Raw genomic sequence first — 72,089 nt, 5'->3', positions numbered from 1 at the left:
ATTTTGTTAGCAGCGTCGTCTTCAAGGTTCTTTTTTTAGCCGCGTCGCAAGACGCTGGTCATAGAGTGCCCTCTGCTGTTGTTCTTGTTCTTGATCTTCTTCTTCTTCTTGTTCTTGCAGAGAACACAAAACCTCAAAGCTCCACCCATTCTGGGAACGATAGCTCCACCCATTGTGGGAGAGGCTTCATATAAATAAATATCCACCATTTTATTAACTCGCATAGCTTTGAGGCCTGTTTTGTAGGCCCGTGGTGTCTTCCTCTCTCACACAGTTTTCTTTCAAATCAAATTCGATATATCATTTCATTTTTCACAGTCGCTAACATAGTTTTAGACTCGGTTGAAAAAAAACGGGAAGAAAATCCGATGAAAGTTGCCCTTTATAGAACGAAATGAATTCTCAAAGGCCTGTAACTTCAAGTCCATTGAGATATATTTTTTTACAATCACGGCATGGTCAGTCATACACCGCCCGAAATAACAGATGGGAAAATGCCGAGATATATTAAAATTTCGTCCATTTGATGACAATCGTCACGATGAAATATTTAATTTATACGTCGTCACAATAATGTGGAGAGAGGAGCATAGCTTCGTTCACATGTCGCCACATACGGGAAATTGCCGAGATATATTTTTTTTACATCGCGGCATGGTCAGTCATACACCGCCTGAAATAACAGACGGGAAAATGCCGAGATATATTAAAAATTCGTCCATTTGATGACAATCGTCACGATGAAATATTTAATTTATACGTCGTCACAATAATGTGGAGAGAGGAGCATAGCTTCGTTCACATGTCGCCACACACGGGAAATTGCCAAGATTTTTTTTTTTTTAAATCGTGGCATTGTCAGTCATACACCGCCTGAAATAACAGACGGGAAAATGCCGAGATATATTAAAAATTCGTCGCCACACACGGGAAATTGCGGAGATATATTTTCACTTTGCACAAAAATAACATCAAGTAATCGAATCAATAGGAATGTCCTGTGCCTATAACATCGACGTTATAGGCACAGCTGCATCTACACATTGTGTAACATTGACGCACGCGGCTTTTGTTTTAATTAAAACTTTTTGTACTGTTTTTTTCTAATAAAGACATATTCTGTCATTTTAAAACCACCAAAGTGTGTATTCGGTTTCCCCGTTTCATAAAGTGTATCGTTTGATACATACAATGCTTTAAAACTGTTTTGTTTTTTTTGTTTTTTGTTTTACCTCAGAAGAGATATCAACATCTACCTCAGCGAATGTCAATCGCGGTGTCAGTATTTGATGAACTTATAAAGACTTAGGTGAGTTATAAGTGTGACCAGCATGTGCATGGGATTCTTCCCAGAAGAATGAGTGGTCGGCTGGTCGCATTAGCTTGTACGACTTAAAATGAGCGAATTTTGTTTTCACGTTTGGGCCAGTTTTACATGTTGTATCCCTAAGGAATGAAACGAACGTTTTTCCTGACTTACAATTTTATTTGAAGTCACACATGCCTCAAAATACACTCACTTACAGTCACGTGAAAAAGTACGGGCACCCCATGTAAAGTTTTGACTTTTTCAACATATTTCAACATACAGCTATTTGATCTTCATTTCAACAATATTGATAGATAAAGGTGCTATAATATAACAAATATCATGAAACATTTACATTTTGTAGTCCATTGTATAATTTAAATAAACATAAATGCAAATTTCGCATGTGGAAAAAGTAAGTACACCCCTACATTTATCACTACTTCAAATACCTAAAATTTGAATCAGGTGCACCAGCTCAGGTGCAAATGATTAGAACATCATTAGAGAGGATCTTAGAGTAACCTGTCTTATTTAAACCTCAGACATTTCGTCTGGTTTGCTTTTTATTGTTGAAGTCTGCGGCATCACCATGCCTAGATCAAAAGAGCTCTCTGAGGCCTTCAGAAAGAAGGTTATAGATGCCTACGAGTCTGGGAAGGGATTTAAAAAGATCTCCAAACAATTTGAAATCAATCATTCGACTGTCCGGAAGGTCATATACAAGTGGAGAAGATTCCAAACAACTGCCAACTTGTTCAGGCCAGGCCGCCCCAGCAAGTTCAGCCCGAGAGCAGACCGCAAGATGCTGAAAGAAGTATCTAAGAACCCCAGAATGTCATCACCGGACCTAAAGGTAGCTCTTGCCAGTGTTTATGTCAAAGTGCACGAGTCTACCATTAGAAAGAAGCTGCACAAATTTGATCTACATCGGAGGTGTGCCAGGAGGAAACCTTTGCTGTCAAGAAAGAACATCAGGGCAAGACTAAAGTTTGCCAATGAACACCTAGGCAAAGACCAGCACTTCTGGAACAATGTGCACTGGACAGACGAGTCAAAGGTAGAGCTATTTGGCCACAGTACCAGAAGACATGTTTGGCGAAAACCAAAGACAGCATTTGACCACAAGAACCTGATACCAACTGGAAAGCATGGTGGTGGAAATATTATGGTTTGGGGCAGCTTGTTGTATCAGGGCCTGGGCAGCTCACCATCATAGAATCCAATATGAATTCTTCATTGTACCAGAGGGTGCTTGAGGATAATGTGAGGCCATCTGTCGGAAAGTTGAAGCTCAACTGAATGTGGACCTTGCAACATGACATTGACCCTAAACATACCAGTAAATCTACCAAGGAATGGCTGAAAAGAAAAAAATGGAGGGTTCTGGAATGCCCAAGTCAAAGCCCAGATCTAAATCCCATCGAGATGTTGTGGGGGAATTTGAAACGAGCTGTGCATGCAAGAAACCCCTCAAACATCGCACAGCTGAAAGAATTCTGCATGGAGGAGTGGGCAAACATTTCTCCCAGTCGATGTCAGAGACTAAAAACCACCTTTAGAGGCCATTTTTCCCCGCAAGCGGGGGTTGGCCTTTTTCGGGAACTGTGGTTGTTGTTGTTTTTCGGTCCCCTTTTTGAAGCAATGTTTTACGGCCGGATGCCCTTCCTGACGCCAACCCTTTTTGCCGCCTTTAACGACAAGCAGGGAATTACCAGTGAACTGGTACTCAATGACTGATAGACAGTATGTCAGAGATGTCATGTCAGATGTCAGATGTCAGATGTCTGATAGATGTCAGAGACTGATAGACAGTTATAAGAAATGCCTACTTGAGGTTGTTTCTGCCAAAGGGGGCAATACCACCTATTAGAGCCAAGGGTGTACTTACTTTGTCCACATGTGAAATTTGCATTTATGTTTATTTAAATTATACAATGGACTACAAAATGTAAATGTTTCATGATATTTCTTATATTATATCACCTTTATCTATCAATATTGTTGAAATGAAGATCAAATAACTGTATGTTGAAATATGTTGAAAAAGTCAAAACTTTACATGGGGTGTACTTACTTTTTCACGTGACTGTATATATATATATCTGTGCAGTGTCTGTCTTGTGTTGTCTTGTCTTGTGTTGTCACTGAACTACTCCCTCAAAGTTTTGTGAAATCGTGCTATTCCAACTTGACCCACGGCGGGAGTATGCGCTCTACTGAGTGGCGTTCTAGTTTCATTAATTTTTTACAACATTATTTTTTTCAAAGAAGAATCCAATTTGATGTGGTTAACAAGTGGCAAAGCGAGAACTCAAACTTTTAAACATCACTGGAAAGTAAAATAAATACAATTACAGTTCAGTGATATTAAGAAAGTGAAGCAATACTACTATTAATATGATTTGACTAAAGATGTAATATTGCATAAAATCATCTGATCCCATGTGATCTGATGGAGTCACCATTCATGGAATGTAATGGGGCTGTTCTAATGGTTATAGACTAGAAACTATCTGATTGGGTCAAAGCAGTCAGTGCTATTCTTGAGCAGCACAGGGAAACAGGCAGACAGGATGGCCTAGAGGTACACGTACCAGCCTCCAAGCTGCTTAGCCTGAGTTCGAATCTCGACTCGGCTATAAACTGTGATCTCGGTGTTTTAAAGCCAGGGTGATTCAATTCAAATTTCAAATTCAATTTTTTTTCAAATTCACATTTTTCATATTCAAAAATTCAAATTCATATTAAAATACAAGGGTGATTCAAATTCCAAATTTATACCCTAACCAGCAGAGCTGCGCCCTCAGACAATGATGCTACCTCGCAGCCTTGCGCAGCACACGACCGAAGAAAAAGAACAGGGAAACACCTCCAAGGCTAACTCTTATGAATGATACCTTGCTATATTTAATGCCTATGAGCTGGCACACGCAGGTGAGATAGCCAGCCTAGCTAGCATTTAATGCAATGTATGGTGATTCAAATTGACATTGAGCCAAGGACCAGACAGCAGTATTTTAGGTGAGATAGTCAACAGTATTTTACCTATGAGCGACCCTGCCACTCTCAGATGATATTGAATAAATATTGAGATAAAGGACAAGTCCTGGCATGATGCACAAGACCCGATACTTACACAGCTCAATTCTGCAGGTGTGACTTCTAGCGCTGGAGAAATGGCAGGTGCCAGGACGTGGTGGTCATAGGGTGAAACAAAGGATGGCGTCCCCAAATTGTCCTGGTCACCACGAATGCCACCAGCAGTCAGATTATGCTTGAGCCAAAGCAGCCACATTGAAGCACAACCTTCATTACAAGTTAACGATCCAGTGAAATGTCATATCATTTATAAACGTGACATTATCATCACAACGTAAGTGTGTTTTGTAACTTTTATTTATAATTTGGATTGTGAAAAAAAAAATACAACACGCATGAATACTGGACTACATGCTCATGACGTCACTAAGGATGGTTGCTTTTACAAAATTAGGGCACCAGTATATATTGAGAGATGAGGATGCTCACACGGCATGCGCAGTGGAGCACGATTTGGAATTTCCCCCTGCACGGTCCATAACCAAACATATGGCGCACTCAAACAGTTCTCCCAACTACTTTGTGCTCCCCAGATTTTCTGCAGCTGCAAGGTTGCCCTGTGACCCGCCTGCAGACTGGATCTCATGGCCGCATAACCGCGTGATGAAGAACTCATTTCCATACCTCATTGACGATGACAGTGTGATAAATGTGGTTCAGGTAGCAGCAGCTCGGTGCGAGGCCGAGCGCACGTTGCGCTGCGCGCACAACGGCCTCGTCCCCGGCTCCCAAGGGCTACAGTCGGTTGTGCCGGGCCCTGCTACAGGCGACTCCGGCCTGCGGGAGAATTGATGGGTCGAGGTGGGACTGGGGTTGGAGGGGTAGAGGGTTCGGGGAGAACGGAAGGTGCGAAGGGAGGGTGCCAGTGAGTGACGTCATAACAGAATGCAGCAGTCCATCGATGTTTGTCCACACCGTTGCCACCAATACCACTCTTGGTAAAGAAGGTCCATGAACAATTTCTGGTGCAGAAAAGGAGTAATTAAACATCAATAATTATTATCAATTCAATTATAAATCAATGAAGAGGTGGGTGGGAAGAAAGTGTCCTTGTTTCAGACATTTCGAGCATTATATCCATGGCTTTAACAACCAAAATAAAAACCTATTGATTTCCCAACTGGAAGAACATAATTTGGGGTGGGGTGGGGCATTTAAATAGACTAACCCTACTACCAAGCCCCCCCCCCAACCCTAACCCCCTCTACCACCAACCAATGTAGGTTTTCCCCACAAAGGGGTTGCGTGTTGAGGTGTATATCGGTGTTAAGATAGCTTCATCATGGCGTTTTTCCAAGGCTGCTTTTAATAACAAAAGTAACAACACCACCAAATATAATAGTACAATATTAATGTTATTACAAAACAATATTAATACTAATAATATCCCCCCTCACCAAGGGGTGCTTCATCCTTGAACACACGCTGTATAAATACATAATATAAATAGCTTTGAGTTATTTTTAAAGTATAAAGAATATAAATAGCTCTTTTAAAAGCCAACACGTGGTACAAACCTAAACCTTTTATTTTATTATAAATAGCTTATCGTGCCGTTTTCGTTGAAGCCCTCCCCCCTTCCCCTCCCCAACCACAAACACGTTTGATTACCTTTTGAAACAGTCGCTACTGCTGTTTAACATGAAACTGAAAGGGAGGAAACCAGGGGTATGTTTTTTAGTTACCAAGCAGTTAACTAGCTCTAGCCAAGCCAGCCATTCCTTATCAATTTTTTTGGAATGTAGTGCTTCTTCGAATGCTTAAGCCACTTGGTGAACACATTACAAGAAACTCAGTAAATTAACACACCACCAATGTTCTTGAGGCCCGACCCTAGATCTACTGTAGCCTGTATACCCAAGACAGGAATGACCCTTCCTGCCGCTCCCATAGGGAATGGATGCATTATTAAATTAAACAAAAGGAGCACACTGCCAGTTTAGCAGAGTGAAAATGTGTTTCACCTCTGGGTACTTTTGCCCGTGAATTAACACTGTGCAAAGCACAGGTGACTGAACTTCTCTTCCGTCAATACATACAGTACATAATACCTTTTCATTCACTTCACCTTACCACATCGCTCACTTGGCCCTGCCGTGTCTTAAAAAGATGTGTGTGAAGACAGTGGGGTCACACCGCGGGTCTCTCTCAAAATACCACCCATCATTGACAAATCCCTTCCATCGCTTCGCTGGAATACCAGGAGAGGAGGGAGTGAGGAGAGGGTGGGAGCGAGAAGGGGAGGGTATAGATTCACCGAGTGTCACCACAATCACCGAGTTTGAAGAACGTATTATTTGGAACCTCCTTATCAGTACTTGTCCATAAACAGCTATCTTAGGTGTTTTTTGTGTGTCTGATATAGTCAATCAAGCCTTTTAACAATGTTGGGGAAAAATGAATAATTAAACGTCGCCTGTATCTTGCCACATGTTGACTCAAAATATGCACCCCCTCCCTTAGGGATGAATTCATCGATATGGCTGAAATAAGTCATGGTCTAGAATCTAGATGTTTATCCTCATCACTATGTAATGAATTTGGGGTGTGATCAGTTACCAAGTTTCTTGCAGAGTGCTCACCAAGTGGCTAGAGCACTCAAGCAAGCGCTCCATTTGAAACCGTTGATAAGGAACGGTAGGCTTGGCAAGCACTAGCTAACTGCTTGGTAACTGAACAAACCCATAGACATCTCGCTACTAAAAGTTACATTAAAAAAGTTACGTTTGAAAAGTTACGTTTCGTTACTTAGTTATAAGAATCGCTAATGTGTTAAATTTTGTCAGATTTAACTCCAGATTTCGATATTTATTTTGTGAACAGGATCCGATCCTCAAACCAGAATCCAGATTTTGATTATATGCTTTAATTATTTCATAAGATTAGATCGTGTTTCCAAGGCAAGGCACGTTTGAATAAGTCAAAAGAAAATGGTGGCTTAAGAAGCCAGCAATGTGACAGTGGGCTGACCAAGATGGAGGACCGCCATTTTGGAAAGGCTTTTTTGGGTGGAGAAGCTCTTTAAAATGGATTAAAATGGATGGAAAATGAATAATCTTTATAATGGATTAAATTGAGATTTTTGTCACTGATCTACACATAGTACAGCATAATGTCAAAGTGGAATTTTTGTTGTAGAGATTTTTACAAGACAATTAAAAATCAAATGAAGAAACGTCTAATTTATATAGGTATTCAATCCCCCACCCCCCCCCCCTCCCCCAGGTGTATATTTCATAGAAGCACCTTTGGCAGTGATTACAGCTTCGAATCTTCTTGGGTATGTCTGCATCAACTTTGCACATCTGGATTTGGAGAGTTTCTCCATTTCTTCCTCACAGATTTGCTCAAGCTCTGTCATGTTGGATGGGGGGTGTCGGTGAACAGCAATCTTCAAGTCTTTCCACAGATTTTCAATGGGATTCAAGTCTGGGCTTTGGCTGGGCCATTCAAGGACTTGCATGTTATTGTTCTGAAAAAATTCCAGTGTTGCTTTGGCTTTATGCTTGGGGTCATTATCCAGTTGAAAGATAACTAATTGCCTAAGTCTTTTTCACTCTAAAGCAGGTTCCCCTCAAAGATTTGCTTGTATTTGGCTCCATTCATTGTCCCATCTATCCTTACAAGTCTTTCAGTCCCTGTTGCTGAAAAGCATCCCCATAGCATGATGCTGCCATCACCATGTTTCATGGCAGAGATGGTGTTAGATGGGTGATGAGCTGTGATCAGTTTCCACCAGATATAGAGCTTTCCATTCAGACGAAAGAGTTGAATTTTCATCTGATCAGACCACAGCATCTTTTGCCTCATGCTCTCAGAGTCTTTTTCATGCCTATTTCCAAACTCCAGGTGTGCTGTCATGTGCCTTTTTCTCAGGAATGCCTTCCATCTCATCACTCTCCCATAAAGCCTAGATTTTTGTGAAGGGCTGCGGAGGCTGTTGTCCTTCCAGCAGGTTCTCCCATCTGAGCCAATAAACTCTGTAGTTCTGTCAGAGTGGCCATTGGGTTATTGGTGACCTCCCTGACCAAGGTCCTTCTTGCCCGGTTGCTCAGTTTGGTCAGACAGCCAGCTCTAGGAAGAGTTGAGGTTGTTCCTTATTCTTTCTATTTCCTAATGATGGAGCTCACTGTGTTCTTTGGAACTTTCAGCACTCTAGAAATTATTTTATCCCTTTCCCCAGATAAATGCCTCCTCGCAATTCTATCTCAGAGTTCTACAGACAGTTCCTTGAACTTCATGGTTGAGTTTCTGCTCCGACATGCAATATCAACTGTGGGACCTTATATGGAAAGGTGATTCTTTCTAAATAATGTCCAATCAATTGAATTGGTTACAAGTGGACTCTAATCAAGTTGTGGAGACATCTCAAGGATGATCAAAGGAAATTGGATGCATCTGAGCTCAATTTGGAGTGTCATAACAAAGAAGTTGAATACTTATCGACTCAAGACATTTCAGCTTTTCGTTTTTAATTATTTTGTAAAAAAAAATCTCGACATTAAAAATTCCACTGACACGATGGGGTATCAGTGACTTTGACATGTGTCGTTCAGTGACAAAAAAAAAATGTCGATTTAATCCATTTAAAATTCAGGCTGTAACATAACAAAATGTGAAAAAAATCAAGGGGTGTCAACACTTTTTGAAGGTACTGAAGGAGGCTGGGGGTTTCCAGGTAAGTCATGAGTTGTCGTTTGATCAAGGATTCAAACACTTTGTTGATAATGGGTAGAAGGTTAACAGGCAGATAGTTAGAAGCATCCAATTTCTCAACGGAGCCTTGAAAGATGGGGACGACAGAAGCCTGGTTCCAGCTAAGAGGAAACACAGACTTTGACAGACACAAGCAATACAGTTTTGAGAGAACAGAAGACATTTCAAGTGAACACATCTTGAAAACAATTACAGAGATTCATTCTGGTCCAGTAGATTTTGAAATGACAAGCCCTTGAATAATCTTAGAAACCCTCCTGTGTGTGATGATGATAGGGTAAAGCCTGGTGTCAAAACGGGAGGGACAACCAGGTAATGGATGTCTGTGGTCTTCAAGTCTGGAGTTTAAAAAATGCTCAGCGAAGATGTTGACTTTATCAATAGGAGAATTAAGCACTTCACGCCATTGAAGAGGACAGAAATCTATGAATGATTATGGTTGTGAATGCTCTTAGCAATTCAACCAAAAATCTCTGGAACCTAGCTGTTTATTACCTCCGCCACCAAAGGTGGATGGAGGTTATGTTGTCACCCGTCTGTCTGTCCGTTTGTGAACAAAATATCTCAAAAATGTTGCGGACAGATTCGGACGAGATTTGGCAGAGATGTAGCGTATAGTCAGGTTCACTATGTCAATAAATTATATTTCGTTCAAAATCATGGTAGATTAGCAAACCTATACATTTTTGGAAAGGTTATAGCATAAGGAAACTAAAAATCAATGTTTACATTTGGAGAGATACCTGTATGGCGGCCATTTTGGATTTTCAAAATGGCCACTGTAAAATACATATTTTGTTCTATTTCTGCCTCTAATTACCCTAAAAACTTTTTAAAATATACTAAACCTATATTTTCAGGGACAAGGAATCCAATGAAAGTATCAAATTAGTGCTATGGGGAATGGTAAGACACGAATCAAAGGTTTTGAATTGCAAAATACTGTCTTTATATTCGCGATAAGTTGCATAATCAAATACATGTTATCATTTTGTACAGGCAGTTAATAACATCAAAATGTGTCACAATAATTCATATCACCAAACATACACAGGCAGTCAGCAAAATCATATATACACATGCAGTCAGTATAACTTCACATCTACACAGGCAGTCAATGACAAAATATACACAGGCAGTCAATGACAAAATATACACAGGCAGTCAATGGCATCAAACATACACGATTACAGAATATGCCATTTAGAGTTCGTCATCACTGTCCTGTGTGTCGTATCCGACAATATAGTCCGCATCGTTTTCACAGTCCGTTCCACACAAGCAAAGGTCGGTCAAATTGATTGGCAAATCGAATTGGTCGAATGGTCGATCGAATCGAATTCGATGAATCGAATCGAATCGAATTGGTCGAATGGTCGATCGAAGCGATTGGTCGAATTGGTCGAATGGAATTGGTCGATTGGTCGAATTGGTCGAATCGAATTGGTCGGAATTGGCAAATGTAAACATTGATTTTCAGATTTTCCATGTAATAACGTTTCCAAAAATGTATAGGTTTGCTAATCTACCATGATTTTGAACGAAAAAACATAGTGAACCTGACTAGTATGTGACACTGACGAAATGATTCGATTTTAGTGAAGATCTGTATTCGAATCCGGCTACTAGAATTTTTAAAGTGATTCTTCATCATTGCGAGATAGGGCCAAAAACGATACATAGCAGGATATCTCAAAAAGTTATGCATGGATTTGGACGAAACTTGTTGGACAGGATGTGTGTGTGACAAGGAAGGATCAATTGAATTTTGGTGAAGATCCGGATCCGGATCCAGATAGTAGAATTTCAAAGTGATTCTTCACCATTGAGTGATAGGGCCAACCAGGCCGAGATATGCTCTCCACTGAGTGCCATTCTAGTTAGGGTTGTTTTTATCTCATTGTATGTAGCTATGTATTGAATTTCTCTTCCCTCCCATTCCGTCATCGAATTCCCCGCTGTTGGATTCAATCTTCCCTAGTTACCCTGCGCTCGCGAAGCGTAAAGCGGGGTTAAGCATTCATATTTTAATGACAATCAAGACGTCATAGGTCATGTGGTACATGCGCCATCTTAGAAAAACCGAAAAATGTTGCACCTCTATATCTCCAAAACCGCTGCATGGAAAAAATTGAAACATGGCTCATTCTAAATAACTCCATATGGGGAATAGGTGTTGTTAACGATGACGTCATTGGTGCCATAATTATGACGTCATAATTCGACAGGGACAATGCTTAGTCTGATCAGTATTAAATGTATTGGGCGTGATCTATGCAACAATTATATTAGAGAATATGAATTTATGATGTCATTGCCCACGTGATCTGGCAGCCATATTGGATCAAAGAAAAAAAAAAGTAAAAAAACAGAAGAGTTGGCTCGCAACAAGTTGACTGCGCAGGGTAAGTATTCTATTAATATCATCTAGTTATCCCCCGTTTTGTTTGTTGGGAAATAAACCAATTGGTTTTACAAGATCTAAGGTTTCTGTGTCTCTTCTTGCTGTGGTTTCTGTGTCTCGCTCATGCGTCCAAATGTAGTCCAGTCAGTAAAACTGTTTGGACCATCCGTTCAGTGGTCCGTGTTAATTGACTGCCTTGAACACAACATTACATACACATACATACATACATACATACAATCATACATACAGTCAGGTGAAAAAGTAAGTACACCCCGTGTAAGTTTTGACTTTTTCAACATATTTCAACATACAGCTATTTGATCTTCATTTCAACAATATTGATAGATAAAGGTGATATAATAGAACAAATATCATGAAACATTTACATTTTGTAGTCCATTGTATAATTTAAATAAACATAAATGCAAATTTCGCATGTGGAAAAAGTAAGTACACCCTTGGCTCTAATAGGTGGTATTGCCCCCTTTGGCAGAAACAACCTCAAGTAGGCGTTTCTTATAACTGTCTACCAGTCTCTGACATTGACTGGGAGAAATTTTTGCCCACTCCTCCATGCAGAATTCTTTCAGCTGTGCGATGTTTGAGGGGTTTCTTGCATGCACAGCTCGTTTCAAATCCCCCCACAACATATCGATAGGATTTAGATCCGGGCTTTGACTTGGCCATTCCAGAACTCTCCATTTCTTTGTTTTCAGCCATTCCTTGGTGGATTTACTGATATGTTTAGGGTCATTGTCATGTTGCAAGGTCCACCTTCGGTTGAGCTTCAACTTTCCGACAGATGGCCTCACATTATCCTCAAGCACCCTCTGGTACAATGAAGAATTCATGGTGGATTCTATGATGGTGAGCTGCCCAGGCCCTGATGCAGCAAAGCTGCCCCAAACCATAATATTTCCACCACCATGCTTTACAGTTGGTATCAGGTTCTTGTGGTCAAATGCTGTCCTTGGTTTTCGCCAAACATGTCTTCTGGTACTGGGGCCAAATAGCTCTACCTTTGACTCATCTGTCCAGAGCACATTGTTCCAGAAGTGCTGGTCTTTGCCTAGGTGTTCATTGGCAAACTTTAGTCTTGCCCTGATGTTCTTTCTGGACAGCAAAGGTTTCCTCCTGGCACACCTCCCATGAAGATCAAATTTGTGCAGCCTCTTTCTAATGGTAGACTCATGCACTTTGACCTCAACAGTGGCAAGAGCTACCTGTAGGTCCCGTGATAACATTCTGGGGTTCTTAGAGACTTCTTTCAGCATCTTGCGGTCTGCCCTCGGGCTGAACTTGCTGGAGCGGCCTGGCCTGAACAAGTTGGCAGTTGTTTGGAATCTTCTCCACTTGTAGATGATCTTCCGGACAGTCGAATGACCGATTTCAAATTGTTTGGAGATCTTTTTAAATCCCTTCCCAGACTCGTAGGCATCTATATCCTTCTTTCTGAAGGCCTCAGAGAGCTCTTTTGATCTAGGCATGGTGAAGCCGCACACTTCAACAACAAAGAGCAAACCAAACTAAATGTCTGAGGTTTAAATAAGACAGGTTCCTCCAAGATCCTCTCTGACAATGTTCTACTCATTTGCACCTGAGCTGGTGCACCTGATTCTAATGTTAGGTATTTGAAGTAGTGATAAATGTATGGGTGTACTTACTTTTTCCACATGCAAAATTTGCATTTATGTCTATTTAAATTATACAATGGACTACAAAATGTAAATGTTTCATGATATTTGTTATAATATATCACCTTTATCTCTCAATATTGTTGAAATGAAGATCAAATAGCTGTATGTTGAAATATGTTGAAAAAGTCAAAACTTTACATGGGTTGTCCTTACTTTTTCACGTGACTGTACATACATACATACATACATACATACATACATACATACATACATACATACATACATATACATACAAAAACACATACATACACACTCGGTGACAAAACATCAGGAACACCTTCCTAATATTGAGTTGCATCCCCTTTTGCCCTCAGAACAGACTCAATCAGTCGGGCCATGGACTCCATAAGGTGTCGAAAACGTTCCACAGGGATGTTGGCCCATGTTGACTCCAATGATTCCCACAGTTGTGTCTTGTTGGCTGGTAGTGGATCTCTACTCCGAATAGCTCATTCCATCTCATTCCACATATGCTCAATTTGATTGATATCTGGTGACTGGTCAGGCCACTGCATTAAGCTGAATTCACTGTCATGTACATGGAACCATTCCTGGACAATCCTAGCCTTGTGGCATGCGGCATTATCCTGCTGAAGGAATCCATTCCCAGATGGATACACTGCTGCCATAAATGGATGCACCTGATTGGCAATGATGTTCAGATATCTTGTGGCATTTCAATGTGGCACATTTCAACTCCACTTTTATCAAGAGACCAAATGTGTGCCATGAAAACACACACCACCACCACCACCAGCCTGCAATGTTGACACATGGCATGATGGATGCATGTACTCATGTGGTTTTCTCCATACCCTCGTCATCCCATCAGCATGAAACAGCAGGAATCAGGCTTCATCAGACCAGGCAATGTTTTTCCAATCCTCCAGTGTCCAGGGTTTTCGTTCCTTAGCCCACTGCAACCGCAGATTCTTATTTTTTGCTGAAACAAGTGGAACTCAGTTTGGTGATAAGCTCGCGTCACCAATCCTATCGAACGACTTTATGCCTTGAATAGCAGATAAATCGGTACCTCCAAATGCCATCTTGACGGTGCACACTCAGTGTAATCCTCGTCGCCCCAAGATCCACAGAAACGAGCGTGATTACGGGTCACCACGATCACTTGCAGTGCTCATTTAATCAGCCATATTAGAAACTCCCCCTTCCGGTTGTTGTTGTTGTTGTTGTTTCCCAGCATCATGACTCTACAGCAACGTGTACCCAAAAGTATCCAAACTCAATACAATCCATTATCATAACAGATGTTGAAAATCCCATTGTGTCGTTCGCCAAGAGGCTTGTTATCACCGGCATCCTGCTCAAATTATACATTCCTGCCCTGATTAACTGCTGCGAAGGCAATGGCAAGCCACCCAGTATCACCTTTGCCAAGATGCGAAGGATTAATTTCCCTTTTGGGTGCAGAAAAGACAGTTTGATAGAAAAGGCCACATTATGCTTCACACACAATGGGCGCAGGTTCAGTGTGCCGGCTCAATGGCTTCTAATTTCTACCAATTTAAAATGGCTTCCAATTCCAAGTTGTCACTACTGGTATATAGAGACTCAAATTCTGTTTCTAGGATGTAAAGTATCTCGACAAACTGTCATCAATTGTCGTACGCGTTTATTCACTCTGCCGATCAAGGCCCGATTCACAGCAGCGCCATCCGAGGTCTGGCGTAGGGATACAACCCGGTCCCGGTGTAGGGATACAACGGTGAATATTTGCACTGCATACATGACATCCTTCCCTTTAAGTCCAAAATTACCACGAGCAATACGTGCTAGATTTCCAGAATTGACATTTCAAAAGCAACATTTCCAAAACATGTGAAAATATGTGTGCAAACGGTTATGAGAATAATGAAAATACGTGAAAATAGAACATGTCAACGTGAAAAAAAAACATCTTCAAAGATTCAACCGGTCGGGTGCTTTTCTCGCACGCATTGAGCGTCGCGGTGTACCAGTGGATACAGAGTCCGAGGTGATTCCTTTGGGTCGCGGTGTACCAGTGGATACAGAGTCCGAGGTGATTCCTTTGGTCTCCACGAAGGGTGTAGCGTTTGCAGAGGTTTTCGGGGCATCCGAGCCGGCTGGAGCGGCCACGACGATCTCCGGCAGTGGCGGGTCGAACTGTTGTCCTGACTGTGACGATGCTACAGGCTCCATCGACTCACAGTGACGGTAGGTTATGTGGTCCTGATGTCGACGAATTTCGCGGCCGTCCTGCAGGCGAATCACACAGGACAGTGGACCTGGCTTCTCGATGATGTCCCCCGGTAGCCACGTCGCACCTGCACCAAAATTTCGGGCAAACACTGGATCTCCAATGTTGATACATCAACTGTTGGACGTCTTATCGTGCACCAACTTTTGATTAAGCTGGCTCTGATAAACATTTGATGATATGTCTGGTTTGAGATTGTCAAGTGTCGATCTCAAGTGTCGTTTCATCAATAACTCAGACGGAGCTGCACCGGTTGTTGATTGTGGCGTGATACGGTATTTGAACAGGAGACGAGACAGCTTTGTTTCCAGGGTTCCCTCCTGAAGTTTCTGCAATCCAGATTTGATGATTCCTACGGATCGTTCGGCCAAGCCATTTGAAGCCTGGTGATGTGGGCTGACAAACTTATGTTTGATGCCATTCCGACGTGTGAACTTGGCAAACTCGGTACTGGAAAAACACGAACCGTTATCACTCACGATCATCCTGGGCAGACCATGAGTGGCGAAACAGCGTCTGAGTCTTTCGATGACAATGGCTGACGTAGTACCACGCGTCACATAGGCATCAATCCATTTTGTGTGCGCGTCCGTAATTATTAGAATCATGCTGCCGTTAATAGGCCCGGCATAATCGAGATGTAGGCGATGCCACGGTTCGCTGGGCCATTCCCAGGGATGCAGTGGCGCTTTCGCAGGTGTATTCCGGGTGCTCTGGCAGGGGTAACAATGTCGAACATGATGTTCAATATCAGCATCAAGATTCGGCCACCACACATAGTTTCTGGCGAGTGACTTCATCTTCACAATCCCGGGGTGACAGTCATGGATTTCATCCATGACCCTGGAATGCAGATTTTTCGGGATCATGACACGACATCCCCAGAGTAGGCAACCATTTTCCACGCTGAGTTCGTTTTTACGTGCTTTAAAAGCCGCAAAATCTGGGTCACCCTCAGGTAGCAAATGCCATCCAAGCTGTACAGCCTGGACAGTTCTGGACAGAACGGGGTCTCGTCGAGTATGAGTGCGGATCTGGCCGGAATCGACAGCACAATCTTCCAGATGATCCATCAGTGCGATAATGGATCCTGGTGTAGGCGAATCATCAACGGATTCTGGAAGGGGTAACCGACTCATGGCATCTGCATTTGTGATAGACGAACCGGCTTATAACATATGGTGTAGTCATAAGCAGCGAGAAACAGGGACCAGCAGATGATCCTGGGCGGTAGTGTGTCAGATGTCGCCTTAGTTGGACCAAACAGACTGATCAGCGGCTTGTGATCAGTGCGAATCGTGAAATGATGTCCAAGAAGGTACTGGCGAAATTTGCCGACGCCGAAAACGATTCCCAATCCTTCCTTGTCAAGTTGGGAATAGTTTTTCTCTGCCGGGGACAACGTTCTGGATGCAAATGCAACCGGTCTTTCCGTACCGTCAGGCATCACGTGTGATAATACACTCCCCACTCCATACCGACAGGCATCGCATGTCAGCACAAGATCCTTCTCTGGATCAAAATGAACGAGAACATTGGACGATTTGAGCAGATCCTTAGAGGTCTGGAATGCTGATTGTTCAGTAAACCCCCAGCTCCAGGAGACTCCTTTCCTCAAAAGCCGATAAAGGGGGCCCAAAACGTCGGTCACATTCGGGATGTAACGACCATAGAACTGAAGCAAACCGAGGTACGACTTCAATTCGGTCACGTCTCGTGGAGCAGGAGCATCCTTGATAGCTCGGACTTTCTCATCTGTTGGGTGTAGACCCTCGGCATCAATCGTATGACCCAGGTACGTGACTGATGGCACCATAAACTTGCACTTGTCTCGACGCAAACGTAGGCCGGAGTCCGAAATCTTCTTCAGAACTCTCTCCAGGTTCTGTAGATGTTCCGCGTCCGTACGACCAGTAACCAGAATATCATCCTGGTAACAAACGACGTTGCGTTCGGCGGCAAACAAACTGTCCATGACACGCTGATAAATTCTAGGTGCAGATTTCACTCCAATACTAAGTCGGTGGTACCTGTACAACCCACGATGCGTGTTGATGGTAAGATACTGTTTCGAATTCTCGTCCAAGCAGAGCTGTAGATAGGCGGATTTGAGATCGAGTTTCGTAAAAGTCTTGCCTCCCGTGAGACGAGCATAGAGGTCTTCGAAACTCGGGATTGGATATTTATCCAATGAAGAACACCTGTTCACGGTCATTTTATAATCTCCACATATGCGGATGGACTGGTCCGATTTTATGACCGGAATGATGGGCGCCGCCCATTCGGCATACTGGATTTGCTCGATGATCCCCAGACTTTCAAGATGATCCAGTTCCTTGTCAATCCGCTCACGCAGGGCGAAAGGGACTGGGCAAGCTCTGCAAAATATAGGATTGGCATCCCGGTCAACCCTGAGTTTAGCCGTATGTCCTTTCAAGGTTCCAAGCTCATCCTTGAAGACATCCGGGTACGTATCCAGCACATTTTTGAGTGTGTATGCTGCGGTAGGAGAAATGTTGGCTGCCCGGAGTTGATGAATGCTTTCCCACTTCAGTCGAATTATGCTCAACCAGTTCCTGCCGAGTAAGAAAGGGCCCTTTCCAGGAATGACGATCAGGGGTAGGTGAAACTCACGGTTATCGTAGCCCACCGTGACGTCACATGTACCGCAGGGAACAATCTTCTCACCTGTATAGGTGGAGAGTCCATAGGTAGTAGGTTTCAGATGGGGTCGGTCAGCATCACTCCACAGGTTTGTGAAAACAGCATGGCTGATGAGCGAGACGGCCGCACCAGTGTCGACCTCCATTTGCAATGGTCGATTGTTGACAACATTGGCAAGAAGAGGGTCCCGCCTATGGTGAGAATCAATATGAAGCAGGTCATACGATTCTGAGTTGTCGGAAACAGAGCTCACCTGGTCAAGCTCGGGTTCCTCCGAACAGATAAACTGATGAATCTTGTCAGCAGCTTTTCCTTTTCCCGATTTGCGAGTGATGCAAGCTGGAGCAATATGGCCAGTTTTCGAACAGAAATGGCAGGTGGCATCTTTGAACCGACACGTCTCCGGAGGGTGCTTTCCGTTGCACCGAAAACAGTTGTTGTGGGTTTGAGACTGCACTGGCTTCTGACGAGGAGCCTTGTTCCAACGTTTTGGCTGAACATGATCCAACCGATTCACAGCAGGGCTGGTACCAGACGAGCGAGTGGCACCGATGCTTGTAGCGTTGCGTTCAGCACTTTCCATGGAAATGGCGGTGTCTCTGGCATTTTGGAACGTCAGTCTTCTCTCAGCAAGCAGGCGTCTACGAGTGCGGTCATTGGACATGCCAACCACCAGCAAATCACGAAGCATGTCATCGATCGTGTCCCCAAACTCACACAGATGTGACAGTTTTTTGAGGTGTGCAATGAAGTCTGCGATCGACTGACCTTGCTGCTGTCTGTACATGTAAAAATTAAACCGACACAGGATGACTGAAGGAGATGGGTTGCAATGTTCCTTCAAAGCGGCCTTGAGCTCTGCATACGTGAGCTCCTGGATTGTCCGAGGCCGAATCAGGTTTTTAACAAGTGTGAACGTCTCACCTCCGCAAACGGACAGGAAGACGGCCTTCATCCGGCCTTCGGTCGCGATGCCGTTCGCCTCGAAGTAGAAAGACAACCGCTCAGAATACGTGTCAAAATCCCCCTCATGAGGGTCGAATTCATCGATATGGCCGAAAGAAGTCATGGTCTTGATGTTTATCCTCGTCGCCATGTAAAGTATCTCGACAAACTGTCATCAATTGTCGTACGCGTTTATTCACTCTGCCGATCAAGGCCCGATTCACAGCAGCGCCATGCCATCCGAGGTCTGGCGTAGGGATACAACTCGGTCCCGGTGTAGGGATACAACGGTGAATATTTGCACTGCATACATGACATAGGAGAACACATTCGTTTTCAATATCATGAAGTTTTCTCGTTGACTTAAATGGATGAAAAGGAAGATATTCCTTTGATGGAATAATTTGTGGTTATAGTATTTTTTTAACTTCTGATAGATATGCAAACCAGCGACACTTAGATTATACATCGTCTGTGAAACTTCGTGCTTTGACTCACAAAAGACATTGTTAGAACGTCCTTCTGTACACCTCTCATGTCCATAAAAACATAGTGCAAGCAATTGTAAGGAGTCCCACGTTCCGTTTGTGAGGAAATTTTGCTTCAAATGGAGTGTGGAATGTTTATGGGGTTTGCTATGAATATCCTTTGATCGTGTAATAATAACTCTGTTAAGACTGCAAAGGTTTCTCTATGAGGTAACTCGACGGAAAGGTAATTAGACGTTGGCAGAATTGACAAGAATTTAAAATATTTTCTGCTTCCGGTACGACAGCGAACCAGCCACACTGAGGTTATACACCACCCGTGAAACGTTGTGCTTGCCCTCACAAGGCATCGTTAGAGCGTTCTTTTGTAAGCCTCACATGAATGAAAAGATCGTGGAATCATTAGGAGTCGATCACTCCGTAATGCTTCGACATACACCCTCCACCTGGAACACTCTAACATACACTCCACCCCCTGTAACACTCCAGCGCTTGGACATACACCCCTGTATAACACTCCGTAATGCCTAGACAGACACCACTCCCCACTAAAACACTCTGTAATGCTAGGACGTACACCACTCCCCACTATAACACTCTTTAATGCGAGGACATACACCACTCCCCACTATAACACTCTTTAATGCGAGGACATACACCACTCCCCACTATAACTCTCTGTAACGCTAGACATACACCACTCCCCACTATAACACTCTGTAACGCTAGGACATACACCACTCCCCACTATAACACTCTCTAACGCTAGGAGATACACCACTCCCCACTATAACACTCTTTAATGCTAGGACATACACCACTCCCCACTACAACACTCTGCAACGCTAGGACATACACCTCTCCCCACTATAACACTCTTTAATGCTAGGACATACACCACTCCCCACTATAACACTCTTTAATGCTAGGAGGTACACCACTCCCCACTATAACACTCTAATGCTAGGACATACACCACTCCCCACTACAACACTCTGCAACGCTAGGACATACACCTCTCCCCACTATAACACTCTTTAATGCTAGGACATACACCACTCCCCACTATAACACTCTGCACCACGAGGATATACACCTCTCCCCACTATAACACTCTTTAATGCTAGGACATACACCACTCCCCACTATAACACTCTGCACCACGAGGACATACACCACTCCCCACTATAACACTCTGCACCGCGAGGACATACACCACTCCCCACTACAACACTCTGCACCGCGAGGACATACACCACTCCCCACTATAACACTCTTTAATGCGAGGACATACACCACTCCCCACTATAACACTCTTTAATGCTAGGACATACACCACTCCCCACTATAACACTCTTTAATGCGAGGACATACACCACTCCCCACTATAACACTCTTTAATGCCAGGACATACACCACTCCCCACTATAACACTCTTTAATGCGAGGACATACACCACTCCCCACTATAACACTCTTTAATGCGAGGACATACACCACTCCCCACTATAACACTCTAACGCTACGACATACACTACCCCCCACTATAACACTCTTTAATGCTAGGACATACACCACTCCGCACTATAACACTCTGCAATGCTAGGACGCACACCTCTCCCCAAGATAACACTCTTTAATGCTAGGACGCACACCTCTGCCCACTATAACACTCTTTAATGCGAGGACATACAACACCCCCCACTATAACACTCTTTAATGCTAGGACATACACCACTCCCCACTAAAACACTCTGCAACGCTAGGACGCACACCTCTCCCCACTATAACACTCTGTAACGCTACGACATACACCACCCCCCACTATAACACTCTTTAATGCTGGGACATACACCTCTCCCCACTATAACACTCTGCACCGCGAGGACATACACCACTCCCCACTATAACACTCTGCAACGCTCGGACGTACACCTCTCCCCACTATAACACTCTTTTATGCTCGGACATACACCACTCCTCACGATAACACTCTGCACCGCGAGGACATACACCACTCCCCACTATAACACTCTTTAATGCTAGGACATACACCACTCCCCACTATAACACTCTGCAACGCTAGGACATACACCACTCCCCACTATAACATTCTGCAACGCTCGGCCATACACCTCTCCCCACTATAACACTCTTTAATGCTAGGACATACACCACTCCTCACGATAACACTCTGCACCGCGAGGACATACACCACTCCCCACTATAACACTCTTTAATGCTAGGACATACACCACTCCCCACTATAACACTCTGCAACGCTAGGACGGACACCACTCCCCACTATAACACTCTTTAATGCTAGGACATACACCACTCCCCACTATAACACTCTTTAATGCTAGGACATACACCACTCCCCACTATAACACTCTTTAATGCTAGGACATACACCACTCCCCACTATAACACTCTTTAATGCTAGGACATACACCACTCCCCACTATAACACTCTTTAATGCTAGGACATACACCACTCCCCACTATAACACTCTTTAATGCTAGGACATACACCACTCCCCACTATAACACTCTTTAATGCTAGGACATACACCACTCCCCACGATAACACTCTTTAACGCTAGGACATACACCACTCCCCACTATAACACTCTTTAATGCTAGGACATACACCACTCCCCACTATAACACTCTTTAACGCTAGGACATACACCACTCCCCACTATAACACTCTTTAACGCTAGGACATACACCACTCCCCACTATAACACTCTTTAATGCTAGGACATACACCACTCCCCACTATAACACTCTTTAAAGCTAGGACATACACCACTCCCCACTATAACACTCTTTAATGCTCGGACATACACCACTCCGCACTATAACACTCTGCAACGCGAGGACATACACCACTCCCCACGATAACACTCTTTAATGCTCGGACATACACCGCTCTCCACCCCATTTTCAAATTTACTATTCATTAGAATTATCTATAATCTTCTTCGGAATAGCTCAGGCTTTAAATTGCTTCAATTTACTCATCCCAAACTGGGAACACAGGCCGGTGTCATACGAATTCTGTTCAAAATGGGTGCTGCAAAAAATGACGCTTAAAGCAGTTGGGCCACACCACTTTCTTCTGGTCAGTTTTACCATGGTTATCCATATTTTCCTTACAGTTGGATATTTTGGTAAAACATGCATACTCACACCATCTTTGGATGTATTGCTACAATCGGCAACAATACATCTAGCTGGAATTCGCAGTACTTTTTCAGAGTTCAAGGTGAATGTAGGCCGCACCTAAACATAATAGTGGAGTCGCTTAGCACCAGAAAAAGGCAATATCGTCACACAAGTGACAAAAGTACCATCATTTTTTTATACATACAAACTAGCCGAATGCTCCCGGCATTGCCCGGGTTCTTTTTGAATGAATTTACTACTATAATGCAGCTTTTACTCGCGGCCGTAGAAGATTGACTACTATAATTCAGCCCCGCTATTAATTGCGAAATGGGCCCAGCCCGGCTGAGGCAGCCTCGACCGGCCTCACCACCTAGCCTATAACCTTCCCGGGGCCCGTCCCGACATTTTTAGTTCTTTTTGAATGAATTTACTTCCACAATTCAGCTTTTACTCGCGGCCGTAGAAGATTGACTGCTATAATTCAGCTCAGCTTTTTAAAATGGGCCCAGCCCGGCCGAAGCAGACTCGACCGGCCTCACCACCTAGCCTATAACCTTCCCGGGGCCCGTCCCGACATTTTTAGTTCTTTTTGAATGAATTTACTTCTACAATTCAGCTTTTACTCGCGGCCGTAGAAGATTGACTACTATAATTCAGCTCAGAGTCCAGGAGCAGCTGGGTACGACTGGGTACGGTGGGTACAGAGAGGGATGGGTTTGGGACACAAGATTTAGAGGCAAACACAGAGTTGAGGCATTCGGCTTTTTCACCTGCGGAGTCAGCCGTGTGGCCATTTGAGGTGAGGGAGGGGATGGAGCTTTTAGAAATGGGCCCAGCCCAGCTGAAGCGGCCTCGACCGGCCTCACCACCTAGCCTACAACCTTCCCGGGACCGGCCCGACATTTTTGGTTCTTTATGAATGAATTTACTACTATAATGCAGCTTTTACTCACGGTCGTAGAAGATTGACTATTATAATTCAGCTCAGCTTTTAATTGTGAAATGGGCCCAGCCCGGCCGATGCGGCCTAGACTGGCCTTGCCACCTAGCCTATAACCTTCCAGGGGCCCGTCCCGACATTTTTGGTTCTTTATGAATGAATTTACTACTATAATTCAGCTTTTACTCGCGGCCGTAGAAGATTGACTACTATAATTCAGCTCAGCTTTTAGAAATGGGCCCAGCCCGGCCGAAGCAGACTCAACCGGCCTCGCCACCTCGCCTACAACCTTCCCGGGGCCCGTCCCGACATTTTTGGTTCGTTTTGAATGAATTTACTACTATAATTCAGCTTTTACCCCACGGCCGTAGAAGATTGACTACTATAATTCAGCTCAGCTTTTAATTGTGAAATGGGCCCAGACTGGCCGAGGCGGCCTAGACCGGCCTCACCACCTAGCCTACAACCTTCCCGAGGCCCGTCCCGACATTTTTTTGTTTCAGAGGTTTCCTCCTATCTTTCACCGTTCAGGAGATTAGCGCGTGCAGACAAACAAACAAACAAAAACACATTATATATATATATATATATATATATATATATATATATATACATATATATATATATATATAATATCTATATATATATCTATATATATCTATATATATCTATATATATCTATATATATCTATATATATATATCTATATATATCTATATATCTATATATATATATCTATATATATATATATATCTATCTATCTATCTATCTATCTATCTATCTATCTATCTATCTATCTATCTATCTATCTATCTATCTATCTATCCATCCATCTATCTATATATATATATATATATATATATATATATATATATATATATATATATATATATATATATATATATATATATATATATATATATATATATATTATAGAAGATAGATAACTATGAGTGTATCGATGAAAAAAATCTCCAGCACCACAAAGTTGGACCATAATATGGGCACAAAATCTACTGAAATTCAAAATGGCCACCACTGATATTCATATATCACCGATTTCTCAGGTTTCTGTTATTATTTGAAATAGAATCTTACATAATACTACCTATATTGTTTTATATACTTTCAGGCATGAGTAATACATTGGAATCGTTATGTTTCACAAAAAATGTATAGAAAATTGTTTATGGTCATATATTGGAAAAACATCACCATGAAATACAAGATTATTCAACTTTCAATACTTGGCCACCGTTTTTATTTTCATTGTGAGCTACCTCTCTGATGATTTCGTGAGTAATACGGAGCTCCTACAAATTAACAATCGGTTCAACAGATAAATATGTTTTTCTCACTTATCTTGAGTCAAATTTGAAAGTGACATCTGGGCCTTAACTATTTTACCCATGTCACAAGTTAGCTATCAAGGGCAGCCCGAAAGCAAATTTTCAGCATGTAATATTCTGCCAAGGTATGTGTGCATACATTTAGTCTTGATTACCCATTTTTATACAAAACTCAAGGAAGTAATAGCAAATACTATAGATATTATAGATAAGACCCTCCACTCAGCCAAACGCTTATGAGACTTCCGTTATCTCCTTGCTAATAGTTTCACTATGTGGAAAATGGTCAAAACACCAGGGCTTATTTGGAGTTCCAAGAAATAAAATGTACATACAGTATTGTCAAATTGTTATTGTTACTTTTTATTTAGAACTAGCAGAGTTACCTGGCGTTACCCGGAAAACAAAGTGGAAGATGCAAGGCGGCCATCTTGGATTTTGACGTGGCGACCCAATTTTCAATAGCGCTCTTCCTTATGCCTAAATACACCTACACACCAGATTAGAAGTTGGTACTTCGCTTATTTTTCAAGATATTCCGCTCACAAGGTTCAGACATACATGGCGTCAGATATACATGGCGGCGGCCATCTTGGATTTTGACGTGGGTTGCACCCACACACCAAATTAGAATTCGGTCCTTCGCTTACGCACGCACGGACGCACGCACGCCCGCACGCACGCACGCACGGACAAACCATAGTCCCCCTTTTGCTCCACGGTGCGACGGGGGACAATAAATTGTCAGTCACGTGTGTGTAGTGGGCTTTTTATAGTCAGAGGAAGTCACGCCCCTTGGGCATGCCCCTCTGCCACGCCCCTTGGGCACGTCCCTAGTATAAATCTAATGCGCACATGTTTTTTGTTGTGAAAAGTTACCCCCCATGGACCCCCTCTTCCCTCTCTAAGTCACTTCCTTAGGCTGTCATGAGGCACAACTGAACAAGCAGAAGTTCACAAATAGGGTTATAAGAAGAGATAAGATTTAACCAAGTTTCCTTTAACTAGAATCAATTAGATCCGGTGGCCTTGTGGTTCGTATCGTTCGTGTGTGTGGCTTGCGTGGACCCATAATCTGATGGCGGCAGCAATGCTAAAAATCAAAGGTTCTTGGGGTGTAGACCCCCTTTGCCCTACCTCTATAGTCCAATTTTCATCAATCGAGGCAGACATTTAAAGGCCACCCCGGCGAGTAATTTGGGGAAATTCTGTCAAAAACTTAAGTTAGAACTGTTTGTTGTTTTGTCAAACTAGGCCTCGGCTAGGTCCCTTAAATTATATAATCTCCTAAGTTAATGAGAGTAATTGTTATAAAATAAAAGCTATAATAACCAGATAGCTGAATTATTTATTACAGGCAAAGAGTGTCCGATGTTCTACAACTGCGGACGATTTCAGCATTCTGGCTTGCATGGTTATTGATTTATAACAATTTTAAACTTAACATGAGGATGGGACTTTTGAGCAGTGATACGGTCATGTTTTTAAAATTAAAGTGGTTATAAATCAAAAAGTTTTCTAGACCGATATCTGAGATTTTTACCAATCATGGAGAGTACCATGTGCTACAATATTTGACCATTTGAAGGCAGTAGCTTTTTCACATAGGGAGAAACGAGGTTTTGAAGATGTATTTTTGGTGCAATCAAACTAGAAAAGGTAACATCTAACCTGCCATCAGCATCATTCAGCATCAGCGTATAGAATGGAAAGTCTCGTGCTGTGTCGTCTACAGTCGTTCCTCGTTTGTTTGTTTTCTGATCGAGTCATTCAAGTGTTAACATAGCAGTACAAGGAGCCGGTAGTTTGTTTGTTTTACCAGCAACAAGTACAACGACCGTTAGTAACCAGCATGTTTACCGCTTGCCAAGCGGCTTGTTTGATTCAAAGTGCTCAAGCAAGCAATCCAGGAGTGCTCGACACTGCTTTACAACATGGCGGTCTCCATGTAAACAGTGTTAACATGGTACTGGAACAAGTGCTGTCTGGACTGTCATTTTGTAACTAGAAACGACCGCTCTCTTCGTACTACCAACACGTATGCAAAATTTGGTGGAGGTCGGGTCAGCCCTGTTTTACCACCTCTCCCCCACCCCCCTTCCCCGCATGTTAAGCGAAAAGTTTACTTAAGCAATTGGGTCACCACTCTCTGTCCATCCGTCCATCCATAAATGTCTGTTTAGATCGAGGAACAACTTTGCTGCTAATTGAATGCTATATTTTGAACATGAATCGGGACATTAATCAGAACACGAACTTGCAATTTAGCAGTAATTGGCTCTGAATTCGTCCCGATCACACATGCGCACAACAACAACAACAGGCATTTTAAGGCCATTTTCCCTGCTAGAGCGGGGGTTAGCCTTGCGGTCCCCGTGACAATCTTCTCCATTTTGCCCTATTTTCTGCATCTCTCCTTGTTAACCCCCTTGCCCGCATTTCTTCTTCCACCACCTTTAGCCAAGTCTTTCTCGGTCTTCTCCTCTAATTCATTCTACATTCATTTCCATCACTCTTCTCAACCAGTCACTTTCATCCTTCCTCAACACATGACCAAACCATCTCAACCTGTTCCTCTTCACAGCATCCATCACAGGCTCTATTCTCATCATCTTTCGCAATTCATCATTTGTCTTCCTCTCTCTCAACGATACGCCACACCATCCACCGAACCATTCGCATTTCCACCCTTTCCAGCCTTCGTTGCTGCTCTACGCTCATTAACCATGTCTTGCTCCCATAAATCATAACACTTCTCACACATGCAACATACACCTTTCCCTTCAGCTTCAATGACCTCCCCAACATGCGCACAGAAGAGTGAGATTATTTTTACCTGTGACGATGTGTGCCATGGTGTGTCTACAAGAGCTCCGCATGGTTGTTGTTGTGGTTCTTTTTGGGGATCGATTTTTGAAATACACAACCATTGGTTGTACAACTGTCAGACCCCACCCACATTTGTCACTTGACTCCACCCACCATGGCCATGACACCCAGACGAAATAATGTGGCTTCCATCTCGGTTTTCTGGCTGGCCTAAGACCTTCAGCCTGAAGGCCTCTGCTGATTAAATACTGCCCGGGCTCGTTGCGTCAGATTTCCATTGGCTTTGTTTGAGTCGAATGTTACTCACAATGATGTACCTCAAAAAATGGAATCATTGGTGAATAAAACTTATTAGTAAGGCTTAATCAAACCAGTCAGCACGCAAGGTACATGGCTCCCTAAAAACATACCGTTACATTACATAATTCTTCAACCTCATATCGGGGTTAATCATTCCGTGACCGTGTGACGAATCAGCTTGATCTGATATAACCGTGGTGGAGGCTGTCATGGATGAGAGGTGTCGAGTTAATTTTTTAATAGTGCATGAAATGTGTGTTTCCGAATCCCGCTATGTTCCTCTTTTAAGGGTGCTTTAAATGTGCGTTTCCAAATCAGCCCATTACCGGTTTTTGTCGCAGGTTGGGACTACAGTGTGGTTATTCTTGTTTCACTTTGTCTGCCTGGCAGGCAAATAAAATTGAAAATAATTCCAAACAGGAAACTTAATTTAATAGCTCACCTGGAACAAAGTTCAGGGGAGCTTATGCGATGGCGCGTTATCCTCCGTCAGTCCGTCACTCTGTCAGTCCGTATGCACTTGCAACTTCTTCTCCGAAACCACTGAAGGGATTGTGATCAAACTTGGCACAAATTATATTTGTTGTGTTGTGACTAAAGTTTGTTCACAGCATTTAAAAATCGGGGTGTAAGGGAGTCTATCGGGGATCAAAGTGGGTCCAGGTTTGACTCCCCAATATAGGAATTTGCTTTTTCCTCTGAAACTACACACACGATTTTGATGAAACTTGACCACAACCTTCATCACCTGTATTGTACCGAAGATTGTTCACAGCACTAAGAAAATCGAAGGCTGAGGGAGTCTACAGGGTTTCAAATTGGGTCCAGGTTTGACCCCCCAAAATAGATATTTGCTTTCTTCTCTGAAACTGCACACACAATTTTGATGAAACTTCACCACAACCTTCATCATCCATGATGTACCAACGTTTGTTGAAGGCATTGGAAAAATTGCGGTCTGAGGAGGTACACGGGGTGGTAAGGGGCGGGGGGAGTTGCCCCCCAAAATAGGTATTTGCTTTCTTCTCAGAAAATACACATCCAATGCTGATGAAAGTTGACTACAACCTTAATCACCCGTGTTGTACCAAAGTTTTTTCCTGTAATTAAAAAAAAACTCTGGGTCTAAGGTGGTCTATGGGATGGGGGGGGGGGGGGCAAAATAGGTATTTGCTTTTTTCCCAGAACCTACACACAATTTTGATGAAACTGCACCACAACCTTCATCATCTGTGATGTACTAATGTATGTTCAAGGCATTGGAAAAATTGCGGTCTGAGGAGGTACATGGGGTGGGAGGAGAGGTGGGGAGGGGTTTGCCCCCCAAAATAGGTATTTTTTTGTTTTGTTTGTTTGTTTAAAGTCTTATGATTGTGTTAGTATGATTCTACCTGCTGCCCTGTCTTCTAGCAACCATTGAAATTGGTTTAAAATACCTTTAGTCGGTGCAGTATACAATATATTGTTTGGGCCCAGGTTGTTTCTTACCTTATGGTGATTTGGGTGTGCATGTGTTTTTTGAAGTTTCCATTGTTCGGTGGTGGGGATGTTACAAAGGATGGCACTGTAGTGTCTTTGTGGTGTAGTTTTAATGTGTCTAGGGGTCTGTCGGTGGTTGTACATGTGTGGTGGCTTGGGTGATTTGGGTGGTGGTGTAATAGTGGTGATGGTTATGAGGATAATGTGTTAAATAAGGTGGTGTAATAGCCACTGTGTCAACGGCGATAAACTTCCGGAATTAATTTTTTTAATATGACCTTTACAATATTTATTTTATTTTAATTTAATTACATGTACCAGAACATTGTAGAACACTAATTTGCTGTCAAAAACCACCAGTTTTGCAGTACCTGCATATCTTATATAAAGTGTTGTATAAGGCTGCGTCAATGGCACTAAACTTCTGGAATTTTTTGGGGGTAAGGTGTTCTATGAACTATAGTTTTCTATGATTTCTAGATTTACATACATCCATACAATTGCCTTGCTTAATATAAGAGGATGGTATTACAAATATTCTGTTCGTGCTTTTGTTCATTGGTTGGAAGCGGGAGGGACGTTGTTCCAGGAGGGGAGTGGGGGGAATTCTGGGTGTGCTTGCTTAATTATTAACAAATATATTCCTATCTGAATAAGCATCTCGCCCTCTAAATAAGGGCTTTCTTATTGTACAACCTTGCCTCTTTTATTTAACACTAGCACATTACCTGTAGGGTGATAGTATCACAACCCTACAGGTGCGCATGCGCACGCGCACGCACACACACCCACCCACACACACACACACATTTTTACCGAGTAGACTTACACATGCAATTCTGACAACTCAACAAAAAAGCCTCAGCCTCCCGTTCTCAACTCTGTCCATCTTAGCTCTCCACCCCCTCCATCCCCAAAGCCTCCACCTTGCCCTGCCAAAGCTGTCCCATCTTTACTCTCACCCTCCTCCCGCTTGTAAACGTAAACGGGCATTCCCATGTCTAAACAGCGGAATATTTAACATTTTCTGCTCCCATGTCATGCTATCACCAACTTCACAAAAACCCGTCACAATTCGAAAAGAAGATAATCCAAAATAATTGCAAATAATCTCAAACCTGCGTCACATCCGCAGTAAAAACAGTGTTTGAGAGAAAGGGTTTCGACCCTTTTAAGCATTTTTGAACTTCTCAGACCTTTTAGTCTGCTTCCAGAACGAGTTCATTTTCATCACTCGTTCATTATTATGTGAACTTATTTAGCTGTTTGCAGAATGCAACCACAATCCACTTCATGAAATGTATAAAGATCTTTCACCATCCACCTCATCTTCCAACACATAAAGCTTCGATTACTTATTCTGTATACAGGAAGGATGCACCCAAGTAGATGCTTGCAATATGGAAGCATGCCCCACTGGTATGTTCATATGATGAAAGGGGCTGCCAGGTTAGCCTAGAAGCTGTCTATCCTGGGTTGAAATCCAGACCCAGCTATTAAAGCCGTCATCCAGGTGATTCGCAGGCAGGGCGAGGCATCAGTGCGTGTGTCGTCCCTCATGTGGACGTTAAACTGGGCATCCCGTCTGCCACCATTAGTTGGTGGACGTTCAAGATCCCACGATTTCCTTCACAAAGAGGAGTCGAGTTATCCCGGGCACCCTGAACAAATTCCAAATTCCTGTCCTAATTGACTGCTGGGAAGTCATTGGCAAACCACCCAGCATAGCCCATGGCCCATGGTACTCTCTGAAGAATACGATACACCTCATATCATCATCACATAATGAACATTTCCTCATCTTAGTGTTAGCATATTGTGAGTATTTTGTTGCGATAACTTTTTGAAACTACTCCTCGCAGATGCTGGTTGAGTTGCATTAGGAAAAAGGAGGAGTATTCGGTCAAGCTCATTGACGTTGTGTATAGACATATATGTTAAGTGATGCCCTCAAAGACAAAATAGCAACAATTTTTCACAATTAACCTTTCTGTATAGTTATTATTACAAGGCCGTACCCTAAAAAAAAGGAGCTCATGCATGCTTTGGTACAGATGCTTACCCAGCACCTAGCAAGCTCGAATAAATTGCTTTGAATGCACAAGTTCAGAGTATATTACTGCAACCCAATTTCCTACACATTTGGGGTAAGAGGAAAACCCTGGTTCAGATTAGTTCAATAACTCACTAAGGTAAACGAGTCCTAACCTCTTTTTCTACACCAATAACATCTATATTCACGTCCCTTTTGGAGAAGCCATGAATCATTCAGATGATATAAGAGATGATTAAACCATGCTGCGGTATGATTAATTTCCTTCAAGCCTGGCCCGCACTATCCTATCAATCATGTCATTAGGTAAAGCGCATGGTGAACTGGGAAAGGCCCAGGCTATGAATTACTGTCTCCATCTTCATTAGCACCATGTATGAGCCAGAGGAGGGAGGATGAATCGAGAGTGCGTCACCTTTACAAGAAGCACACGTGTTCAAGAGGCCAGGTTACATGCGGTGAGAAAAATGTAATGGCGTCCTTGTCGGATTCTTAAGCATAAAAGACAAATATGCGTACCACTATATAGCCATAAAAAGGTAAAAAGGTAAAAAGGAAAAAATGGGTCTCCCCAGCACTTCCTATGGGTGCCTTAAAAGAAAAACACCACCGGAACGGGTCCATTAAACAGCCATCCCATTAGCGGTTACTAGAAGCTTCTCCAATTCATTAAAACACATGTAATACAAATGTGGTGTTTTGTCGCTATCGCATACATAGTCGTCCGACGACGAACCAACGGTCATGTATTATCTCATTTTCGCACGTAATGATGAGCTATTAATCTCTCTGACAGCTCCCGTTTCACCAAGAAAAGCCAAAGCCCACAGCCCAGTGAGTAGGAAGATTAGACCCTCACTCCATGTCGACGCAAAGTCGGCTGGCTCTTTCCAGCGTCGCCTCCACCCAGCCCGGTCTCCACCTGTCGAGGACCCAGAGGACTTTCCGCACAAACACTGACCCTCTGGACGACTTCTCCGCGCCGGCCCAGGGCGATACTGCTTTACCCAACAATGCCAGGACTTTTATACTCCTTCTGTTGAGTGTAGATGGCAGTACCATCACCTGTCACCTGGCCTAAAAGCATTTATGGGATGAGTTTGGGTTGGGGTTGTAGCCGGCATTTTGCTGGATGCCCAGCAGAAGCATTTATGGGATGAGTTTGGGTTAGGGTTGTAGCCGGCATTTTCCTGGATGCCCAGCAGAAGCATTTATGGGATGAGTTTAGGCTAGGTTTGTAGCCGGCATTTTCCTGGATGCCCAGCAGAAGCATTTATGGGATAAATTTGGGTTAGGGTTGTAGCTGGCATTTTCCTGGATGTCCAGCAGAAGCATTTATGGGATGAGTTTGGGTTAGGGTTGTAGCCAGCATTTTCCTGGATGTCCAGCAGAAGCATTTATGGGATGAGTTTGGGTTAGGGTTGTAGCCAGCATTTTCCTGGATGCCAAGCAGAAGCATTTATGGGATGACTTTGGGTTAGGGTTGCAGCTGGCATTTTCCTGGTTGCCCAGCAGAAGCATTTATGGGATGAGTTTGGGTTAGGGTTGTAGCCGGCATTTTCCTGGATGCCCAGCAGAAGCATTCATGGGATGAGTTTGGGTTAGGGTTGTAGCCGGCATTTTCCTGGATGCCCAGCAGAAGCTTTTATGGGATGAGTTTGGGTTAGGGTTGTAGCTGGCATTTTCCTGGATGCCCAGCAGAAGCATTTATGGGATGAGTTTGGGTTAGGGTTGTAGCCAGCATTTTACTGGATGCCCAGCAGAAGCATTTATGGGATGACTTTGGGTTAGGGTTGCAGCTGGCATTTTCCTGGTTGCCCAGCAGAAGCATTTATGGGATGAGTTTGGGTTAGGGTTGTAGCCGGCATTTTCCTGGATGCCCAGCAGAAGCATTCATGGGATGAGTTTGGGTTAGGGTTGTAACCGGCATTTTCCTGGATGCCCAGCAGAAGCATTTATGGGATGAGTTTGGGTTAGGGTTGTAGCCGGCATTTTTCTGGATGCCCAGCAGAAGCTTTTATGGGATGAGTTTGGGTTTGGGTTGTAGCCGGCATTTTCCTGGATGCCCAGCAGAAGCATTTATGGGATGAGTTTGGGTTAGGGTTGGAGCTGGCATTTTCATGGATGCCCAGCAGAAGCATTTATGGGATGAGTTTGGGATAGGATTGTAGCTGGAATTTTCCTGGATGCCCAGCAGAAGCAATTATGGGATGAATTTGGGTTAGGGTTGTAGCCGGCATTTTGCTGGATGCCCAGCAGAAGCATTTATGGGATGAGTTTGGGTTAGGGTTGTAGCCGGCATTTTCCTGGATGCCCAGCAGAAGCATTTATGGGATGAGTTTAGGCTAGGTTTGTAGCCGGCATTTTCCTGGATGCCCAGCAGAAGCATTTATGGGATAAATTTGGGTTAGGGTTGTAGCCGGCATTTTCCTGGATGTCCAGCAGAAACATTTATGGGATGAGTTTGGGTTAGGGTTGTAGCCGCCATTTTTCTAGATGCCCAGCAGAAGCTTTTATGGGATGAGTTTGGGTTAGGGTTGTAGCCGGCATTTTCCTGGATGCCCAGCAGAAGCATTTATGGGATGTGTTTGGGTTAGGGTTGGAGCTGGCATTTTCATGGATGCCCAGCAGAAGCATTTATGGGATGAGTTTGGGATAGGATTGTAGCTGGAATTTTCCTGGATGCCCAGCAGAAGCAATTATGGGATGAATTTGGGTTAGGGTTGAAGCCGGCATTTTCCTGGATGCCCAGTAGAAGCATTTATGGGATGAGTTTGGGTTAGGGTTGTAGCCGGCATTTTCCTGGATGCCCAGCAGAAGCATTTATGGGATGAGTTTGGGTTGGGGTTGTAGCCGGCATTTTCCTGGATGCCCAGCAAAAGCATTTATGGGATGAGTTTGGGGTAGGATTGTAGCTGGCATTTTCCTGGATGCCCAGGAGAAGCATTTATGGGATGAGTTTGGGTTAGAATAGGGTTGTAGCCGGCATTTTCCTGGATGCCCAGAAGAAGCATTTATGGGATGAGTTTGGGTTTGGGTTGTAGCCGGCATTTTCCTGGATGCCCAGCAGAAGCATTTATGGGATGAGTTTGGGTTAGGGTTGTAGCCAGCATTTTCCTGGATGCCCAGCAGAAGCATTTATGTGATGAGTTTTTGTTAGGGTTGTAGCCAGCATTTTCCTGGATGCCCAGCAGAAGCATTTATGGGATGAGTTTGGGTTAGGGTTGTAGCCGGCATTTTCCTGGATGCCCAGCAGAAGCATTTATGGGATGAGTTTGGATTAGGGTTGTAGCCGGCATTTTCCTGGATGCCCAGCAGAAGAGACAGTGCACCGGTAGTGGAATGGAGACCATGCAAGAATGTTTCCAAAACTCTGGTGAGAATGTCAGTGGAGTCTGGGGGACGTGGGCAATGGATGTGGGGAAGGATGTTTGCCCCAGTAATTGTTTTTTTTATTGATATAAGGCTCAAGTATATCACGTGCAGAGCAAAGAAATTAGCAGAAGTCAGTGTACTTTTAGACGATTCACATTTGGAGAGAAAGCACTTTTGCAAATAAGAGATTTAATACTGGGATCTCAGAATCATGATCCATGTGCTCTGTTATGTCCACTAAGCGGGCAATCCATGTATGATCCATAAATGTACGAAGCATTGGCCATGACATTAGTCAAGCAGCCGGTCTAATTTTAATCTCGTAACGCTTGTTCACCAAAAGTTGACGTTAACCAAAAGTGTGTTAAAAAAATACCAAAAGACTATGTTGTTTATATTCACTTTGCAGAAGAGGTGAAGGTTAAAAGGCACCTGCTGTCCTTTAATGCGCTGGGCTAATGGATGAAGTGTTGCTGCTTGGGAACATTCGTTTTGTCAACAACGTGCAGAACGCGTAAATTCTGACAAGCGACTGGCAAAGCCTTACGACCCCGGAGCCTCTCGTCCGCCAAGGAGCGCGACCCTACTGGACCGTCGGAAGTGCTCCCGGCCAACATCGAACGCGAAGGGACGAGGTACGCACCCATCTACGGAGCACCCTTCGGTACCGATTAAAACGGCGTGACATCCCCGTACATATTCATACACGTCGTGTGCTTTCTTGCTGTTAAAAGTCGGGGTTGACTACGTTCTCAAGTACGCGACATCTTATGCTAGGCGGCGAAGAGATGAACTCTTGCATGGGTGGGTTGGTATTAACAAGATGTGGCTGGTTGGCCGGTTATTCCGTGAAAGAACAATCAGTCATTCTAAATGATTCTGCTGAGCATTTCCCGCGTAACATTTACAAAGCTACTGAAGCTTTGCTTTAATGTCAGACACCGAATTTCTCTGCACGACAAGCCTTGTTTTCAGCTACGCTAATTACATACAAATTTATCTTAGTCACAGGCGCCGCCTCACTCCCTCGCTCCACGCATTAAGGGCCGCAACGTGCAAAGCGCTAGCAATGCCATGATTGATGAAGGACGGATGGTAAAAACTTGGAATTACAAAAGGTTTCTTTGATGGATGATCACAATATGCATATGAAAACAGTGATGGATGACTATGAAATGCATGTAAAATACAACTATATAAAAGCGGGAAAAGGTTTAATTTGAGAAGCCCATGTGATCCTGCCGAAAACTTTTTGCGCACAGTGCCATTTGGTGCGCAAATAGTTATCGCGCATTGAAATATTACAATTTTACACAATGGTTAAAACAACGTCTATGTGCTTTGACCCAAAAAGAAAACTGGGATATTATCCTACCGGTGTCTCCAATTTTCCTTCTTGCCGAGGGTGTGTGTTGCCACTCCTAGGGAATAGTTCGGAGGAGGCTTTGAGGAATCTTCGCTCGTCCAATCTTTTCAAACCTTGTGCCAGTAGAGACAGTTTTTGGTTCGGACACTTTTTCATCGGGGGAATGTGCTTTTTGAACAGCATCATCAAAAAACCTTCAAAAAAGAAAAATACTGTTATCAAATTCTCAGCTACTTCTGTGTTTAAAGATGGGCCACAATGGATGTTCACAATAGATGTTCACAGTGAACAGATGTGCCATTAATCACTCTGCTGCAGCATCTCCTCAAAGTGCTCATGTGGAAACTTGCAAATATCTCATGAAGAATAAATACATTTGAATACAGTGAACAAACGACCATTGCAATCAATTTCAGCCATCACCATAACATCTTATCTTAAGCACACGGAGTATAACACCAAGCAAGTTATTGCCTCCGCCACCAAAGGTGGATGGAGATTATGTTTTCACACCTGTCAGTTTGTTACTTGCGAAAATCGAAGATTTTTCAAGCATATTGGTTGGTCTTGTGCGTTATTCTGTCTGTTTGTCTGTCTGTCGGTATGTCAGTCGCCTACAAGTCACAATTTTGAAACCGATCTTCACGAAACTTCACGAAATGGTAGAGTGGGTCATAAGCAATAAGCCTATTGACCCCAAAAACAACATAGGCCAAAGGTCACCAACTTTGTCAAATTTCTAAAATCCTCAATTTTCATCCAATTGACTTGAAATTTGAAGAGGATTTGCATATCTGGTCACTGAATTCAACCCCGAACTATTTTTGAGGTCAACATAGGCCAAAAGGTCAACATAAGCCATATTTCTAAAATACTCAATTTTCATCCAATTGACTTGAAATTTGAAGAGGATTTGCAGATCTGGTCATTGAATTCAACCCACAACTATTTTTGAGGTCATCATAGGCCAACAACTTATTTAAGGGATTTCACAAGTATCATGCATGACATATTTCTTGTCTGTCTGTCTGTAAACAAAATATCTCAAAAAGTCGTGGACGGATTCGGACGACATTTAACAGAGAGGTGGTGTATGTGACACGGACGAAATGATTAGATTTTGGTGAAGATCCGGGTTTGGATCCGGCTAGTAGAATTTTTTAAGTGATTCTTCATCATTGGGATATAGGGCCAAAAATTATATATAGCAGGATATCTCAAAAAGTTGTGGACGGATTTGGACGAAACTTGGTGGACCAGTTGGGTGTGCGACAAGGACGAATCGATTCGGTTTTGGTGAAGATCTGTATATGGATTCGGATGTGGGAATTATTTAATTTTTGAAGTGACCACCATCGAGTGACAGGGCTAAAACCAATACATAGCACGATATCTCAAAACGTTATGGAGGGATTTGGACGAAACTTGGTGAAGAGGTTGGATGTGTGAGAAGGACAAATCATTTCAATTTTGGTGAAGATCTGTATTTGGATTAGGATGTGAGAATTATTTAATTTTTAAGTGATTCTTCACCATTGAGAGATCGGGCGAAAAGCCATATATAACATGATATTTAAAAAACTTATGGACGAGTTATGAATAAACTTGGTTGACGAGTTGGTTAGGTGACAAGAACAAGCCGATTCGATTTTGGTTCAGGTCAGAATCCAGATCCGGCCTATCAGTGGGATACCACCTTTAGAGGCCATTTTTTCCCCTGCAGAGTAGGGGTTGGCCTTTTTTGGGCACCGTGGTCCCCTTTTTGAAGCAATGTTTTACAGCCGGATGCCATTCCTGCCACCAACCCTGTTAGTCGCCTCTTGCGACACAGGGAATTACCAGCGATACAAAACATAAACTGTTCAGTCTGGTTCGGGTCTGTACCATTGGTGTCTGAAGACGGATTCTTTCACAAGCTCTGCAGATCCACCCAGAAGTACAGGACCTCCAAAAATGGCATTAGGTACTCCAGCATCATGCCCCACCAATGTCATCACAATGGCTTCTATCAATCAGAAGTCCTTCTCATCTGGTGGTAGAAAAAAAGACATTGTGCTGCTCTTCTAGCCATGTAAAAGAGCATCATCTTTGACATTATTTGCTTGTCTTGTCAAAAGTTTCCAAGGTTTATGCTCATCAGCTAAATTTCAGTACTTATGCTGGTGCAAAGGGCACAAACTGTTGCTAGGTAAGTTGGTACGGTCATCTTAATAGTATCTAGCCCCTATGAATGGGTTATATCTACGCGTAAAATGGCGTTTTGAATAGCACGTTCATCCTGCATTTTCCTGCAAAATACTAATTACAAGCGTGGGCTTCTGCTGAGGTTAATTAATGTCATCTGTAGAGTTTGTGCAAAGGTTAAAAAAGGAGCTGGATCAGGACATCTGGCACATTTCTGTCCTCGCAGAGCCACGGTGAACAGAGCAACTCGGCGCGATAAGGACCGCGGCGCGGTGCAGCTGGAGGATGGCTGCATTTACATGCACATGGCGCCAGAGAAAATAAATTGAGGGAAGGTGATGGATGGTGTCATTATAATAAATTAGAAATTAAATAACTTGGGCCATCCACTTAACAATGCTGATTTTGCAAGTTCTATCAAGATGACATTCTGGAGAACATGTTCGTTTTGAAGTAACCAGTCAGTGTGGTTGTGCATTACAAACAAAAAGTATTGTCCGGAAGTAATGTGGCACATTTCTGCAAAACTCTTGTTTTATATCTCTTTTTGGAGGGGGGGGGGGGGGGCACATTTTTTTTTCAAATGTTTTCAAATTTCAAATTCAATACCAAATAGATTTATTCTCTCTTTTTAAATGAAAGTCAATAAGATGCTGACAAAAAGTCAATAACATGGCCTGTTTATAATATACATAGTTAGGACAGATCAGCAAGTGTCTTCAAATACGAGTAAAAAAATTAATAAATCTCATTTTGGAGATTTTTCAGTTAGGAGATACTGGCCATTTTCTTATCCTCAATAAAACATGCCCAAAATAACGCTCCATTGTGAATGTAGGCCAAAAGAACATCATTTCGTTTGTACAGAAGTTTAGCCAGCAAAATAATTTCATACTTCAGGAAGCGTGAAGGTGCTTTTATTAGGAACTCACTCAAGCATCCCAAGTCACCATTTTTTTTTTTTTTTTTTGGTCAGCACCGTTGCAATACGTAAACCAAATTATACGTTTTAAATGTCAGCGTGCTCTCTCCCTTCCAGAACCCACTGCGTTATTTCATTCCATCTTCTCGGGACATAGGGCGTGCGGAATTTTGAAACTACGAGTAGTTTAATGTACGTTTCAAGAATTTTCTTTTATTTTGTTATTTGATCGCTTAAGGTGTGTAGGTTTTTGCTGCTCATAAGCAGCTTTTCACGCTAATCCCAAATTGCCCAGATAAGATGGTGGTTGGTCTTCTCTTTCAACTGCCTCATTCCCTGTGGGGATGGTTCACCCGTGGTGTTACTTCGAAAGACATTCCAGGATTTTGATCCAGCTCTTCTGAAAGAGTAGTGATAAACATACAAGTCAGGATGTTGTGTTACTGGAAATGTAACTTGGAGGATTCCACACGTGATGCCGCTCTTGGGGTTCTTCTTGAGTCAAGTGGTGGGATTGGCAATCGGTGGAGCAAGAAGGTAAGCAAGGAGCAGTACATTTGTACATAACAGACATTTGAACCACAGATCAGCAGTCAGAGAGGGTGTACATGTTGATCTGAGATGGGAGTGAGGTTCATAAGTGAGTAGATCTGTCTTTGATGAAGTAAAGCTTCATACGTGTTATTTCAGATGCTGCCATTCCTGCAAGTGGTGAATATTCCATCACACGACTGTCCTGAGTTTTGAAACCTTTTAGAAGAAGTTGTTAGAAGTTGTTGGACTTCAAGCAAGTGATTCCCCTTTACTTTGGAATTGAACTTACCTATGGTGGGTTGCAGGTGCCTGCAATATAAAAATCACTCATGCAACTATATTGAACAGAGAAAAAGTCATTCTGCTGTTTTGTGTCACTGTGTGTTCCACAATGCGAATGGAGAAAAGAAAAGAAAACCAGAGAATTGTCTGAGGAGCTCAGACACAAGATTGGCGTGCTGGCGCCAATCATTAATTTGGCCAATATAACGGTGTACAATGGCCGACATTAATTTGGCCAATACAACTGTGCACAGTGGCCGATATCAATTTTGCCAATATAAAGGCGCACAATGGCCGACATTAATGTGGCCAATATAACGGTGCACAATGGCCGACATTAATGTGGCCAATATAACGGCGCACAATGGCCGATATCAATTTGGCCAATATAAGGGAGCACAATGGCCGATATAAATTTGGCCAATATAACGATTCACAATGGCCGATATAAATTTGGCCAATATAACGGCCCACAATGGCCGACATGAATTCGGACAATATAACTGTGCACAATGGCTGACATTAATTTGGCCAATATAACGGTGCACAATGGCCTATATTAATTTGACCAATATAAATGGCGCACAATGCCCGACATTAATTTGACCAATATAAATGGCGCACAATGGCCGACATGAATTTGAATAATTTAAATGGCGCACAATGGCCGACCTGATTTCGACCAATATAACAGCACACAATGGCTGATATGAATTTGACCAATATAAATGGCACACAATGGTTGACATTAATTTGACCAATTTAACGGTGCACAATGGCTGACATGAATTTGACCAATATAAATGTCGCACAATGGCTGATATAAATTTGACCAATATAAATGGTGCACAATGGCTGACATTAATTCAGCCAATATAACAGTGCACAATGGCTGACATGAATTTGACCAATTTAACGGTGCACAATGGCTGACATTAATTCGGCCAATATAATGGTGCACAATGGCTGACATGAATTTGACCAATATAAATGGCACACAATGGCTGACATGAATTTGACCAATATAAATGGCATACAATGGCTGACATGAATTTGACCAATATAAATGGCACACAATGGCTGACATTAATTTGACCAATATAAATGACATACAATGGCTGACATGAATTTGACCAATATAAATGGCATACAATGGCTGACATGAATTTGACCAATATAAATGGCGCACAATGGCTGACATGAATTTGACCAATATAAATGGCGCACAATGGCCGACATTAATTTGACCAAAATAAATGGCGCACAATAGCTGACATGAATTTGACAAATATAAATGGCGCACAATGGCTGACATGAATTTGACCAATATAAATGGCGCACAACGGCTGACATGAATTTGACCAATATAAATGGCACACAATGGCCAACATTAATTTGACCAATAAAACGGTGCACAATGGCCTACATTAATTTGACCAATATAAATGGCGCACAATGGATGACATTAATTTGACCAATATAAATGGCATACAATGGCTGACATGAATTTGACCAACATAAATAGCGTACAATGGCCGACATTAATTTGACCAATATAACGGTGCACAATGGCTGACATTAATTTGACCAATATAAATGGCGCACAATGGCTGACATTAATTTGACCAATATAAATGGCATACAATGGCTGGCATGAATTTGACCAATATAAATGGCATACAATGGCTGACATTAATTTGACCAATATAACGGCGCACAATGGCCGACATTAATTTGACCAATATAACGGCGCACAATGGCCTACATCAGTTTGGCCAATATAACCGCGCACAATGTCTGACATTAATTTGGCTAAGATAACAGCGCACAATGGCTGCCATTTTGAAAATTGGGATATTTTAATGTTCTCAAGTGAATACCAGCCCATTAAACAACTGGCTTACTTGCCCCTCTGCTAAGGAGGGCGGAACCTATGTTGCAATGGACTGGCTGCAAAACACCTATGATACAAGAATCAAACTCAGGCTAGACAGTTTGACAACGGATTTGCTACTTCTGAACTCTCTGACCAATCTGGATCCAAATTACGTTTACACAATAAATTTACCAACAGCATGACATACCTGCAACGTGGAGAAAATTAGTTCCTTCCCATTGGACCCTTCACATTCAATGCAATGCACCATTTGATTGCTTTATCAGAGTAACTACTAATAAATATAATAATGATACAATTAATTGCACGTCAAACAATTGATAATTGCATTATCACTCGTAGTGACATGGGTCGGTTGCTAAGGTGAAATATTTTATCAGTACGAGTACATAATAAAGCCTTGTGGTCGAACTCTCACGATGATGTGCATCTTCTGTGCCTGGTGGAGAAAGCAGAATCAAAAGGGCACCACATAAACTCTGCACTATTTTTGAGAGCTTGGAGTAAACAAGGATGTCGGAAGCGTTGTCAGTTTCGAGTTGTCGACTTAAACAATATCTCATCTACTTTTTTTTTTTTTAACTACATTTTGCGAAAAATGATAATTTACCAGGATCAATGAGAAATACCTGATAATAAGGAAGATAAATTCTGTCAGTATTACCAACAAATGCTTCCTGGGCAGCATTCCATTATTCTCTGAAGAATTACCAGCACATCACCTGGAATACCAAAAAGCATGTTGCATCATGTTTAACATAGGACACCAGAATGGATGGCAATCTGTGTCAGCAGATGAAGCTTCATGGAGAAGTTTCAATTCAAAAGGCATGCCAAGGTGTTTCTCATGCAAACACCATCATGCTGCACCGGCTGTATATACCGAGAGGCACACATCTGCACAGTGCCCGCAGATTAGGGCTCCAGCGAATTTGCCTACAAGCACTCCTGAAGGGCTGGCTCGTTATAAATGAGGATGAAAAATGCTCCGTAGACTGCTATTAACCCGAGCTCTCTTACAAATGGCAGAAACGAGTGTTAGATATACTCACGTCGCTATCGGCATACATAAAGTATGACCCAAGTGACAGAGGAGTTTAGTCTAAGAGGTGGAAAATTTGCAGGGTGTGTGTGTGTGTGTGTGTGTGTGTGTGTGTGTGTGTGTGTGTGTGTGTGTGTGTGTGTTTTTTTTTCTGTTTTCAGGGCACATATAAGCAATATCAGCTGTTGAGATTTTCTGAACTTAATAATAATGGCGTTTTAAATTAATTTTGAAGATTGTGTTTAGCACACATAGTGCATCCTATAAGATGCTAAGCAATGCAAGCAAAAATGTCTTGAATCCTGCTTTGCGTGAAAACATCACAAGACTGATGAGTGAGCGCAACACATTTCGACATGGCCCTCTTGTTCAATTTGGCATTGGGAACGAATCCCATGTGCTCTTCTGCTCAACGTCAAACAGAGCCACACTGTAAACAGAGTTATATCCCTCGAGGATGTTTATCAGTTCAGGGAGCTTCAAAGCCTTCTATTTATGATACTAGATGGGATGAGTGCAAAAGCTGTTGAAAAAGAGGTTGAAAGCTAGCCCTCAGGAGAGGAACAGAAAAAATAAAGCTATGGCAGAAAGTGTGTTGACGAACATGAAAAGCAAGAGAAATTGAGTAAGGAAGGATGAAGACAAAGTGAATGGACAAAAAATACAAATCAAATAAAGTAGAATGGCACTTGGTAGAGAGCATACCTCCACCAGGCTGAATAGTTTACGTTTTGTAACCCACTGATAGGCCGGATCTGGATTCGAATCGTAACCAAAATCTAATTGCCTTGTTCTTGTCACACACCCGACATGTCCACCAGGTTTTGTCATTATCCATCCACAACTTTTTGAGATATCCTGCTATATATCGTTTTTGGCCCCATTTCTAAATGTTGAAGAATCACTTGTAAAAATTTAAAAAATTGTCTGATCCGGGTACGGATTCGGATCTTCACCAAATTCGAATCAATTCTTCCTTGTCACACACACAACCTGTCCACCAAGTTTCGTCCGAATCTGTCCTTAACTTTTTTGAGATATCGTTCTATATATCCCTGGTGTTGGGCTCGCGGCTGGGATGCCAGCTTAGGATACCAAGGATCCTGGGTTCGAATCCCGGTTGATCGCTGAATTAATGCCAGGGGGGTTGACTCAGCCTGTCATCCTTCCGAGGTCGGCAAATTGAGGACCAGTTCACTGGTAATTCCCTGTTTGTCGTAAAAGGCGACAAACAGGGTTGGCGGCAGGAAGGGCATCCGGCCGTAAAACATTGCTTCAAAAAGGGGACCAAAAAAACAACAACAACCACGGTCCCCGAAAAGGCCAACCCCCGCTTTGCGGGGAAAAATGGCCTCTAAACGGTGGTTGGTTCTATATATCGTTTTGGCCTGTTGAGATATCGTTTTGGCCCGTTTTGAGAAGCCTGGTGTTGGCTTAGCGGTTAGGGTGCCGGCTTGGGATCACAGGATCCTGGGTTCGAATCCTGGTCGATCGCTGAATTAACGCCTGGGGGGTTGGTGGCAGAAAGGGCATCCGGCCATAAAATATTGCTTCAAAAAGGGGACCATGGTGCCCGAAAAAGGCCAACCCCTGCTCTGTGGGGAAAAAAATGGCCTCTAAAGATGGTATATCGTTTTGGCCTCATCTCACAATGGTGAAGAATCAATTTAAAAATACTCCTTTCCATATCCAGATCAAGATCCTCATAAATATCTAATCATTTCGTCCTTGTCATAAACCCAACCTGTCCACAATTTTTTGTCCGAATCAGTCAAACGTTTTGAGATATCCTGGTAACAAACAAACAGACAGGGGTGAAACATAACCTCCATCCACTCACTCCGGTAAATAAAAAAAACAAGACCGATAGACTAACAACGGCGTAGCAGGGCTTGGATCTGCTGAGTGGAGGATCTGCTGTCCCCCTGTCATGTGACCAGATCCTCAGCTTTGATTGTTGGATGTTTGTGAGGGACATACATACACCGGATCAACAGACAAACACTGTCCCAGATGGCATTACTCAATGGGCTACGTCATAAAATATGGCTGCCGAAACACGTGACTGATGCAACAATCAATGTATTTTTTTTTCGACCAATTTTAACGGGAGAATTTTATTCTTCCAATTTAATTTGTAATTTAATTTTCATTTAAATTAAATTAAATTAAATAACCAATTTAATTCTCAATGGGACAATCAATTTTTTGTTGTCTCCTCTCGGTGACTCGGTCGTTTGTTCTCTCTGCTTTTTCAGGTCGTTTTAGTTCTCTCACTGTTTTTTTCAGTCTTTTTTTCATCCCATACTTCCCCGAACATCTTACCCTTTGTTTAAAGTCTTAATCCCAGAAAGAAAGAAAAAATTCTTTCCTTCTCTCCCGTGTTCGTTCACTCTACTCTGGCATGCCAAGACTCTACTCTCTACTCTGGCGTGTCCACATTCTTCGACCACGTGTTTCGCCCCGCCCGTTTTTTTTCTCTCCTTCCTTCATAACTCAATCCTCTCCAGGCAACACATTTCCAATTCCAGTTCTCACCATACTTCTTCAACTTTAACCTTCTTCCTCTGATCCACTTTCACCTAACCTTCAAAAAAACATTAACGAATAATTTAAAAAGTAGGCCTCTCCTCCCGTACTAACACATTTGCGTATACACCTCCCTGTTCCTTTGTTCTCTGCTCTCCTGGCTGTCAATCACCGATTCTTCTATTCCTGCTTCTGAACCTGTGCTGGAATCATTAATCCCCCTTAGGAATCCTTCATGCCCTCATTTAGGTTATTCCCCCTGATAGTTTTTATGGTTTAGTTTAAAAATGTTTAAACTTTCCCCTGAAGTGTTGTATTCTGTTGCACATTATAACACACTTTTCTCCTTCTTCTTCAAAAGGTTGTTTTCGATTTGCTCACCAAATCTCTTCAATTCAAATAAAAATTCAATCTCTTTCAGTTCTTCCCTCCTACATTCCCTAAACTCACTTGCATTCCACCCCTCCTCCAACGTTTTCAAACGGATCTCTGACTTGAAAAATCACAAGAAACTCATTTTGCAATAAATGTTCGTCTTCCATTGAATCGTCCAACACTTTCGAAAATCCAAACTCATCCTTCCCCTCCTAAACTCCCCCATTTCCCCTCCTCTCACCCCTCCTAAACTCCCCCCTCACCCCTCACCTCCTAAATTCCCTCCTCTCATCCATTTCAGGACTCCTCCCCTCCCCACTCCCCTTCAAATCTCCCCACCCTTCTTTTTTCTCCAATTCTCCCCTCACCCCAACTCAAAGCGTCCTACGTGCTTCCTCTCCCTTACAACTCTTACCTCCATCGCCTCCAAACTTCTTCCTCACTCTGCCCGCCCCCCCCCCCCCCCTCAGACAACACCCCACTTTGCCTCATCCAATCACCATCAAACCATTTGTCTTCTTCCTTGGTCTTCTGAAATCTCTGACACACTATCAACAGCTCTCCCTACTTCCCCCTCCTCTTCTTACCCAACTCATCCCCTCCCCTCCCCTGTCCTGTATCCGATGCTCCCCCTTCCTCTTCCTTAACGGTATGGACCTCAAACATCCGGTGCCTTCACTCAAACCTGATTGATCTCTACATACAGGTTGCTTCTGACAAGCCAGACTTGATCTGCTTAACAGAAACTTTCCTCCTTCAAGATGTCTCTGATTCCTTAATATCTCTCCCTGGTTACTCCCTCATCCGGTATGATAGACATGAGCCTTGCCCTGCAGGTGGGGTTGCGATCTTTATCAAAAACTCTCTTCCTCACTCTCCCTGCACTGCCCTCTCTCCACCTCACCCCCAGGAGTACATCTGGCTATGGCTTCCCCTTCGCTCCAACCTTTTGTTCATATGTGTGTTGTACCATCCACCAAACAGTGATGACTCCATCTACATCTCGCTGTCTGATAACATGGACCAACTTCTATCGACTCATCCCAACTCTCTCTTCCTCATATGTGGTAATTTCAACTGTCATCATACCAGCTGCTTGGGTGTGGGTACCTCTCTCACCAGCCATGGCACTTCAGCAAAGGACTTCTGTGACTCATTGGGACTGACACAATCTGTCAATTTCCCGACCCGGATCTCAGTCAACGGAGCATCTTCTCTTCTAGAATTTATTTTGACAAACTTCTCTGCAAATGTCTGCTGCTCTTCTTCTGCTCCAATCGGTTCATCTGACCATATGCTTGTTAAAGTGGACATCTCTCTGGCCATTCTCAGAGAACCTCCTAAGCGTCAACGAATCTGGCATCTCACTCAGGCCCACTGGCACAGTCTTCAAGCAGCCATAAATCATCTGGCCTGGTCTCCCATCTCCACTGCCTCTGACATCAACTCATCCTGGGAATTCTTCCAAAGTAAACTGCTCTCTCTCATGCACAGATTTATCCCATCCTGTCTTCAGTTGTTATACTCTTCCTCCCATCCATGGTACATGGAATATTGTGGTGAGGCAGTTGCCCTGAAACAACCTGCCTTCGCCTCCTGGAAGGCAAATCCAACGGAAGGCAATCTCATTTCCTTTCACAAAGCCCGGAACAAGTGTGTGTCTACCCTCAGGAGAGCCAGGAAACAATATCTCTCTACTCTCAAGAGTGAACTCTCAAACCTGTCTCCCTCTTCCAAATCCTGGTGGCATCTTGTCAAATTTGTTTCTGGTGTTTGTTCCCCCTCCATCCCCTCACTTATCTCAAACGGCTACACAGCTGACTCCGCACGTGAAAAAGCCGAATGCCTCAACTCTGTGTTTGCCTCAAAATATTATGTCCCAAACCCATCTCTCTCTGTACCCACCGTACCCAGTCATACCCAGCTGCTCTTGGACTCTGTGTCCTTCTCTCCTAACAAGGTGGAGAGGTTTCAGTCAAATCTTGACTCTGATTCTGCAAATGGACCTGACGGCATCAGTCCATAGGTCCTGAAATCCTGCTCTGCCACCCTTTCACACCCTCTCTCTGTTCTCGTCACCCTCTCTTTTCCTCAAGGTCATCTGCCATCAGCTTGGAAATCAGCCAACATTACCGCTTTACACAAAAAAGTTGCAAAAACAGATCCTTGCAACGACAGACCAACCAGCCTGCTCCAAATTATCAGCAAAGTCATGGAATCCATCATTGCTTTGGATATCAAATCCTTCCTCTTCTCCAATGGCTTGATCTCTGATCATCAATTTGGATTCAGACCAGGTCACTCTACTCTGGACATGCTGCTTCTGCTGTCTCAACAATGGATGGAGGTCCTCAATGTCAAACAGGTTATTTGAGCTGTCGACCTTGACATATCACGTGCCTTTGATAGTCTGGCACCCCGCTCTGCTCACCAAACTCTCCTCCTATGGCATCCATGGAAATCTCCACGCATGGCTTGCAGACTTCCTCTCTGGTCGTAGTCAACGTGTGGCCCTGAATGGGTTTCTCTCATCTCCCCTTCCTGTTCAGGCTGGAGTTCCCCAAGGCAGTGTTCTGGGCCTTGTGCTTTTTCTGGTCTTCATTAATGATCTCTCCAACTCTCTGAAAAATCCTCTCTATCTCTTTGCTGATAACTCCACTCTCTGATGCTCCATATCCCAACCCTCAGATCGGCAGTCTGCAGCCTCCTCACTCTGCAGACCTGGACAAAATCACAGACTGGTCAAACAAGTGGAACATGTCTTTCAATCCTGACAAATCTCACACTCTTACTATGTCTCTCTGAAAAGACCGTCTGGACAACCCTCCCATCTACTTTCTCAACAATCCTCTCCAAGAAGTTCTGTCAGTCAAGCTCTTGGGTCTCACAATTTGCCATGATCTTTCCTGGGAAAACCACATTTCCAAGCTGGCCTCCATTGCGCGAAGTCCTTCCTTGGCACACCTGAGCTCCTCACCACATACAAGGCTTTCATCCACAGCTCAATGGAATACTGCTCTCCCCTCTGGGTTGGTGCTCCTGCCTCACACCCAGCTCGGCTTCACGCTGTTGAATCCAAAGCTTTCAGAATCATTGGAATCTCCCGGGATGAAGCTAACTCTGAGGGCCTTTCACTCACTCAACGCAGGCAGGTTGGTGGTCTTTCTGTCTTCTACCGACTCCTCTCTGGCCTAGCCCCCCAAGCCCTGTCTGTGCTCTGTCCCCCAAATACTCCTACAGGTCACACAAGATCTGCTAGCAACCCTCTTCTGGTGAAACTGCCAAAATCAAGACTCTCTGCTCACCTTCACTCTTTCAATCCTCTTTTCTCCTGCCTCTGGAACAAACTCCCTCACTCTATTCAATCCCACTCCTCCCTCCAGGTCTTTGAAACAGCTTTTCACCACCATCTCTTATCTTCCCTCATCCAAAACCTTTATCTTTTCTACTCTCGATAATTCACCCCATATACGCCTCTTTGAATCCCCAGCTTCTTTCCTGTGGTTCCTAGAAGTGTTCATTTGTTTTGTACCATGTACCCCTCCCTCCTCCCCCAACCCGCCACCTTCCACAGATCTACAGACGTCCCTGTTCTCTTCTGTTGTTGTGCTTGTGTGCCTCCCTCTCTCCCCCTCTTGTCTCCCACTTCCTTCATTGCATGTTTTGTATGTCTGTGCATGTTTTCATGTTCAATGCGTTGGCTCTTACACGAACCTAGATTCTGTATACAAAGAAAAGAAAAAAAAGAAAAAAGGAAGCTTAAGCTTGCAGTGATTAATGAGGATACCCTGAAGTTGTGCATGTACAAGTTTTGTTTGAATCCAATGTTTGTTTTGTTTGAATTTCAAGTTTTGAAAAAGAAAAAAAATTCGCCCATTTTGACATTTTCCTCTTTTGAGGGAGAAGGTGGGTGCAATTGGAATTATCCGAGCTATATAACCAATGATATTATATATGCACATAAACAGTATGTATGTTTTCGCATCATATACATAACACGGGTTATTTTTATTTTCGGGAGCGATCGAGGCAGCGGCATGTTGCCTATACACTGCCCAAATAAAGGGACGAGTCAGAAGAACGTGTTGCACTCTTGGAACAAGACCTTCCATAGAGTGGGTACTCTGCTATGGTATTAATAATCACAAATATGAACATTACCATGACCTCCCCTCCCTAACCCGAACAACTCAGTCCTGATGAGGTGAGTGATGTCTTCATCCCTTGTGATCAACAAAAACACCACATCCAGGAAGGTCATCAAGCAGATGACAATTGACCATTCTAGAAATTTCGGCCTATGTTGACCTCAAAAATAGTTGGTGGTTGAATAGTGACCTGATAGGCAAATCCTCTTCAAAATATACTGGGTTCCAGTTGCACCACTGTGATCCAAAAAGGCTCGGCTTAATTATATTGACAGAAAAAAGGTTTTTATTTTTGTATACAAAGTCGAGGCTCGTGAAAGAGCTAATACATTACACACAAAAAACATAAACGGACACATAAAACATATAATAAAGGGAGTGGGAGAAAGAGGGGAAGAGAAGCTAGAGGGTAGCACACAAGCCCAACAACAGTAGAGAACAGGGACATCAGCAGATCTGTGGAAGGGAGAGGGCTGGGGAGGGGGGAGGAGAAGGTACACGGTATAAAATAAATGGACACTACTCGGAATTTCAGGAATGAAGTCGGAGTTTGAAAGAGGCGGACTTGGGGTGTATTAACAGGGGTAGAAAAGATCAAGGTTTTGGATGGGGGAAGATAAGAGATGGTGGTGAACAGCTGTTTTTGAGACCTGGAGGGAGGACTGGGATTGAAAAGTGTGGGAATTTGTTCCAGAGGCCGGAGAAAAGAGGAATGAAAGAGTGAAGGTGAGCAGGGAGTGTTTATTTTCGCAGTTTTACCAGAAGAGGGTTCAGAAGAGGGAGAGGGAAGAGGGTGTCCTCCAAAAAGGAATATTTGGAGGACATAGCACATATAGAGCAGAGGTAGCTAGGCCGGAGAGGAGTCGGTCGAAGACAGAAAAACCACCAACCTGCCTGCGGTGAGCAAGTGAAAGGCCCTCAGAATCAGCTTCATCGCGGGAGATTCCAATGATTCTGAAAGGCTACTTTGAAATGAAAACATATCATATGATCTTTAATGTCAAGAAACAAGCGCTGGTGGATGACATAGCGGGAGATCTTTTTGAATGACAGTAGGTTTCATGATGCTACATGTGTGGTCAAAACGTTTTGGCAGTGAGTGACAAAGTCGCACAGAGTTGATAATTATTAATTCATTTGAATGCCCATTCCTTATTACAATGGACATTTACTGTTTGTGACTTTGAAAGTGACATATAAGACCAAAGAGCAATTAATTGTTAAATTGCAAAAGTGAACTTGAGGCCAGTAAGCTTGCTTCCAATTACAAGAAAGGTCATGGAATCCCTCATTGCTGCCGACATCAAGTCTTCCTTCTTTTCAAACAGCCTAATCCATGTTCAGCAGTCTGGAATCTGTCCCGATCACAATTAAGGAAATCTTGCTGCCTCTCTCTCAGAAATGATTCGAGGCCCGACATCTCAAACACCATGGTCGGACCATCTGTCCAGACATGTCCTTGGCATTCAACACAGTCTGACATTCATGCTCTGCTTGCAAAGATTGCCACTAGTAGCATACAAGAATTCCCTCCTATCTGTTTGTTTTTTTAACTTCCTCCACTACCAACCAGAGTCAACACATCGCTATCAATGGAACCCTCTTTAGTCAGGGCCCTTAGGGATATTTTGGGGCCGTTTGGTTCAAATTCTTCCAAAAGCACCAAATTTGGCCCAGACGTCACCGGCTGGAGCAAGGAGATTCTGATGCAGGTCTCGCTTGGGGGACACATGGGTCGCTACACACGCCCCCCCCAGAATGGACTTGATCCAGGAAGGTCAACCTGAGGGGGGTCCGGATGACCCGACCGAAACGACCCCTGGCCAGTCACGGGGGGGGGGGGGGGTCCGGTGTGGTGGCGGGTGGTCGGACGGGGGGTGCAGGCAGGGGGGGTCTGGTGGTGTGGTGGCGGGTGGTCGGACGGGGGTGCAGGACGGGGGGTGGCCGAGGGGCCGGGCAAGTCCTCGGGGTAGGCTGCCGAGGTTCCTCGCGGGCCTCCCGAGGTTGCAGTTCGCGGGTGCAGTGCCGAGAAGGCTCGAGCGGTGCACGCGAAAAGCAGGTGAGCCAACCGAGGGGCTGGTCAAGGCCTCGGGGGAGGCTGCCGAGGTTCCTCGCGGGCCTCCCGAGGATGCGGGGCTGGTCAAGGCCTCGGGGGATGCAGTGGACGGGGGGCGGCCGAGAGGCTGGGCAAGTCCTCGGGGGAGGCTGCCGAGGTTCCTCGCGGGCCTCCCAAGGTTGCAGTTCGCGGGTGCAGTGCTGAGAAGGCTCGAGCGGTGCACGCGAAAAGCGGGTGGGCCAACCGAGGGGCTGGTCCAGGCCTCGGGGGAGGCTGCCGAGGTTCCTCGCGGGCCTCCCGAGGATGCACGGTCGGAGAGGTAGTTGCGGTTGTAGTTGTAGGTGCGCGAGGGTGACGAAGCGGCCGTGCCGCGAACGTCAGTGTGCGCGAAGGTGACGAAGCAGCCGTTCCGCCAACGTCAGTGCGCGCGAAGGTGACGAAGCAGCCGTTCCGCCAACGTCAGTGCGTGCGAAGGTGACGAAGCAGCCGTGCCTTCAGAGTGTCTTGGAATAGGTTCGCCCCTCCGGTCGTAGAGGAGGAGCCGAGCGCGGTGCGCGAACCTCATAGTCATGGCCGTCGTCGTTACCGAAACTCCGGCATGTCGAAGCCGCGTTCGAAACCGTGCGGGAGAAGCCGGCGTCACCAGCCGAGGTGGCTTCCCTGGCTAGGGCGTGCTTGCCATGTCCGTTCGCAGCCCCCGCATCTGTGCGGGGGCAGTCGGGGTTGCGTGTTCAAATCACGTCGGGGTCACCAGTGAAGGAGCACGGGCTCCAGCATGAGACGGACAAAATGACGGGCAAGACACAGACTCGTCCGTGAAGATATTTATTCTCAAATCCAACTCGGGAACACCGAAACTCTGAAAAGCCCGTTTATCGGGCTGCCTTATAAAGCACAACCAGAAACCGAAACCGAAACCGAAAGCCACGCCTCTGCTTCGGTGGTCACGTGATCAACAGGTGTAGCTGATTATACCCGCACGCGCGGCACGCTTTGGTGGTCACGTGACCAGCCACTCTGGCGCCGTGGTTCCCCGCCGGTGACGTCACCAGCTGGAGCAAGGAGATTCTGATGCAGGTCTCGCTTGGGGGACCCATGGGTCGCTACAATTGCATACATGTCATAAATATGACGTAATAGGTCATGTGACCTGGCGGCCATATTGGATTTTATGAAAACCTTAAAAATGGATCCCTGCCTTCATTTTTCGATCGATTCATTTTGAACTTTGACCACTTATAGTACGCCATGTGATTGGATGCATATCCTAATTATGACGTCATAGGTCAGGTGACATGGCGGGATGGACCGGTATGGTCCCCGGATCATACCGCCCTTGGCGCCCGTCAAAAATCGAAAGAGTACGGCATGGGCAACATCTGCGCCAAATTTGATGCTTTTGGAAGAATTTGAACCAAAATATCCCTAAGGGCCCTGACTACTTCCACCAATGGAGGCTGCAATGCCCCCAATAAATTGTCTTGCATTCTGTCTTGTTCCTCATCTCCATAACTGACCTCTCTAATGCTCTTGAAGATGATTCCATGTTATGTCATAAAGTAACCCCATCCAACTGACAGACAAATAGTAGCTGTGCCATTTTTTGCTGATCTTGAATTAATTAGATAATGATCCGACAATGTCTTTCAATCCCAGCAAAGCTGTTAGTCTTACTATGTCATTGTGGTGGGATTGTTAAATGAACTCACCTATCCGTTTCCATGGTGAACCACTGGAAGAGGTGGCAAATCAGAGTTACTCAGTCTACAAGGCCTTTTTCTATAGTTGAATGGAGTACTCTCTACCATGGGCTGAGAAACCACAGCTTCTCATCTCTCTCCCTTGGATTTTATGGAATCTAAAGCTCCCAAAATTATTGACATCTCCATAAAATGAGGGCAAAGCACAAGCTCTGTTGCTCTCACTTCACAGACAAGTACTCCAGTTTATCTCCCTTTTACTCTGTTCAACTGTGACCATCATTGTCAGCAGTTTGTCTTTTACTCTCCATCACATCGCTCTTCCGTGCGCTTCAAAATACATGTATGTATATTGAAACTTTCTTTCCAATTTATACTTTCTCCTTCACAATTCCCCCATTCATATTTTCTTTCCAAGCAAATTCCTCAAATTTATCTAATTTAAACTTTTCCTTCTCCATTTATCCCTGAATTGCATCTGTAGCATGTAGATGGCACGTTATCCTGCAATTACCTGCGACAAACAACTTATTATTCTCAAAATGGAGTGATCTCTGATTGTAAATAAACTAGGGGGTGATCTCTCAAAATAACCTCCACTGTATGTTACATGGGTAATGAACGTAGAGCAGCAACGAAGGTTGGAAAGGGTGGAAAGGCGAATGGTTCGACGGATGTGCGGAGTATCGTTGAGGGAGAGGAAGACAAATGATGAATTGCGAAAGATGATGGGAATAGAGCCTGTGATTGATGCTGTGAAGAGGAACAGGTTGAGATGGTTTGGTCATGTGTTGAGGAAGGATGAAAGTGACTGGTTGAGAAGAGTGATGGAAATGAATGTAGAAGGAAGTAGAAGACGGGGAAGACCGAGAAAGACTTGGCTAAAGATGGTGGAAGAAGAAATGCGGGCAAGGGGGTTAACAAGGAGAGATGCAGAAAATAGGGCAAAATGGAGAAGATTGTCATGGGGACCGCAAGGCTAACCCCCGCTCTAGCAGGGAAAATGGCCTTTAAAATGCATGTTGTTGTTGTTGTATGTTACTGTCAAATTCAGGCAAGGGAAATGTGCTTTGACACTGGTGTATGTGTGAGCAAGTATGGAACAGAGCAGATACCTGTAGAGCGAGGATAATGGTAAACAAAGAGGAGTCAGCACTGCCAGCAGTGTGGTGCAACGGTTGTGCGGGGCACGGAGCGTGGGAGTGGCACCGGCGCTGACTTCCAGCAGGGAATGGAAGGAAGGCCACGCAGCCCAAAGGAAAGAGTGGGATTGAAGTAGCAAAGCCGTAACATTCAACATGCGCGGAGAAAGGTAGCTGTAAGAATCCTGTCACCCGCCATTTTTTACTCCACCCACTCAAGTATCTTCATGCATATGAAGAAGAACTAGGCAACCCATTTCCCTCGCTTATCACTTTAAACTCTACCACATAATTATGTGAAAGTACAACAACAGATATTGTACCAATAAACAGAGTAAAAAGCACATGTTTTTAAATGATACTCATCGGTTTTTAGCAGTAAATATTATCCGACAAGTGAAAGTCACCTTTTTGAAGACCTTGCTTCAACAACAGAAAGTGCTATTGAGAAAGTTTAGCTTACAATATGTTTTAGGGTTCATTAAAGTTTAGTGAATAGTTATTGGAAGCAACAATAAATGTTGCTTCAATGGATGTATTATTATCCAATCCAGTAGGAAAGAAATGAAAGTGTTGGCTAACAAAGTTTGTGCAAAAACAGAAAGCAGATGTAAACAGCCACACCATACTGTTTACCTCTATTTTTATGATTGCCCCACCATTGACGCCATCCTGCCAGAAATAAAAAAGCTTGCTGCATTTCCAGCATGAATGTGAAACATTTGGCATTAATCAGAATGATATGCTGAATGCCAAGCATAACACTCTACAAACGCAGACTTCTCCATGAATGGTTCACAAGCACAAATCCATGCATTTTCCAACACCACATTATATTCCACAAGTTGCTACCAAAAAGGGGTTGAGGCATTGTTACCTAATAAATGTTGCTTCAAGAAAATTTCTAGGACGTTAGTTTTCCATAGATCATGAGTACATCTCATGTATAGAGAAAGCATTTTGAGAACAAAGACACTATGGAGTTGGGAAAAGTGTTCATTATATCCATGCCGCATCCAATATGTGAAGAGTGGACCCAAAATTGTCAAAGTTATGATGCATCTTAGTTATTGCTGAGCTGGCAAGACATTCGGGACATCTCCTGCAAGCCTTTGGTACTATCTGGTACCCATCTTTAGTTGTCTGCCAGTGGTATTCAGGAGGCTCTCCTCAAATGGCTGTTTTTTTCTTTGAGTGGAAACAATAAATATTTGAACCTTCCACTTTCCTGAAAAGTCCCCTGCATCATTTCGCTGTGGACTCCACTAAGTGTAGGATAGTACAACAAGCTTATGAAAGGCATGTTTCTGTAACTCTAGTTCTGGAGAAAAAAAAAGACATTGGCCAGCTACCTGGAACATGCTTTTCAACATAGATAAGTCCCAAGCTGTCGTTCTGCCCTTCTACAAGGATCAGCTGTCAAAACACTCAGTTTACTTTTATGAACAACCCCTGTAAGAGGTGAAATCCCTGGAAATCATATAATCGACCTCAATATGCATCACAACCTGTCTTGGACAGACCATATCTACAAAATGGACTCTAAATCTGGACAACACATTGGCATTCTCCACCAAGCGAAGTTCATTTGGAGCAACACAAAGCTCATCACAGTGTACAAGGGCTTCATGTGATGTACGAATGAGTCAACCATTGGCTGGTGACTGCATAGCATATCAGCCAATGGTTGACTAACTATGCACCATGTCTAGTGACTATGTACCAGACTATGCACCATAACTTACAATGTTCATGCACCAGCCAATGATTGAGCCATATGTACTTCACCACATGAAGCCCTTGTACACTGTGATGAGCTGTGTTGCTCAAAATGGACTTGGATTTGTGGTAAATACCAATGTGTCGGGTTCCCATCTTACTCATCTGAAGATGGTTTAGTTCAAGACTTTGCGTCTGGCAGAGGCTGGCTGGCCTCACTTGGCAAATCCTTTTCAACCTCCATCCTCTTCCTCCCCCCACCCCCACATCCATCCTGTCCTCCTCCTCGATTTGCACATGTTCTTCCAGAAACTCCCACATGGTTTTCCTCCCCAAGTACAAGCTGAATGCTCACCTGCAATCCTGCATCTCTTCATCTCGCTATTCTCTCAGCTGTGGAACCAACTCACTGTGGTCTGCTGCCTCATGCTCGTCCCTGGGGTACTCATTTTCTCACTCACAACAGTGCCGCTGCTGCAGTGTCCCTTGTTTCCAGTAAGCTGGTACTCATTTTGCGGATCTAGGAAAGATGACAGGCTGAGTCAATCCACCTGGTGTTATTTAACAGCATGACAGGGGCGCAAGCACAAAACCCTATGATATTAAGCCAGCTACCTTAACCATTAAGCCAACACCAAGCTTGATGTTATACTGCAGTGCCTTCAGAAAGTATTCACACCCCGTGACATTTTCACATTTTGTTGTGTTACAGCCTGAATTTAAAATGGATTGAGATTTTTTTGTCGCTCATCTACACATAAGGCCCCATAAAAAAGTATTATCTTATCACCCTCGCACGCATCACTTTTGGTAGAATTCCGATTATTATTATTATTTTTTTCGATCTTTTCAGTCTTTTTATGCTCGAAACGCGGACTTTTTTGCTCGAAAAGCGGACGATTCCTTCCGAATAAGGAACGATTCCTTTCGTGCTCCAGAAGTCATCGGATCGATAGTTTTTACTTTATGCGCATGCGCAGTTACCACAATGACTGTTCGATCCTTTGTGTGTGCAAATAAATAAATAAATAAAAACCGCCCTCCCTCATCACTTCTCCAGCCTGGATAGGGTGATAACATAATACTTTTTTTTTATGGAGCTTAATACCCCATAATGTCAAAGTGGATTTTATTTCAGAATTTATTTACAAAATAATAAAAAATGAAACACAGAAATATCTAATTTATACAAGTATTCAACCCCCTGACTCAATAATTTGGAGAAGCACCTTTGGCAGCAATTACAGCTTTGACTTTTCATGGGTATGTCTATCAGCTTTGCACATCTGGATTCGGGGAGTTTCTCTCATTCTTCCATGCAGATTTGCTCAAGCTCTGTCAAGTTGGATGAGGAGCATCAGTGAACATCAATCTTCAAGTCTTTCCACAGATCTCAATGGGAGTCTGGGCTTTGGCTGGACCACTCAAGCTCTTTCATGTTCTTGTTCTGATGCCATTCCAGTGTTGCTTTGGATGTATGCTTGGGGTCATTGTCTTGTTACAATGTAAATCTTCGCCACAGTCTAAGGTCTTTTTTTTTTTTTTTTTTTTTTTTTTTTTTTTTTTTTTTTTTTTTTTTTTTTTTTTTTTTTTTGTATACAAGATCGAGGCTCGTGAAAGAGCGAACATTTATCACACAGAAAGACAAACAGACACATAAAACAAATAACATCGGGAGCGGTAGACAAGATGGGGAGAGAGGGGGAAGGACACAAACACAACATTTGAGAGCAGGGACCGAGAGACATGGAGACATCGAGAGATCTGTGGGAGGGAGAGGGCTTTGGGGGGGGAGGCATGTGAAGGGGGGGGAGGCATGTGAAGGGGGGGAGGCATGTGAAGGGGGGGAGGCATGTGAAGGGGGGGGGGTGGGAGAGGTATAAACATATGGACACTGCCAGGATTTCCAGGAAATAAGTTGGAATTTCAAACAAGGTGGATCTGGGGTGAATTAGTGGGGGTAGAAAAGATCAAGGTTATGGATGGGGGAAGATAAGAGATGGTGGTGAACAGCTGTTTTAAAGACCTGGAGGGAGGAGAGGGATTGAAGGGAGTGTGGGAGTTTGTTCCACAGGCGGGAGAAAAGAGGAATGAAAGAGTGAAGGTGAGCAGAGAGCCGAGATTTCGGCAGTTTAACCATCAGAGGGTTGCTGGCAGATCTTGTGCGACCTGTAGGAATATTTGGGGGACAGAGCACAGAGAGAGCTGGGGGAGCAAGGCCGGAGAGGAGTCGGTAGAAGACAGAAAGACCACCTACCTGCCTGCGGTGAGTGAGTGAAAGGCCCTCAGAGATAGCTTCATCGCGGGAGATTCCAATGATTTTGAAAGCTTTGGATTCAACAGCGTGAAGCCGAGCCAGGTGTGAGGCAGGAGCACCAGCCCATAGGGGAGAACAGTATTCCATTGAGCTGCGGATGAAAGCCTTGTATGTGGTGAGGAGCTCAGGTGTGCCGAGGAAGGACTTCGCACGACGGAGGATGCCCAGTCGGCGACTGGCTTTGGAGGCCAGCTTGGAAATGTGGTTTTCCCAAGAAAGATCATGGCAGATAGTGAGACCCAAAAGCTTGAGTGACAGAACTTCTTGGAGAGGATTGTTGAGAAAGTAGATGGGAGGGTTGTCCAGTCGATCTTTTCGGAGAGACATAGTAAGAGAGTGAGATTTGGCAGGATTGAAAGACATGTTCCACTTGTTTGACCAGTCTGTGATTTAATTTAAGTCTGTGATATTTGCACTCTGAAGCAGGTTCTCCTCAATTATTTTCCTGTATTTAGCTCCATCAATTGCCTCCATCCTCACAAGTCTGCCAGTCTCTGCTGCTGAAAAGCATCCCCATAGCACAATGCTGCCACAAACAAGCTCCACGGTAGGGTGGTGTTAAATGGGATTAGGAAACTGTGCTTTGTTTCCACCAGATGCAGCATTTTGCATTCAGGCAAAATAATTCAATTGGTCTCATCAGACCACAGAATCTTTTGCCTCATGCTCTCAGTCTTCCACGTGCCTTTTGCAAACTCCAGGCATGCTGTCATGTGCCTTTTTCTGAGGAGTGGCTTATGTCTCGCCACTCTCCCCATAAAGCCTAGATTTGTGAAGTGCTGCAGAGACTGTTGTCGTTCCTGCAAGTTCTCCCATGTCAGGCAAGGAACTCTGTAGTTCTGTCAGAGTGGTCATTGGGTTCTTGGTTACCTCCCTGATCAAGATCCTTCTTGCCCGGTTGCTCAGTTTGGTCGGATGGCCAGCTCTAGGAAGAGACTGGGTAATTCCATATTCTTTCCATTTCCTAATGATGGAACTCAATGTGATCTTGGGAAGGTTCAACACTCTAGAAATTGTTTTATACCCTTCCCCAAATCTATGCATCCACACAATTCTATCTTGGAGTTCTACAAACAGTTTATTGGACTCCATGGTCGAGTTTCGGCTTTGATATGCATCGTCAACTGTGGGACTTTGTATAGAAAGGTGTATTTCTCAAGGTCATCTGCCAGCATCTTGGAAATCAGCAAACATTAACGCTTTACACAAAAAGGTGCAAAAACAGATCCTTGCAACTACAGACCAACCAGCCTTCTCCCAATTATCAGCAAAGTCATGGAATCCATCATTGCTTCGGATATCAAATCCTTCCTCTTCTCCAATGGCTTGATCTCCGATCATCAATTTAGATTCAGACCAGGTCATTCTACTCTGGACATGTTGCTTCTGCTGTCTCAACAATGGATGGAGGTCCTCAATGCTAAATAGAAAATCAGAGCTGTATCCCTTGACATATCACGTGCCTTCCATACGGTCTGGCACCACGCTCTGCTCACCAAACTCTCCTCCAAAGGTATCCATGGAAATCTCCACTCATGGCTTGCGGATTTCCTCTCTGGTCGTAGTCAACGTGTGGCCCTGAATGGATTTCTCTCATCTGCCCTTCTTGTTCTGGATCTCCCAGCTCTCTCTGTGCTCTGTCCCCCAAATATTCCTACAGGTCACACAAGATCTGCCAGCAACCCTCTTATGGTTAAACTGCCAAAATCTAGGCTCTCTGCTCACCTTCACTCTTTCATTCCCCTTTTCTCCTGCCTCTGGAACAAACTCCCCCACTCCCTTCAATCCCACTCCTCCCTCCAGGTCTTTAAAACAGCTGTTCACCATCATCTCTTATCTTCCCCCATCCAAAACCTTGATCTTTTCTACCCCCGCTAATTCACACCAGATACGCTTTTTTGAAATTCCAACTTCTTTCGTGGAAGTCCTTGCAGTGGTCCATATGTTTTATACTTCTCCCACCTCCCCCCAAGCCCTCTCCCTCCCACAGTTCTCTCGGTGTCCCTGCTCTCAATGTTGTTTGTGTTCCTTCCCCCTCTCTCCCCATCTTGTCTACCACTCCCCTTATTTTGTGTTTTATGTGTCGGTTTGACTTTTTGTGCAATTAATGTTAGCTCTTTCACAAGCCTCGATCTTGAATACAAAAAAAAAAAAAAATCTTTCTAAATCATGTCCAATCAATTGTATTGGCCACAGGTGGACTCCTTTCAAGTTGTAGAGACATCTTAAGAATGATCAAAGGAAACTGGATGCACCCGAGTTCAATTTGGAGTGTCATAGCAAAGGGGTTGAACACTTAGACTCAAGACATTTCAACTTTTCATTTTCAATTATTTTGTCATAAATTTCTTTGAAAAGAATTGCACTGACATTGTGGGGGTATTATGTGTAGATCAGTTACAGAAAAACTCGATTCAATCCATTTTATATTCAGGCTGCAGAACAGCACAATGTGGAAAAGTCAAGGCGTGTGAATACTTTCTGAAGACACTGCAATAGCACTGGATGCCGCGGGACACAAAAGTAGGCTCAATCACTGAAATGGCAACCCTTCCATTCACCAATTTTGGCACATTTGATCTGCAAAGGAAACACTTTAAATCCAATTTTCAACTTTCGGAATGGAACGGACCCATTAATCATCTAAGGATACTTATTATATCTACTTTATATAAACACAAAAAGCATAATTTCACCAAAGTTATTGATAACTCTCTTCTGGTTTGTCAGCAAAACATGGTATTCTCCTTGCAAATGTGTGATGTTATGGATATTCTTTATCAGTGGTTTCAGTATGTTGGATCTATAAATTCGATATAAACCTGCAGCATATTTACAATAAATCCATGTGTTTCAGAGAATATCCAACACAATCATTTTTGCTGCCAGAAAGTGGAAAAGGCTCCCAAGTTGTAAAATAATCATATTTTATCATCCTTTTAAAAAGTGTCTGAAAAACAACACTGTTAAGCTGTTCTTAATCCGCACATAATAAAAAAAAACTTTTTGCTCATTGATGTCATGGTCACTGGGTTCTCCATTCTGTCTAAAGCGTTCAGTTAATCCATAAAGCATGCTGGAAGAGGATTAAGTTGAGAAAATTTTCTCTAATTAACTCCTTAACCCCTGCAATAATTATTTATTTATGTCTGGTGAAAGAAGCAAAAAAACATTTCATTCACACAAGACATATTTTCAGTAAATGATAAAAAGCACAACTAATTAATGTGATCCCAACTCAGGCCTTCAAAAAGTCAAAAATGCCACAATTGTATGACAAAGAAAGCTTGAAAGACGATATTAATTTTCCAAAAAATATACCCGGATGATAAATTCAAGGTAAGGTTTAAATGTTAATAAAAATTGATATTTAGGCACAAACATTAAAAAAAAAATAGCAATGGGAAAGACGCATGTTGCATGTAGGTAGAAGGCCTTAACAATGGAGCCGTTGAAGTAGTTTTAAGTTATTATACAAGCATGGCATTAAAAGTTTTTAATCACCTTGAATTGAGAACTAATTATTATTTAAAATAAATTTTTTAAATATTTTATTGATTTTAATCAGAATTATAAGTATAACATATAAATATAGAAATCTGCTTTATTTTAAGAAAAAAATAACTTGTGGGGATGATTCACAAAAAATTAAAATGCTGTGGATCAGATCGTACCGCTTTGAAGACAGATTTGGACAGGCCGCATAAAGCAAAGAAGTTGCGCAAACAAGCTACCAGATTTGTTTGGTCCTAAAAAGAGATTGGCGAGCATAGCAGTAACAATGAACAAGCAAGCCAAGTGAATCTGCGACCACTGTGGAAAATGTGACTTTGGCTGGAAGTTTGCCCCAAAAAGGTCGACCTGCATACCTTGGTAGTGGAAGCACCCCATCTGTACCACAAATGAACAGTATTCACCTGACATCACAGCAAGGTTCAAGAAAAGGAAAACAATAACAAATGTATTTGGGTCAAGAAAAAGAAGAAGAAGACGAATAAAGAATTATGGAATGAAATTATGATAGAGATAATAAGGGAATGATGCAGCAGGGAATTAATTAAGGAAACATGAAGGGTCAGACAATGGAATTTGTAAAACTACAAAGTAATGAGAAATCTGTCTCTCCCTTGGTCATGCTGATAGCTCACACTATCACAGAGTGAAAAATAACAATCAAGTGGTGTTGAAGGTGGGAAAAAAGTGGAAATGCCACTTTTCCTAATTTGTGGACATAGTGTCACCACAAAAGGCTATTATCAGCCACAACTACAATGGAAAGTGTTTTGCACTCATTAACTCATATCTTGATTCATCTGTTGACGGAAAATCCCTTGGGAGCTTTGTGTGTCGACTATGCTGATAGGATGTTTGGAATTTGGCCAAGATATCAGCACGCAGCACCTATTAATTGAAAGACAAGCTTTTTATACAGTGAAAAAAATAACAGGTTAGGTTTAAATGTTAATAAAAATTAATATTTAGGCACAAACATTAAAAAACATAGCAATGGGAAAGACGCATGTTGCATGGAAGACGTCTTGCGTGTTGTTGCAAGACGCACGTTGCATTTTCTTATAAGTGCATATGCATGTTAAAGAAAGATGCATATGCACTTATAAGAAAACAAACTGAATTTGCATGATCATGACATTTGGAACAATGTGAACCAAAATACAAGATATGATAAGAATAGAAGACGTGAACTGAATTAGTTCTTAAATAATTCAGAATTTCCCAACGTGTTCTCGGTGATATGGTGCATTGTTTCAGTATGCACTTCATTGGTCTCCCATGTGATCCTCGATACCCTCCTTCCCTGTCCTTGTTACATCCTCATGAAAAAACATGGAGGATCACATCCTCATTTTGTGTTGAGTTGCCAGGGGGTGCAGGTCGATTTATGCAAGTTCAGGAACTGGGCGTGAAAAAGGATGGACCACATGGCCTCTTTTCCTGTCTGAAAATAGTTAACTTCCCCCCTAAGCAAGAACACTAATTATTTAATGCTCTCAGTGACTGAATCAGAAGAATTAACCAATACAATCAAGCAGCTGTGCCCTTTTCCTTTGATATTATTTTGTAATGTTGAAACGTGTTGAAACTTCCAATACAAAGTTTGTGAATGTCCTTCAAACAAAAAATGGATGAGAAACTGAAGAAAAGTAAGATGGGATAAACGGTAAGAAATGAAAGAATGGCATATTACAAAGAGGAGAGAGGGAGAGAGAGAGACGGAGAGAGAGAGGGAGAGAGAGGGGGAGAGAGGGAGGGAGAGAGAGGGGAGAGAGAGAGGGAGATATATATTTATATAAGAAGGGAAAGGGATTGCTTGAAAAAAGTCAGATAACGTATCATGGAAGCAATTTACCTTATACCCACGACAGCTGCTGCAAGAGCTGAGATTACTGCTCTTGTCGCCTTTAAGCTGACCAAGGTATAACCTCATAAGTGCAAGTGTGGGAGGTCACAGAGGAGTCAAGTGGGTTCAGGACTTTAAGAAAAGTTTAATATAAACTGTCACACACATACTTTAACTCACAGCAAAATATGTGATCGGTGAGTCGCAGCAGCAAAGCTATGAAAATAAGGGTGTGGGAATATTGTTAAGGCGACGCCAATCCCTACCAGTAACCAGACTTCCAGGAATGCCTTGGGATCTTCCAAATATTGGCCTTCAGCATCTTGCAAAATTCCCGTAGCCATAACACCATGGTGGTAAACCGTTATTTGTGGATACACAGTCTCTGCATCATCTTCATCCTGTTCAAGCATCTCCAAGTTGCGAATCCTTGGAAGTTGCAAGAATACAAGCTACAGGGGTTACTGCTGTTTTGCAAACAAATGGAATTGTTCAGAAGATACGAGCTTATTGCAGCAGATGAACAGATTATTGTTAAAAGGTTTGTTCTTTGTTTTTAAATCTATTTGCAGACACCTGCGATACACTTGCAATTTTACATCTCTGTTTGACACCAAGTTGATTTTCTCACCTTTGGGAAAAACCAAGCATATGTTTCATTGGCAGTGAATGCAGAATGGTGACGTGTTATGTTTATTTCCATGGGGAGATGAACTGAACTCGTTTTAGCCTGACAAACACTTGTAGATGAGCAAACAGATTCATCCCATCAATGGAAATGCTTCTCAATTCAACCCGAGGGAGGTCTTTTGGCGGGTTACTTTGAGGCCGATAAACATCCCATCCAAGCTGGTAAAAGAGAATGATCAAGACATCTTTCCCTGATATTGTGACTCCACATAGCTCTGTAGAGACAAAGGTGATGGTCTGCAGATTGGCAGCATTTTAAAAACGGAAACTTTGTTTGCAAAATTCCATGGCAATTAAAATGATGAGTATTTGTCACTGTACTTTATTCACCGCCTACTCAAATGTGTTATCCTTTCCTGTATTTCATGAAACTATTTTTTTTTCAAAATGAATCAGAACAGCATGTTCATAGTGATGTGTCTGGTGTATGCTTTAGCATAGCATGATCTAATTAGACCAAAAAGGAGGCTGTAGTATGGTAAGAATGATCAAAGGGCATTGGGGTAATCCACACATTCGCCTTTTGGGTTGCTGAGAATAAACCCGCCTGATTCATGTACTTACAGTACACATTCACGAGTCAACACACATGACAACTGGCGATGAGGGTAAACCCTTCGACTAACATGTACAAGGTTCATTAGAGACTTTCAATGGCAGTGATTTTGAGGCATACCAAGAATGTTAAGAAGCCAATTTTCATGCAAACAATGTCGGACAAGCTGAGGTGAGCAACATTGCTGCTGCTGCACAAGTGGCAGGTAGGAAGATAATTGCTATTGTGATTTCACTGATGGCTAAGGGCATTTATACAACTTTGAGAGACGTTATGTCTCCCTGAAATACCTTCCGACTCTCTGATATTAATGTTTGGTAACTTCTGAGTGACGTAGAAAGCTGAAATTTGGCATGCTAAAAGAAATCAAAGCCGATACAATGGGGAAAAAAAATAATCACAGAACAATCGGAAATGAACAAAATGCCATGAACAAACATCGGTACAACACAGGTTATGAAAGTTGTGATCAAGTTTCATCAAAATGTGTGTGTTTTGAATGTGTTTTTGTTTTGAAAAATGTGTTTTGCTTCTTTCGAAGAAGAGAGCAAATACCTATTGTCCTGTCCGTGCCGATAAAGACCGGTCTCGGACTAATGGCCAATCGAGCTTACCTCCGAGGCGTTCAGCCAACTATGGCGGATCTTCTTTATATGCGCGAGGAGTAGTGAAGGGCTTAACAAGACGGACGGCGCGAAGTGGGTTTTCCGAACCACCAACAATTAAACGAGGCAGGACAAGGAATAAAAGTTCAACAATAAAGGGATTTAATAAAAATAATGCCAGGAAACCAGAAATGCACGGTAAACTAAAATCCTAAATGGAGTGCTCCCATACGGACTCGTAAAACAACACGAGGGGATAAATAAATGGAAAATAATTGCATGTGGATTTGTGTGTACCCAGCTTTGAGCAACCACCAAACCCCGTCGGCTCGAGCTCCATCCTCGTCCCACACTCCACAAAGCACCGAGGCCTCTCAGGCGCACTGGTGTCACAAAGTCAGCGCCAACGAAACAGGGAAAGGATGCGTCCAATCACAATCACATCCACAAAATCAGAGCCAAGAGCACGAATTGTAACCGCTTTTCATTAGCTCAGGACCCCAAGAAAAAGAAAATGCTGGGACACAGTCCTTTTGTTCCCTGGTCTCCCACGTCATCAGATGACGGCCGCGTGTGCTCCAATCAAAGAGTCCATCTCATCGCTGCAGTCCCCCGCCCGGACCAATCACCACACCTCGGGGTGGGGCCCCATGGCCCCTCCCGCTGTCCCTGACGATGACTCGGCTGGTGGCCTCATCGGTATCTGAATGTCCTGGTTCCAGTTATTTTTATATGGTGTTTTTAGTATAGGTGCGGAGTGCATGGCTGGTAGTGTGTGTGTCATAGGGAACAAAAAAACAGAGGCATTTACATACAGGGGATTTACCCTTAACCCCTACCTAATTAACATAGCCCCACCCCTCGCCATGGGGACAAAGATGCGCTCTTACCGGACACACGGAGCTGACTAAACTTACATGAGAGTTTCTTCTTCTTCACGACAGTCAGAGCACACTCCACTATACAATCCTACCTGGCCCAAAGGTATTTCATTGCCGACCCCCCCATAAACGTAACACTCTTTTAGGGGGTAAACACCCCCCCCCCCTCTCCCACAACCCCTCAAACCCTGATTTTATTTTAATGTCGTCAACAAATGTTGATGCATCACACATGAAGAAGGTTGTTGTCAAGTTTCATTGTAATCATGTGTGTGGTTTCGGAGAAGAGAGCAAATACCTACCTTGGGGGGCTGAAACACCACAATAGACTTCCTGAGACCTGGGTTATTTTTCATGCCATGAACAAACTTTGGTATATCATGGGTGATGAAGGTTGGGTCTAATTTCATCGAAATTGTGTGTGCACATTCTGAGAAGAAAACAAATCCCTATTTTTGGGAATTTTTAATGCCGTAAAACAAACTTGAGTTGCAACATACCAAGTACAATTTGTGGTAAGTTTGGTCACAATCCCATCTGTGGTTTCGGAGAAGTTGCAAGTGTTTGCTGACTGACAACACGCCATCATATAAGCTCCCGAAACTACAATCCAAGTGAGCTTAAAAAAATAAAATAAAAACCTCTATTAATATCGAGCAGCAGGTCGGTGTGGCTTGCATATAAGCATAAAGCTTCTTTTGGAAACCTCTAAAGCGACCGAAAGAGAAGGAAAAGAGAAGAAGACAGAGTACGGAGGAAGAACAGATTTATTATACACACACAAGCAAAAAGAAGGAGCGACCAAAGTTATTTACAAGCAATGGATGGAAGAAGCAGTCACACAGTGAATCGTTAACTTATACTATTCAATTTACTTAACCCCAGGACAACATTCAAGACAGACGACGTTCACACTTACACGGGGGAAATTGCAGGCAGGAATGGCGGAGGTGGGTTGCTGGAAAGGGAGGCAGGGTCAGGTCCCTGCAACCGGCAGGGCTGGAGGTAGCAGCTCCCAATTCTTCGCGTTTTTGGCGGGAAAACCCTCGGTCGCGTCGACGCTGCTGATGCTGTGGACGTCACGCGCTGGCTCGGTCACACCTGCTCCTCTCCTTCTGGTGGAGCCGTCTCCCTCCTCTCAGCGTGTCTCTCCAAAGCTGGTTTCCTCTCCAAGTATCTCTCCTTTTTGATTTGGAGCGTCTCTCATCTCACAGCTCACAGCTCATCTCTCATGTCCTCTCTCATGTCATCTCCCGTGTCATCTCTTGAAGCAGTCCCTTCCAGTCGCTTTTATTACTCGGGGCGGAATCAAGCCGCCGGCTGCGAGGGCACGCCTACCGGGTCGCTAACCGCGGTGCTGGTTGGCTGTTAGGGCTGTCCGATTCCTCCTTTGATCATTACGACGTGCCACGCCTGTGAGTTGGCGGCTCCTACCCCCCCCTCTTCTCCGAGATGAGCACATGGGCAATGGCGGCTTGCGGGATTGAACACCACTCGCACCGCTTTTGAAAGGAACTTTGGAGAGCGGAGATGATTGAGGAAATTGAAAGGGGCCTACGCTTATTTCGTTTGATACAATGCAGAGTCAATCTAGTGGGAAACACATATTTAGCCTACATGGAATAAGGAAATTAACTATTTAAAAAGATATATCGTGGCCTGGGTGTAAGTTTCATGGAATTAACTAGGAGGACGGCTGCGACCATTATTTACATTACGAGGGTGTTACACACAACAAAACCATACTTTTCACATTCGTTACACTGCACCCTCCTTTCTTCAGGCCCGTCTTCGGGCCTACAAAACTTTAACTTAGTGTGACACATAGGTGTAATTCCCTCTACAATTAACCTGACCCTGAGTGTGATAATCTTAAAACACAAATAAGTATGTCCCCCTATTGCATTGCACCCTGTCTAACAGACTCAAGCCCACAGCTAACCGAATTACGGGATTGTTCTCAAACTATACATTTACGGTGGGGAGCATTATTTAGTGACGTTATTTCTTATTTACAACGCAACCCAGGACCTGTGTTTTTTTTTCTTTTTAGGGAACAAGAAAAAAGAAATTCCTGTTGGGAGGGAGGAGACAGCACGCATTGCATCGATGCACCAGTACCAATACCACCAAAGCACCCAAAAGCACCAAAAGCACCACAAAGCACCAAAAGCACCACTCGGTGCACAGTCACCATGGTTCATAATAAACACAACAAAACAACTGGTGGTGGTCTTCTCTTTCTCTGCTGGGCCGATGTTCTTCCCGACGTCTTCTGGCTTCATGCGGCCTACTTGGAAATAATAAAAAGCACAACTTGTGTTCATTTTTATTTAGGGCCTCAGGGGCCAACTAAGGGTGGTCCACCTGTTTGGCATAGGTGCCGCCTTACCGAGGTCCGCAAGCAAGATTCCCTGGCCACTATGGCCGGTCTCCAACAGAGGTGCCCTGCCCCAGAACCTGGGGTCCATCAAGTGGTACTTGGCCGCAGAACAGCGGTCCATAAAGTGGTACATCAACGCAATGCATGCTGATTCTGAGAATCCGTGCGCACAATGGCCACCTCACGCACGCTCCCCTCGGCGCCCAATGGCGCACAGGTCCTCAAGTGGGAGACAAAAGGGGGGAAGACAAATGAGCGAGGGGTAAGGTCACAAGGGTACACGTCAATAAAGGCAATGCAGGGTGAAGTGCGTACGGAGAGCGAAGTGAGAAAAACTCGTCCCTACCGTACGTCACCCCCCCCTGTCACCTACACTACCCTTGCCCTTACCCCATATTTACAAGAATTTACACCTTTACAAATTCGTCACTACGTCTTGTCTTCCCCATCTTTCCCTTCGACACCAAATTCGTCTCCAATCCCTCTACTTCAAAATTTGCCATCACCAATTCATCGTCAATCCTCATAAGGAGGGAGAGATGGAATTACGCACAATGTCACACCCACGTCATGATGCGTCTCACAGTCCAAAACATTTGCATTAATGAAAAATAATAAAACATGGCATGGTGTGGAGTTACCTCATCTCAGGTGAGTGGATGCAGATGGTGCGAGGAGACTCCAATCCTAACTATCCTCTAAATGGCCTTAACACACTTTACACTACCCGGGGTCTTTCCTTGCCAATCCATTGGCCAACTTACACTATGGGTTCTAAAAATCAATTCCCATTAACCAAACTGTGGTGCTTCTCAATTTGGGGTCTCACTCCCCCGATTCATCTCCCGGTGCCCTTGCACAATTTCTGGGCTGCGACGTGTAGCTCTCCCAGCAGGTCTACCCACCTGCACACCTCCACCACTGCAGTTGCCACCCGAGCTTACCTAGCTCCTCACCCTAACCTAACTAACTGGGGAAAGCCCCTCCTGGCTCTGTCACCCCACTCGGTGCCTTCTGGCACTGGGCTACCGGGTCCGTCCTCCGGATCCTCGGGCCCCATCCACAACTACCGGCTCCCAGAGCCCACCTGCGGCCTCACCTGGCCGACATCCTCACAGTGGTGGAGTGCCCAAACCAACTACACACACTAACAGGCTACACGCCCAGCCATTTCCACAACACTAATGCACCCATCCAATCACCATTCTTCCACCCGCACAACAGATGCCAATATCCAACCACAATTTACCTATACCCTCTACCTAACACTTACACTACCCGCCCCGGGTATCCGTGATGGGGGGTCCACTCTTCCCCCATTCACACCTTCGCACCATCCACTCCACTCCACAATTTCCACCATACTCACTCCACGACCATCCATTCCAATACTCCATTTATTCCACACTACCATTTATTCCACACAGCCACATACACCTGTTGTTGCACACCTGTGCCCTCACACCTGGTGCCACCTGCACCCTCCTTTCTTCCTGGACCATTTGGTCAGCACAACACGCAATCACCACTACTGCTCCATTCACCTGTTCAGTTGCACACCTGTGCAATCACACCTGTTCAATCCTCAAACACCCAGCATCATCTCATCTAACTACTCCCCTCTGAAACTTGCGCTTCCCAGTCGTCCCTTTAAACTATTGCGCTCCCACGTCATTATCATCCACTCTACTCTACCTGCGTCCCCACTACAGGTGTCATTGTCACTAATTAATCTTAACGTTACCTAATGTCATCTTCGCTAGATCCCTACACACAATATCCTAACCCACCCCGGGCTAGTTTTCACTGCCATCAACCCCATAAACCTAGTGCTCCTTTGCCCCCCGCCTGTGAGGGATGGTGGATTTGCCATCCCACCACATCGGGTAGGTCCTATCAATTTCGCTCGTCCAAATCCAACAAATCAAAAATTTGCCATTTACCGCTAATCACCGTACCAATCATCAAATTTTGCCTTTTTTTCTAATTTCGGGGCCAAAACACTATCCTCATCACCCGTCTACTTATTAGATCCGCTCGGTGCGCCAATTCCCTTCTAAAGCTCGGCTTCGTACAGCCGAGCAATGAACGCGGGTTCTTTTGTGCCAGCGGCTGGATACGTCCCGCATTCGGGGCAGGGACGGAGGCTTACCCGGGCCGAGATCCCATGCACCACCTCGGCGCGGAGCCATCCAATGTCCCGATCTCGACCTGCCGGCACGTCTCAATAAAAAGTGATCGCCATGACGACCCTTCCTATCGGGCTGCCCGCTCCGCCTAGTGGAGCCCGGACGCGGCCGTTCCAAGCGAGGCACAGCGTGGATCGCGTACGGCGGTC

The sequence above is a fragment of the Myxine glutinosa genome, chromosome 7 (genome assembly GCF_964187855.1).
Source record: "Myxine glutinosa chromosome 7, kmMyxGlut1.1, whole genome shotgun sequence".
NCBI lineage: Eukaryota > Metazoa > Chordata > Myxini > Myxiniformes > Myxinidae > Myxine > Myxine glutinosa.
The sequence above is the reverse complement of the archived record's forward strand: the minus strand, read 5'-3'. Positions refer to the sequence as shown.